The sequence below is a fragment of the Staurois parvus genome, unplaced genomic scaffold, assembly GCF_062004578.1.
Source record: "Staurois parvus isolate SC_StPar_1 unplaced genomic scaffold, SC_StPar_1.0 ptg000151l, whole genome shotgun sequence".
In the NCBI taxonomy this organism is placed as follows: domain Eukaryota; kingdom Metazoa; phylum Chordata; class Amphibia; order Anura; family Ranidae; genus Staurois; species Staurois parvus.
Genome location: NW_028317947.1, coordinates 10,963,678 through 11,035,766, shown reverse-complemented (window position 1 = coordinate 11,035,766; position 72,089 = coordinate 10,963,678). Strand labels below are relative to the sequence as shown.

At 41.4% G+C, this 72,089-nt stretch overlaps 2 protein-coding genes across 2 annotated transcripts; both read left to right on the top strand.

Annotated features, from left to right (window-relative positions):
- The first annotated feature begins 2,271 nt into the window (after positions 1-2,271).
- Positions 2,272-9,329, top strand: LOC149464458 (keratin, type I cytoskeletal 19-like). The gene is made up of 8 exons (XM_089674428.1): positions 2,272-3,018; positions 4,335-4,417; positions 4,498-4,654; positions 5,037-5,198; positions 6,224-6,349; positions 6,507-6,727; positions 7,032-7,066; positions 7,935-9,329. Exons 1-8 carry the CDS (start codon positions 2,272-2,274, stop codon positions 8,033-8,035), a joined length of 1,632 nt encoding a protein of 543 aa, XP_089530554.1. The 3' UTR covers positions 8,036-9,329.
- Positions 9,330-48,587: 39,258 nt separating this feature from the next.
- LOC149464457 (keratin, type I cytoskeletal 19-like) lies at positions 48,588-54,446 on the top strand. The gene is made up of 7 exons (XM_089674427.1): positions 48,588-49,143; positions 49,264-49,346; positions 50,719-50,875; positions 51,515-51,676; positions 51,755-51,880; positions 52,426-52,646; positions 53,454-54,446. The coding sequence occupies exons 1-7, from the start codon at positions 48,622-48,624 to the stop codon at positions 53,629-53,631; spliced, it is 1,449 nt and encodes a 482-aa protein (XP_089530553.1). The 5' UTR covers positions 48,588-48,621; the 3' UTR covers positions 53,632-54,446.
- The last annotated feature ends 17,643 nt before the right edge of the window (positions 54,447-72,089 follow it).

Sequence of the window (72,089 nt, the reverse complement as noted above, 5' to 3'; positions counted from 1 at the left end):
GTATTAGAGATTAGGATCCATTTTTTTTTGTACAGAATATGGAGGACGTTTGTCCTCAGAGTTGCTGTTTTAAGTTAAGTTGGGCATCCCATATACCCCTAGATCTTATCCAAGTTGTTTACCCCCAAATAAAACAACAAAACAAGCCCATAGACTAGTTACTGACTCTGAATGGAAGTTGGAAAATGCGTGTTGCCCAGCTGTGCAGAAAACAAGGGAGACCCAAATCCAACGGCTCTTAAGGGGTAGTGCTACATCAGCATAGCCTTCTACAAAAAACAAGAATGTAGCACTACCCTCTTGAGTACAGCTGTGTTTGGCACAGCCAGGCAATACACATTTTCCACACTTGCATCCACAGTCAGTGAACAGTCCATGAGCTTGGTTTTTGTTATTTTATTAGGAGATGTAACTTACAGGATAATAGGGATTATGGGATGCCCAGCATAACTGAATCAATGCAAGGGGACAACTTCCTTCCTATTTACAGAAACAGATCCTGGACTGTTCTTCTCCTTGAAAGCGGTCAGTTATTATGGATCAGTAGCAACTGTCCCTTATGGGCTAGGGACTGGCAGCCCCCCTGAAAGTTAGCTTAGCCTGTTGCAAACTACATGCAGAGATGTCTCCTCTCCCCTGTATAACTGCTTCCAGCTCCACAGCCTGCAGACACTACCAGCCCTCCTGGCTCTGAAAATCTCCCAGGGCAAGGATAAAGGGTTAAGCACAGCGCTGTCCTTTGAAAGCTTGCTACATGTAGCAGTCTCTCCCCTTGATCCCCCCAGGCCTTGATCCTCTTTAGGTCATGATGCTGAAAGGATTCTCTTGAACCAGCCTGAGCCCAGCCTGGAGGCCAGCCCTCCTAGACCTAGGGGACTCCTCCCAGGCCACCGACAGTTTCCTCAACACTTCATCTTCCACCTGTCTCCCCTGCCGGCTTGACTATCCCATATTTATGGGTTGGTCTCACCACTCTACCAGGTCCTTCAATCCTGAAATTGGTGAGACTCCCATAAACATGCAGATTAGGTCTCCACCTCTTCCACCCACTGACTTCTGGAAGGTTTCATGGTCCCCCAGAACCAGGGAGGAGATAGAGTCCCAACCTGTTAAGCCATCCAGCTCAACCTGCAGTAACCCATCCTTAATCACAGACTCACACCATTACCATGAGTTATACAGAATAGATTTACCTACTTTACATTGGCAGCACACTACAAGAACACTAAGAATACTAAGCACATTTAAAAAAATCTTAAACATACTTTTTTTGCTGCTCAGCTGTTTAACAATTCCCCTTTCTAGCTCAGCACAACCTGTAAGTGAGTTTTCTTTCCTCCGCTTATTTGCTGATCACTTTGTTAAAACTCCCTCTGAGCCTCAAGTTCTTGAAAATGGCCTTTTCAAACTCCTACCATGTCTGCAATTTTGCTTCTGCATATTTGCTTGCTACCACTTTCTTGATTTAGCTTTATTGGCCATTGTTTTTAAAGAGTACTTCTGAAACCAAAGCTTCGGATGTGAACCATTTTGACTCAATAGCTTAAAGGCATGCGAAAGAGGCCTGTCAGTCAATATTATGATGCATCTCTTAGCAGGTCTTAGTGCTATTTACCATATCTTTAATGCAGCTTGATGATTTAGAGCCAATATCCCCAACTTTACTAATGACACTGGGTAAAATTTATCAGATAGGTTCTTTTGGGCCTAACCAAAACACAGGTCCTCAAGTAAGATAATACAGTAAGAAATATTCTGAAACCTTGTGTTTTTATCGTATGAAGTGCACACGCTACCTAAATGGATATGCTGTATACATTGCTTGGGTAGTACCTCACAATTTATCCTTGCAGTTATAGTTTGCAGACCTGATAGATTAAATTCAAAAGAAATGTGATGCTTTGTGTCCAACTATAGACTAGATGCATAGTGATTAAAATGTTTTTATTAGTTTATGACTACAATATTGCATTTTTGAATGTTTTATTTGAGGTGTGTTCAGCCAAGTCAGTCAGCTTTTCCTTTATAGTTATATCTTTTGGGTGGAGTGAGCAAAAGTTTCTAATGAGCTGGACAGCAATAAATTAATTATTTTGAAGTTGTTTTACAATTGTCTAATGTTTTCCAAACAGATTACCAAATGTTTAATGTTAAATCCTCATGTCAAACATGTAAAGCAGTGGATAGATGAGCAGTCAGATACTTGTAAACATTAATATTAGCAATTAATGTTCTGTGGCACTCCCAGTCTTCCGTATATAAAGGAGCTGAATGGATGGAGAACATATTGTGAAGGACATCCACTTAGAAAAACACAATTTTAGGTCATCTGCATCACTCATATCCATCATCATGAGTTACAGTGGTCATTCCTCTGCTGGATCATACCATGGAAGCTGCCATGTTGGTAGTCATCTGTCTAAGATCTCAAGCCACACATACGGTGCTCATCATGGAGGATCTTCAGCTGGCCATCATGGAGGATCCCACTCTTCTCACTGCCATGGGGGATCTCATGCTTCTCATCATGGAGGATCTCATGTTTCTCATCATGGAGGATCCCATGCTTTACATCATGGAGGTTCCCATACTTCTCACCATGGAGGATCTCACAGATTCCATTCTACAGGTTCTCATAGTTCTCATCATAGAGGCTCCCATGCCAAACACCATGAAATTTCCCATAAAATTCATCATAGCAATCACTGTAGAGCACCCAGTGTACATGGAGGATCAGGAGGCAAAGGAATCTCCATATCTAAGCATGCTCATGGAAGTGCTCACAGCAGCAACCATGGAAGCCATATTAGCCATCATGCTTTGTTCAATGTCAATGAGAAGGAAACCATGCAGCATCTGAATGATCGCTTGGCTTCCTACTTGGACAAAGTCCGCTCCCTGGAGCAACAGAATGCCCAGCTTGAGAGGGATATCCGGGAGTGGTATGAAAGGAATCAGCCCAGTACTTTACCTGACTACAGCTGCTTCTTCAGAACCATACAAGAGCTTCAAGGCCAGGTAAATAAATGAATTGGTCTAGATAAGTGGTATAATGACTATGAAAATTTTTTGGCACACAATTTTTTTTTTTCAATGAACACTAAATCTACACAAACTCACCCTGACACCTACATATCTGAAAAAAAAAACAGATTAGACATATTGGTCATCTAAAGGAATACCAGATAATGAATTTTATACAGCACCAGAAATGGGTCTTAGTGCATTTTGTTTATGCTTTCTGGCACTTTAATGAAGACATGTACTAAACAAATAATCATGACTTTTGGACTGTATGTGTCAAAGGTATTGAATGAATTAGAACTCTGCATTTCTGGCAAGATTAAGTATTGTCTGTACTTGCTGAAACAGCTGTTTATCGGAGAGTATTTGCCTACCTGTGTGACTCTATAGTCATGTGGGTTGCCCAGGTTACAAAAAGGAGGAAATGAATAGTTTAGAAGGGAACTGAAACTGGAGCATTTGATGTAGCAACAGTTGGTCTACATAATCTCAGGCTGTAGTGGGGACATAGACAAGGAGGGAGGACCAGTGAACAGTATAATCAACCAGGTTTTTTTGTAAAATACAGAAAAATTAATCCCATAGTCACTAAGTGTGAACAGAATGTAATACAGCATGTAATGGCAGTTTTAAATTATATTGGTTTAATGACATTTTCATTAGAAGGTTAGCCCAGATAGTGCTGTTATTTTAATGTTTGGTACAGGGGTGGACTGACCATTTGAGCACTCGGGCACTGCCTGAGGGCCCGGGGTCAGTAGGGGGCCCCATGAGATGCCCCTGGTACCTTTCATTGGCTTTTTCATAGGCTTTTTTGGGTGTGGGCGAGGACACAGGAACCCCATGATCCCCTATTGCCCAAGGGCCCCATGAGTTGTCAGTCCACCCCTGATTTGGTAAATACTGGAGAGGTAAACCATTTGATAATTTGTAATATCTCTCAGAGGCTCTATTGGTAAAAAAACCTTCACTTGAGTCTGCGCACCTGCAATGGCCATAATGATTGTTCTCTGCTCTCCTTGCTGGAACATACAAAGGTGGGCAGGAACCCTTAAAAACCCCAGGTATGCAAACATAATTTATGGCAGGGATAATTCAGTGACCTGTGTTTTTCTGCACTGGATCAACAACAGGTAATATAAAAAACAGTTGTACCTCAATTCTGTTGGTATGCGTGTTAAGGAAAATTGCAGACATACTGCATTTTTCTGCAGCACTTTTTTCTGCAGCATTGATACAGAGCAAAGTTCAGTTTAATACATTGTATAAATGTATATTTTGCAATAAAAAAGAACACCTATATTTTCCAGATTTCCTCAACTTCTATGGAAAATGCCAGGATTGTGTTACAAATAGACAACGCTCGTCTGGCAACAGATGACTTCAAAAACAAGTAGGCATTTCTATATATGATGTCCTTCATCATTATTATCATTATCAGCTTCAATTGCTTAATCTTCCTTTCATCACCAGGTATGAAATGGAACGCCAGCTAGCATGCAGTGTTGAGGCTGATGTGAATGGACTTCGTGTACTCCTGGAAGAACTGAACAGAGAAATATGTCAGCTACAGGCACAAGTAGAAAACCTTCAGGAGGAACTGCAGCTAATGAAGAGGAATCATGGAGAGGTTGGATGCTTGCTACCCCTATTTCAACATAAATTAGACATTTATTTTAAGAAAAACAATTCATAGTGTCATTATGTGTTGTTACAGAGCAGATGGAAATAATTTCAATATCACTTTTGCTTTAGAGTGACATATGCTTCCATCTTGGGCCATCTATGGAAAATTGGCAACTTTGACATCTATTTTTAATCTTTTTTTTTAAACTTTCCAATTAAATTAAATTATCTCAGATGCAAACTATTCTCAAAGGCATCTAAAAGCCCACTGCAGTTACCCATTGACATAAACCCGAAAGCCAAGTCAACATAGGTCCTAAAACATATTTTGGAAATCTCCAGAAATGCATCCATCATACTATTGCTTTCTAACATTTTATTTACAGGAAGTCAACGCTTTGCAAGCTCAGTTGGGTGCCAGGGTCAATGTGGAAGTGGATGCTGCTCCTTCGGCTGATCTGAATAGAACCTTGTCTGAGATAAGAGAGCAGTATGAAAATCTGATGGAGCGGAATATGAGAGAGGTAGAAACGATTTTCCGTCAAAGGGTAAGTTTTTTTGTAGACTGAAAAGGCTTGTTAAAACTATTAGAAATATAATGTGATAGCCATCGATTACATTTTGATGATAAGGCAGTATTGTTTCATGGTTATATCCCAATAAACAATTAAAATTGATGAGCACATGATCGGCTTTAATGCTCAGCTGTACTGTACCATTCCAATCTTCCCAGTACGCTGAAGATCAGGACCACTGCTTTCATACAGAGATCTTCAGAGATCTGTCACACCCCTTGCACAGGGCTGTCTAACTATATTCATGGGCCCCTGGACAAAGTAATGCACTGGGACCCCTACCAACATTCCCCAATTTACATACCTACTCTCAAAAATTAAAGTATAAATAGTTGATATAATTAAACATATATTTATTAGAACCTTCAATAAAATATATTGTTGACTAATCAACACAAAGGCACAGTACAGGGGAGAGGCAGGAAGGCACAGCACGGGAGGAAGAGGTCATTCCAATTGTAGATTTAGCCCAGTGACAGGTTGCTGCTGTCCCCATAGCCCAGATTCTGGGACACTGCCCTGGACATGGCCTTTGGGACAGCTTAATAAATATCATTGTCCCGAAAAATCCAGGACAGCTGGTAAGTATGATGTATTGCAATATTATCATGGGGCCCCCATGCATCTGTGGCCCCATGGGGTGCCCATGCATTAAGATGACCCTGCACTTGCGCAATCACAATTACTCTGGCTATCCAGCAACATTTATTTTTCTTGATCAGGGATGTGTGTGTTTATTGGTGCACAGTACAACTGGGCTTTAAGGCTGTTGCCTAGGGACACATAGGACACAATGCAATGGAATAACTTAAAAGATGTTAAAACTAATTGAAAGTTAATCAAAAGTACAAACCAACTTGCTATATTAAAATTAGTAATGTGTTTCTTCACAGAAGATCAGGAATAAACATTATTTGGCTTTATATGTTAAACTGTATAAAAATCAGCCTCCATATATTAAGGGGTACACGCCTCTAACAACCTTTCTATTCACATAGACTGAGGAACTAAATCGTGACGTTGCTTCTGGTTCTGAACAACTCCAGTCTGTACAAACTGAAGCCATCGACTTGAAACGCACCATCCAAACCTTGGAGATCGAACTGCAAAGCCAACTCAGCTTCGTATGTATTATTACCAGTTGATTAATAAAGTTTGCGTCATAGGTAAATTGTTGGTGGTTTAAGTCTGTGAGCATCTTCAGTTCATTCTGCAAAGACTTACACTATGTACTGTAATTATTTGGTATTGTGTATACAATCTTTCTTTGTCCTTTCCCAGAAATCTGCTCTGGAAAACAGCTTGGCAGAGACAGAAGCCACATATGGGGCTCAGCTTGCCCAAATACAATGTTTGATCAACAATGTAGAGTCCCAGATGACCCAGATCCGATCAGACCTTGAACGCCAGAATCAGGAATACAAGATCCTCATGGACCAAAAGACTCACCTGGAGATGGAGATCGCCACCTACAAGCGCCTATTGGAGGGTCACGATATCCAGTATGTATTTCACACAGGACAAGTAACTGAACTAATATTGCATGAAATATGCAATTTATAGCTAACCTATTCACATTGAATCTTAAAAAAGGAAAGAAATAATGCTTATATCTGAATTTATTTGCTATAATATTCAATCAGCAATCAGAATAGAATAATATAATTTAGAGAACAGCTTAAGACCAAACAATCCATCAAATGTTCCCATTTTGTTTATCCATATATTATTTAAACCAGGCCATACAGAATGGCCAGAATACCATATATTTCTTCATTAATCTTTACTGTGTGTTTTAATTTTCAGCACCTCAAGTCAAAGTTTTCTAGGAGGCAGCCATGGTAAGTAAACCTATATTGACATAAATGGCAAAGCATGAGCTGGTAGAAATATGTGTAGTATGTACAATATGAGAACATTTTAAACTATTACCTGGGCATTAGAGGCATTTAAACACAACTCCATGGGGTTTGGACCCCATAGCAAAACCTTTTTAAGGGCCACCCGATCTATTTGATCAACAGCTTAATGGCATTCATTTACTGATACCCAATGCCAATCACTTTAATCAGCAATCACACTCTATAAACATTTATTTTATCCAAATATATTTACAAAATGATATCTGAAAATCATAAATCACTGTGTAGCCAGATATTTCTAGGCCCTTTTTGCTAATGGGCCCCATACCAGTCATATTGTCGGCTGTGAATTCCATATGCCCTTGTAAAGGGGTCAAGCAGCATTCAACATGGAAATATTATGAATGATTAGACAGCAACCTGCTTCCTTTTCTACCTTCTGCAAATGGGCTTTGGTCGAAAAATGACCTACAGTAGTTTTCAGCTGTGAAAAACTGGATTCGTTTTGAACAGTAACTGATTCTAGCTGTTTCCAAAAAGGTGGGTGCATTCATGAAACTGCAAAAAAAAGGGCTAACTAAATTTTTAAAATAAATAGTTTTGTGATTGTCCAGTGCATCCTTTCTCAACCTTTTTACTAAATAAATCAATTTCAGGTCTCGGGATACCCCTGTTCAAATCATTCTATCTACAACTCATGAACAGGTTCCTCAACATAACTGATCATGTAACAATAATAATGATAATTTGGATTTGGTAGATTGAAATAAGAAACAGACAATTTGCATCCCGTTATAATGTTACCTAGACCACCAATATTCTTAAATATCATATCTTCTACTTTCAGGATCTCATCACACAAAAAAAGTTCACCATGTGACTAGCCATTCTCATCATCAACATCATCAAAAACATCATCAACATCATAATCATCATAATGTCTGCTAATGTGTTTGTGACTTTTCTGGAGAACCCTATGGATAATAGCATTATCCTGTCTCTAGAAAGTCTTTTGGTGTCTTCCTCTGTCTTCTTCTTATGTGGCCTTCGGGATCTGCTTCACCTAGGCAAAACTTGGCATGAGACATGAACTAGATCCACCAAGATACCCAGTAGACACAACTGAATTTATGCAAGGTTTAGGATTAGTTAGATACGTGTTCATCTTTAGAGGTTGGTGGTAAACTGTTGAAGTTTACCTAAGTAGTAAGTTAATTTCAAGAGGTTGAGCTACGGGTTAAAAAAGCTATTGAGTTCTGGCCTTTGAACACTTTTTAAAGACCCAAAATGAATGAAGATATTAAAGTCTACCCAACATTTTTAGGGACTGCATTATGCTGGAGCATAAAATATGACTTTCCATTCATTTTTTTCTTCCATTACTCTTAGGGCCCATTCTCTCCATCGCAGTACAATGGTGCAGATGTTGTTGCAACACATAGTGCAACGTGTTGCAGTGCCATTTATTTTGCAATGGCACCCCAATGCATGTACAGAATACATCTATGCTATGGCTATGGTTACGTGGTAGTGCGCTAGAGAAAAAGTATTTTACTTGCTTTGGGGACCCATTGAAAAACAAATAACTGCGGTAATGGAGTGCACCACAATGCCCTAAAAAGTGGATTCGTGGTGCATGTGTTACCGCAAAACTTTCAGGCGTCAGCAGGCACTTGGTACACAAAGTTGCAAGGCAGTTTGCTTCACTCAGAAGTGAGTTGCATCATAATCAGTAATTTTGAATTAGATGTGCAAAGTACAATGATCACAAGCAAAATGAGTAACAATATGAACCAATCTATAGGATAGAATCTGAATTTTTGCTGAATTTATTTCCTTGAGATTTGCCTATAGTATTTGAATGCATACATAAAAAACATGCTTAATTTAAGGGGAACTTTAGTTTTCTGTTGTGACTTCAGGGAGTTTTATTAACATAATCCTGTGCAGGTTTTATTTTACAGTTGTAGTATCAATTTTATAATCATAAATTATAAACTTATTTGTATTGTCTACCATTGTACACAGTAATGGGATATTAACAAGCAATATGCACATTTAATTTTGGGGGATATACTAAACCCTAGATTCTGATTATTTAGAATGTGTTAGGATTATTGTGACTATGCAGTATATATTCTGGTTAACTACTGTAGTAATCTGGTGAATTTAGATTATTATTCTCATGTCCTTGTCACTTTTTTCAAATTTTCAATAAAGCAATCCTATCTTGTTCATGCAATCATCAGTGTTTGTGGTATTATTTTTTGCCAAATTAAAAAATATAACAAACAAAATAGGCTTTCATATAAGTGCCAACAAGGCACTTGTGGGACAGTGCCCAGGGCAGCAAGATTGGGGGGGGGGGGGGTGTACAGTTAGACTCAATTTCAATTGAATTTCAAACAACAACAAAGAAGAAAAAATAACAGGGGTTTAGTTAGTGCACATTTGTAAATAGATGCGTAAGTTACAGAGGCCACTTCACAGCACCCCAGTATCATCTACAGTCTTAACCAGGGGCGGACTGACCATTTGGAAACTCAGGCACTGCACGGGGGCCCGGGTCAGTAGGGGGCCCCATGAGATGCCCCTGGTACCTTTTTCATAGGCTTTTTTGAGTTTGGGCAAGGACACAGGGGCCCCTTGATCTCCTATTGCCCGGGGGCCCCATGAGTTGTCAGTCCGCCCCTGGTCTTAACTCTATGAATTTTGAGAGCCTCCATAGTAGGAGTACATATACTGTATAACATTGGATAGATTGAGGGCAGGCATGCCTGGAGGGAACCCACCCCTCCTTAAAGGCACAGGGGCACACTGGACACCCAGCAAATAGCACAATGGCAGCAAAGGTGTTCATTGCCCTCCCTCGTCATTTAACCAACAGCACAAACAGCAATTGCCCTAACCAATAAGTGGCCTTTGCAGCAAGGAGCACATGGAAGGCCTCAGAATTTACTGTCCAACTGGACATTTGTGGTTTAATTGAGCAAGCAGGCTCTTGGGAAAAGGGGGTGCAGGTATTGCTGAGAGGAATTCAAAGCTCTATATAGTTGAAGAAACATTAAATTAGACCATGTGCTACCTCCAATAGCCCATACTAGCAGTAGTTTCTAATAAATAACACCATGACTGAAGGTCAGTTATAAAACAGCATTATCATTCAGGCATGCCCAGAACAGCTTTATATCTAGCTATGGACCACATGCATCCCATGTACCTAAACATGTATGGATTTTTGAAAATCACTATTGTAGTGTGGAAATCAAGTGTGGTTAAAAAGGAAAATATTAGTAATGGTGATTTCAACTAAAAATAAAGTGATGGACAGCTGTCAGCAATGCTTTTACCTTTACTGAAATATCAGAAACCTATGGCGTTAGCTCAGAGAGCACATATTTAAAGTTCTTCATTATTCTTGCATTCCTTTCATGCCAAACACAGTTAAAAGCATTACTGTATTGATCAGTGATTTAGCCATGGACAAAACATGACTAGAAATGCAAAGATCCAAATCAACCAGCCCCCCATTCATGTTCCGAGCTGAATTTGCCACTAGTCCACGTAGACCTTGAACTGGGGTGGCACTGGGCCTGAGGTTAGTAAGTGTCCCAGACCCTACAGGCAGTGGTGTATTTAGGTTTCTTAGTGCCCTAGGCAACACAAAAATTGGCTCCCCTCCCCACAGAGAGACTCTGACACTCACCAACACCCTCCTCCCCCACGAAGAGAGCCTTACATTGATCAACAACACCCCAGCCCCTCCCGGTCCCACCCGAGAGAGCCTTCCACTACCACCGCCCCACATACACTGGCAACCCCCCACCTCAGCAAGACATAAGACACTCATCTTCACAGCTTTGGACATCCCCAGGAACAAGGGTCTGCATACACTATCAAGCAGCCCGCAGCCTCTCTCAGATCCCACCTGGTCCCCGTGCTGCGTGTATCCCTTCCTTCTTTCCTTCTTTCAGGGGACGGCACTGCCCCCCTGAAAAATGCTGCTGTCCCCCTGAAAAATGCCACCCTAGGCAAATGCCTTCTTTGTCTTGTGGTAAATACACCCATGCCTACAGGCTTTCCTGAGTGCCAATGGTTGCTCTGCCCTTGATGTCTCTACAAATTCATTCTCGGGGCCCCCTAAACTGCCCACAACCCATTGCACTTTTCCCAGCTCCCTGAAGTACCCCCAGCTCCCTATAATGCTCTCTAGGCCAGCCTACCTCAATATTATAGCTCCACAACACCCAGTCTACACCCAATACCCCTGTTCCTCCAGTAAGTTTGATAGGGGAGAGAAAGGAGTATAGGACGGGTAGCTGTTCTGGGGGGACAGAAGTATAAATCTGGCCCTGGTCATGTATTTATAGGTATCTTCCTGTAAATGTGTTCAGTCCAGGAGGACTACAGAATTAGTGAAGTGAATCCTCAGCTTGGCAACCCAAGATAATATTACTTACTAGGTCTCATTGTATTCTTTGCACTACAAGACTGAGCATAAACTGTGTTTCAATTTCTTTGTTAGATTTTTGGTTTAGCACAAAACCAAAGACAAGGAGCTCAGTCTCTGCTTGTTGGCATGCATCAAGTAGATCATTCGTTTTTGACCCTTTTTAGCCATCAGTGTATCCAGAACCATTGGTTTAAAGCACAGATATAACCATCATTTTACAGAATCAGTATTACCAACTTGCATAAAGCTGTTTCAGGCTTCGTAGCCCTCATCTGTGCAAGATGTGGCTTTGCTGGCTCTATGGGGTAGGGCTTGTCAGTCTCAAAGTACTTTCGGTGGTCTTTTGGCTTTCTTGTATGTACTGCCTCACTACAACATTAATGGTTGTACTGTTTCCCTGGATTCCCAAATTCTACACCATAGAATCAGTAAAGCCATATTTTGCACAGATGAGGGCTAGGAATTAATGATTTACATAACTCCGCCACTTATCTACAAGTAGGGACTTTGCTCTCTTCTAAAGTGCCCAGAAGGCTAAACATTAAATATGTTTTAGACTAATAGTAAAGCAGGATTTGTCTTTGCATTAACCTAATGGTTATACTATTAAGTTCTTAAAAGCTTTATTTGAGGTATGCTTAACATAGTAATTTCCCTATTACTGTTATATTGTCAGGGTATAAAAAGCTATATGCTGATCACAGTAATTTAATTATCATGCGGCACGTGTACACCTGTTTGATATTTTCCAAATATTTAATCCTTATGCAAAGCTTTTAAAATGTTGATCAGTGGATATCAGACTTTTGAAAACTAATAATAGCAGTAAAGTATTTAAGGCATCCACATTCTTTCATACACTATATTGCCAAAAGTATCTGGACGCCTGCCTTTACATGCACAAGAATTTTAATGGTATCCCAGTCTTGGTCCATAGAGTTCAATATTGAGTTGGCCCCACTCTTTGCAGCTATAACAGTTTCAACTCTTCTTGGAAGGCCGTCCACAAGGTTTAGGAGTGCATCTATGGGGAAGTTTAACTATTCTTCCAGAAGCACATTTGTGAGGTCAGGCACTGATGTCAGACAAGAAGGCCTGGCTCACAGTCTCCACTTTAATTCATCCCAAAAGTGTTCTATGGGGTTGAAGTCAGGAATCTGCGCAGGCCAGTCAAGTTCCTCCACCCCAAACATGTCTTTATAGACCTTGCTTTGTGGACTGGTGCGCAGTCATCTTGGAATAGGAAGGGACCATCCCCAAACTGTTCCCACAAAGTTGGGAGCATGAAATTGTCCAAAACCTCTTGGTATGCTGATGCCTTAAGAGTTGCCTTCACTGGAACTGAGGGGCCAAGCCCAACCGCTGAAAAACAACCCCACACCATAATCCCCCTCCACCAAACTTTACACTTGGCACAATGCAGTCAGACAAGTACCGCCAACCGCCAAACCCACACATGTACATCGGATTGTCAGACAGAGAAGCATGATTGGTCACTGTAGAGAACATGCCTCTACTGCTTTAGAGTCCAGTGGCAGCACCTTACACCACGGCATCCAACGCTTTTCATCGAACTTGGTGATGTAGGGCTTGGATGCAGCTGCTTGGCCATGGAAACCCATTCCATGAAGCTCTCTATGCACTGTCGTTGTGCTAATCTAAAGACCAAATGAAGTTTGAAAGTCTTTAGGTATTGACTCTGCAGACAGTTGGCAACTTCTACGCACTGTGCAACTGTCATTTTACGTGGCCTACCACTTCTTGGCTGAGTTGCTGTTGCTCCCTGTTGTTTCCACTTTGTTATATTACCACTAACAGTTGACCGTGGAATATTTAGTAGCAAGGAAATTTCACGGATGGACTTATTGCACAGGTGGCAACCTATCACGGGACCACACTTGAATTCACTGAGCTCCTGATAGCGACCCATGCTTTCACAAATGTTTGTAGAAGCAGTCTGCATGCCTAGGTGCTTGATTCTATATATACATCTGTGACCATGGAGGTGAACACCTGAATCCAGTGATTTTGAGGAGTTTCTCAATACTTTTGGCAATATAGTGTATATAAAGGAAAAGGAGTGGAGAACAAAGTTACATAATTACATAGTTGGTCTGGCTGAAAAAAGACATAAGTCCATCTAGAGGTGAACATAAAGTGACGAATATGTACAGAGCCAAACTGTTTATCTCTAGATCATCAATGCCCTAATAAAGGAGAAATACTTCTCCTGTGGGTCACAGGAGTGCACTTCTTTCTGCACTCCTGTGACACGTGTTCAGCCAAGAGCGGGCTAAAGCCTGCTGTTGGCTGATGTCCCTCAGTGGGTACAGACTCTGGAGAGCTCATGACTTTAAAGTAAGGATCCACCCAAATGCCTGAGGACCAGCTGGCTCAGCCTCTCAGCGTGCCACTGAGAGCCTAAGCCAGTTTATCCCACCCCTGCACAGCCCAGCGCTCCAGTGAGCATTGGAGGATCAGAGCAGAGAGCTGAGAAGACTGACAGGCACTGGCTCCCTACTCAGTGAAGAACAGTCTTTGATTGTTCAGGTCTTGGTTTTAGAGGTGGCGGATGCAGCATTGGACTGATGCTGCATCCACCTAGGTGAGTATGTAAGTTTATTTTTTTTATTTTCACACTTCTGTTTTAAATTGCAGTCATTAAGCCACAGTGGTTATGTTCGTGCTGGATATTTTTTTTTGGAAGCTACCATGTAGGTGGCCATCTATCAAAGACCTCAATCCATAGGCATGGTAGTTATCATGTAAGGTCCCCTTTAATCCATCATGGAAGGTCCAATAGTATCCATAGTATCAATAGTATCCATCAAGAAGGATCCCATGCTTCTGTTCACTATGGGAGACCCAGTGGTTCTCATGTAAGGTTCCATTTTCCTCTTCATGAGAGATCTCATTTTTCTCACCATAAATTCCATTATGTATGTTCTCTCCATGGGAGAACTCATGTCATAAAGTCTATGTGTACATGGAGGGTCAGGAATGTACATGGAGGGTCAGGAGGCAAAGTAATCTCCAATCATACTCACAAAATTGCTCACTGGAACCGCCACCATTCACTGTCAATGATAAGAAATCCATGCAGCATTTGATCAACCACTTGGCTTCCTACTTGGATAATGTCCACTCTAGTGCGACAGAATGCCCAACTGAAAGGAATCAGCGTAGTATTTTACCCAACTTCAGTTGTTTCTTTAAGCCTATTACACACAATCAGAAAATCGTACAAAAAATACTGCTTTCAAAGCAATCGTCTTTCAAAGTGTTTGTACGATAATCTGATCGTTAGTACATAGCTTTCCCTCGAACTTGATTGAAGGGACAAGCATGAAAATTTTTCTCGTACAATACCAGATCGTACGATTTTTGTTCAATCAGTACAGTTTCCATCCAAAAATACAATACAAATTCATTACATCACTTCCAAATTTTTATTATGTCGTACAAGAATTTTTGTAATTTTAGTAACCTCTTCACTTTTGATATCAGAGTAGCATTAGTGATGGGCTGTATGTTTGAGTCGAAAGTTAGTTCAACTTGAACATCGGCCATTCCTGTGTTCGGCAAACACATGAATGGTAAGGGCCTTCGGCGGTCTATTCACGCCCCACAATGCATTGCACCCTGACAGTGCTTTGTGATTGGCCAAAGCAATGCACGTGTCAGAGGGCAGGAGCCAGCGTTGAGAGCGGAGCTTTTTTTTTTTCTTATTTCAGGTCAGTGGTGGCGGACATCATGATTGACATTAGATCTAATTCAGGACACATTTTTTAATTTTTGTTTTTAATAAAGGACGTGTCAAAGACTGTCTCCTGTCATTTTTCCACTACACATTTTTTTTGTGAATGGGTAGTGTTGCCATGTACCCTATACTCATTCACATGGCGGGGTGGGATAGGGGGTACCCTTGTCAAAGGGGGCTTCCAGATTCTGATAAGCCTCCACCTACAGACCCCCACAACCACCGGCCACAGTTGTGGGGAAGTGGCCTTTCTCCCCATGAACATGGGGACAAGGTGCTTTGGGGGGAGCTTCCCTGCCCCAAAGCACCCCCCATGTTGAGGAAATGTGACCTGGTATGGTTCAGGAGGGAGAGGGCTCTTCCCTCCCCCTTTCCTGACCTGCTGGGCTGCATGCTTGGATAAGGGTCTCGTGTGGATTTTGGGAGGACCCCCACGCCATTTAAAAAAAATTTTGGTATGGAAGTTCCACTCAAAATCTATACCAGACCCAAATCTCTTGGTATGGATGGGGGAACCCCTCTTTTCGAAGTTCGTGGTCAAACTTTCGTTATGTTCGACCACGAACCACCGAACAGGAAGGTATTCGGCCCACACTAACTAGTGTGCAAAATATTCTCATCATGTGTACGGGGCTTTAGACTCATTCAAGCTAAATGAAACAAAATATACAGTAACATAAGTTAGATAAAATAGGATAGTTACAAACTTATTTTTAAAATAACACAGTTTAATTGAAAAAATATTTACAAAATTTATGAAAGGACCACCAAACACACATCAGTAATAAGTAGGCTATATTTTAATCAGTAGGATATATTTGTTCTCCTTGAGTGGAAGCTGTATAGGCATACTGTAATTGAGGTTCCTGTCAATTCACATTACTTCTATTATCTGATAGCAAAATCTGCAGACAAAATGGTTCCTACAAACAAAGATATATCAAACAAAACATCCTCAGATTACCTTTAATTGTGCATGCTACCTGATTTATCTTAGAGTTGGATGATAGGAATCAACAGCTGGGTATACATATTTAAACATATGCTGAGGGTTACTAATTTTATACAGCATAGCCTTAATGCACCCTTTCTGACAAACCCCTTTAGATATGTTGTTATGTTTCAAATGGCCTTTATGCATTGATATACTTCCATAGACCCAGTCCATCTGAACAGATTGGTCACCTGCTGATTTGGCACCATCCACAGGCAGCATAACTCTTCAATAAGATGCAGAAATTTAAAAAACGTAGTTTTACTTCTCAGACAACAGAAAAGGCAACATTCTACCTGTCTTTTGAAACGTAAGAAGACAATGACTGTCTAAGCCCTATTTCTGCAATGACTAAAACTATACTGAAGGAACATGGAGGAAACAGTAAGGATCTATCTAGGAATTTACAAACAAACACTCAACAGAAAGGGAGAAAGCAGGGGCGGACTGACCATTTGGAAACTCGGGCACTGCCCGAGGGTCCGGGGTCAGTAGGGGGCCCCATGAGATGCCCCTGGTACCTTTTTCATAGGCTTTTTTGAGTTTGGGCAAGGACACAGGGGCCCCATGATCCCCTATTGCCCGGGGGCCCCATGAGTTGTCAGTCCGCCCCTGGGAGAAAGAGAGGGAAGTACCAAACCACAAATAAACAAGTTGTAGTGGCCCTAAACCACCACTAGATGCCAGCATACACCAGATTGATAATAATTGGATGCAATTTAATGCAATAACAGAAAAATACCTCATAGGAGGGCAGAATAGATGTGCTTTCTTTCTCCATTCAGTCGTATCTGACCCTTGGCGATTGCATGGACTGTCACTTGTAAGCAACTTTTTCCATGAATTCTCTTAGCAATTATTTTACAGGGTAGGTTGCCAGGTCTTTCCCAACCCCTACCATGCAGGAAATCCCATGTGGCCGGGGATGAAACTAGGGCAATTTAGACAGGAGCCAATTAACCTACCAGCATGTCTTTGGAGTGTGGGAGGAAACCCATGCAAGAACTTACAAACTCCATGTAGGAGGCACCATGGTTGGGAATTGAACCCATGACCTATTTACTACACGGCAAACATGCTAACCACTAAGCCACTGTGCCACCCGGATGTGCTTTAAAAATTATAATTTTAGATATACTGACATTGAAGAAATGTAAAGAGCCAAATATGAAATGCAAAATGGAAATTAATGTTTGCTTTTCATTAAAAGGTACACTTATACTTTAAGCTATTTTATACATTATCTATGTAGCCCTGGCAAGCTGCCTTGGACTTAAAGTGGATCTTCTTGCATACGCAAGGATTAAATTGCACTCCTGATGCCTCTGGAGCCACATGCAAGCCGCTGCACTCCATGCATGTTCAAACATGTCGCTTTGGGACCTGTCAGAGATCTGCGGCACATCTGCTCATGCATGGTGTTTCCACAGTGTATATGTGAAGAACTTATACTGTAGGTATGGAGGTCCTGGATCTCAGGTTGTCTGTGCTGACCCACATCCTATTATTTTTTCATGTTATGGTATGTATACTAACTAATGTGTAAGTGTAATAGATGTAGGCATTTATTACCTTTCAGAAAGATCATAGTACTCCTCCTAAAAATACCTTCATTTTTTCTTCTCTTGAATGAAGCCATCTTTGCTCAGGCATTATACAAGGACAACATCTACTTTATGGACTGAGATGCTGGATCACAGAACACAATCATATAAAGCCTGGCATCAGTTTTTGGCTGTGTTCACAAATGACTTCACAGATCAGCTCTTGCTGCAGTCTCCCACCTTGTGACATGGGTGTTGTGAGATTGGCGTTTTACTTTTAAGACAGAAGCAGATCTCTAGAGATGGATGATTCTAGATAGGTCTTTAGAACATCATAAATAAGTACAGTAGAGAACAAGGAACATCATAGATGCAGATCAAAGTCAACTTTCATTTTTATTGGTTGCAGTAGGTTAAGCAGGTAGTCAATGGGTTTCAGGGGTTACCCAATCTCCTTCATGAGGGATTATAAAAATAAGAGGTATATAAATGGACCTAGAGTAGGCTATCTTGAATAATTGCCATTATTTATGTACATAGTTACATAGTTGCATATAGTCTGGCTGAAAAAAGGCAAAAGTCCATCCAGTTCAACCATTGAAAAAAAATGTATAATCCTACACCCACAGTTGATCCAGAGGAAGGCAAAAAAAACCCAGCAAAGCATGATCCAATTTGCTCCTGCTGGGAAAAAAATTCCTTCCTGATCTCCCGAGAGGCAATCGGATATTCCCTGGATCAACTTTACCTATAAATGTTAGTATCCAGTTATATTCTGTGTATCTGAGAAAGAATCCAGGACTTTTTTGAAGCAATCCACTGAGCTGGCCAGAACCAACTCTTGAGGGAGTCTATTCCACATTTTCACAGCTCTCACTCTGAAGAAACCTGTCCGTGTTTGGAGATTAAATTTCTTTTTCCTCCAAATGTAAAGAGTGTTCCCTTGTCCTCTGTGATGACTTCAGAGTGAATAGCTCTACACCGAGTTCACTATATGAACCACTGATGTATTTATACATGGAGATCATATCCCCCCTTATGTATTATACATGTTGATCATATCCCCCCTTATGTAATATACATGGAGATCATATCCCCCCTTATGTATTATACATGGAGATCATATCCCCCCTTATGTATTATACATGGAGATCATATCCCCCTTATGTATTATACATGGAGATCATATCCCCCCTTATGTATTATACATGTTGATCATATCCCCCCTTATGTATAATACATGTTGATCATATCCCCCCTTATGTATTATACATGTTGATCATATCCCCCCTTATGTATTATACATGTTGATCATATCCCCCCTTATGTATTATACATAGAGATCATATCCCCCTTATGTATTATACATGGAGATCATATCCCCCCTTATGTATTATACATGTTGATCATATCCCCCTTATGTATTATACATGTTGATCATATCCCCCCTTATGTATTATACATGTTGATCATATCCCCCCCTTATGTATTATACATGGTGATCATATCCCCCCCTTATGTATTATACATGGTGATCATATCCCCCCTTATGTATTATACATGGTGATCATATCCCCCCTTAATTTCCTTTTCTCAAGAGAGAGTAAATTCAGTTCCTCTAATCTTTCCTCATAGCTGATCTCCTCCATGCCTCTTATCAGTTTGGTTGCGCTTCTCTGTACTTTCTCCAGTTCCCCAATGTTCTTTTTGGGAATTGGTGCCCAAAACCTAACTGCATATTCCAGATGAGGTCTTACTAATGATTTGTACCGGGGTAAAATGATATTTCTCTCTCTGGAGTCTATTCCTCTTTTAATACAAGAGAGGATTTTGCTCGCTTTAGAAACCACAGCTTGGCATTGCATGCCATTATTAACCCCTTCACGCCTAAGGGTAAAACAAATCTAAATGCCTAAGCACAATTCTGCAACGTTGACGTGTTAGTAAAACCGTAAATATCGTCACAACTACTTTGTACATCCAGGTGGATTATACCTTGTTTTTTTCAGGACAAATTGGGCTTTCATTTGGTGGTAAATGGTCATGGATAGCTCCTAATTTTTTTTTATTATTAAAGGAAAACTGGGCCAAAATATTAAAAAAAATCATTTTTTTAAATTTAACTGTGTGTTTCTTGTTACGATCATAACCTACCACCAAAGAACAACCCAAAATACATTCTCCAGTTCTTGACGATTGCAGCGATACCATATATGTGTATGTTATTTGTTGTTTGTACCCGTAGTACAGTCCAGAAACAACAGTGCGCATTTTGTTTTTGTCTTTTTTTTTTTATATAAAACACACTGTCACTGACATTGACATTAACACTAACTGACACTGATACCAATTTTTTTTTTAAAATCCTGACCTTTGACCCTGACCTTTGCCCTTGACCCTGACCTTTGACCCTGACCTTTTGACCCTGACCTTGACCCAAACACTAACCCTGGTACTGAACTAGATCAAACCTTGGTCTAGGTATTTTTCTTTATTTTTTCTTTTATTTTTTAATATTTATTTATCTTTTTTTTTTTTTTTTACAAACTTTTTTTTTATCTCTCTATGTCAGGAGTTCGAGAGATACAATGTATCTCTCTTCTCCATTCATAGAGAGAGAGAAAACAAGGGGGCCGGGCTGCACAGTGAGTGATCACTGTGATAGCCAATCAGAGGCTGTCACAGCGATCACGTGACCCGGAATCGGGAGTCCCGGGTCCCGATCGTTAGAACGGGACCCGGGGCTCTCAGTGACACCGCGGTCTTGGTGCTGGGAGCGCGCCGAGCGGCGCGCTCCCAGCACAAAGACAAGTACGCAAATATGCGGCCCCACGGAAAAAAGCCCAGGTCCGTGAGGCCGCATATTTGTGTTACGTCGGCGTCAAGGGGTTAAGCTTGTGATCAACCAGAACTCCCAGATCCTTCTCCACCATTGATTCCCCCAGTTGTACCCCTCTAGTATGTATGATGCATGCATATTCTTAGCCCCCCCCATGCATAACCTTACATTTATCAACATTAAACCTCATTTGCCACATAGTTGCCCAATTACACAGAGCAATGAGGTCGGCTTGTAAGTTGAAGGCTTGTCCAATTCATCGGTCTAACAGCAAACTGATGACATCATCTCAATCTAGACAAAGTCACTGACTACAGATTAACGACTGCTGTTTAGAATGTTTATAGTAAAACATACAGCTTTTTTGGAACATTATACTGTTGGACTGTAGGACTTCATTAATCCAGTTTTTTAATGTAAATGAAAGGCCTGCTTCTAGCAATATGCATCCAAGGCACATGGTTATTACCTTTTGTACCTCTTTTTAGATTGTAAGCTCTCGTCAGCAGGGCCCCTTTTAACACCCTTGTCTTGTATGGTAACTATACTATATCCATTTATATTGTAAAGCTCTGCACAAACTTTTGACTCTATATAAATCTTGTATAAGGATAATAATATTACCGTATTTTTCGCTCCATAAGACGCACCTGACCATAAGACGCACCTAGGTTTTAGAGGCGAAAAACAAGAAAAAAAATATTCTGAACCAATGGACTGCAGACACAGTACAGGAGATGACCAGAGACTGCGGACACAGTACAGGGGATGACCAGAGACTGCGGACACAGTGCAGGAGATGACCAGAGACTGCAGACACAGTGCAGGGGATGACCAGAGACTGCGGACACAGTGCAGGGGATGACCAGAGACTGCGGACACAGTGCAGGAGATGACCAGAGACTGCGGACACAGTGCAGGAGATGACCAGAGACTGCGGACACAGTGCAGGAGATGACCAGAGACTGCGGACACAGTACAGAGGATGACCAGAGACTGCAGACACAGTGCAGGAGATGACCAGAGACTGCGGACACAGTGCAGGAGATGACCAGAGACTGCGGACATAGTACAGGAGATGGTCAGAGACTGTGGACACAGTACTGGGAATGACCAGAGACTGCGGACATAGTACAGGAGATGGTCAGGGACTGTGGACACAGTGCAGGGGATGACCAGAGACTGCGGACACAGTGCAGGGGATGACCAGAGACTGCGGACACAGTGCAGGGGATGACCAGAGACTGCGGACAGTGCAGGGAATGACCAGAGACTGCAGACAGTGCAGGGAATGACCAGAGACTGCAGACAGTGCAGGGAATGACCAGAGACTGCAGACAGTGCAGGGAATGACCAGAGACTGCAGTCAGTGCAGGAAATGACCAGAGACTGCAGACAGTGCAGGAAATGACCAGAGACTGCAGACAGTGCAGGGAATGACCAGAGACTGTAGACAGTGCAGGGAATGACCAGAGACTGCAGACAGTGCAGGGAATGACCAGAGACTGCAGACAGTGCAGGGAATGACCAGAGACTGCTGACCTTTGGGGAGGGAGGGGGAGCGGGTACCTGAATTTGACAGGTACCCGCTCCCATTTCCGCGGAGTTGTCCTTACCTCTTCTTCCCGGGCCAGCTTCTGTGACAGCCGGGTGTCCATTGCACATGCGTGAGAAGCACTGCGCTTTGTGAATGGCCCGGCGCCTTCTGGGACCTGTGATGTGTCCCAGAAGACACCGGATCATTCACAAAGTGCAGCACATGCGCAGTGGGCACCCGGCTGTCACAGAAGCCAGCGCGGGAAGACTGTGCAGCGCTGGAGCGAGGAACAGGTAAGGCCCTGCAGGAGACAACAGCTGAGCGGCCGGCCTGGTATTCTGACATGGTGGCCGCAAAAATACCAGACCGGCCGCTTTATATTCGCTCCATAAGACGCACTGACATTTTCCCCCCTTTTTTGGGGGGAAAAAAGTGCGTCTTATGGAGCGAAAAATACGGTAATAAAAAAAATTATGAAAATGGTATTACCTGACATAAGGTTTTGGTAAGTCCTATTGTAGCCTTTCTCATCCAGGGTTCCTTCAGAGGTTGCTAGGGGTTCCTTTAATGAGCAATTTCTGACTCTCAGATGAGTAACCACTAACAACAAAATGCTTCAGATCTTTTTTATTAGGTTTTTTCTTTTAAATTTTTTTTGTTTTGTTCCATACAAGTGCACAATCTGGATGTACTAAAAAAAGAACGTACAAATAACATTAATGGCCACACAGCATAATGGAGGTCGTCGCTCCTGGAGGACTTCGGATGATGAAACGCGTAGGGTAGGGCCTCAGAGGTGACGTCACCACGTATGGGTGAGCTGCAGTTGTCTGCTTACACCAGATCAATACCTGTCATATTGATTGTATATGCCTGTGATGCTAGTGTCGGCACTGACACTGATCTATGTGAGTGGTTTTAATTACGTTTTGCATTCAATCAAGCCTGGACGGTTTTACACTATGTGGATTTTTTTTTCTTTCTCCATGTCCCATTCTGGTTATATGAGGAGCAAGTGCTATTTGACAGAGATTTCTGATTATATGAAGAGCCAATTACTATTTCAAAGATTTTCCATCAGCTGGTGTGTGTTGCTGCAGATCGTTGCTCCCAGAGCATAAGCGAGTAGAACTGGTTGATATCTTACCAGCATGGAGCTCTGGTGAGTGAATCCAATTCATTTGATGGTGGACTGGTCACATTTTTTTTCACATTATATGAGAAGTTAAAGAAGATTTATTGGTTCACGTATTAATTAATTAATTTTTTGGATATTTTCTTATACAATTTTTTGAACACTTTCTTATATAATTTTTGGTACACGTTTCTATATTATTAATAATTTTTTTGATGGACACTGGCTCATATATTTTTTCACTAATTTTTTTCATTGACTTTTCCACTGATCTTTATTGATTTATTTGCCATATTTGTTTAGGAGTTAATTAGCAGCTCCTCCTCTGTTTGATATATGCAGATTTATTTTTATGTGATTTTTATGTTGATATTGGTTTCATAGGAGCTTTCCCCAAATTGTTACTCACACAGCATAATCAGCAAATAAATAAATGTACATATCCCAGAAACATATGGATAACAATTACTTGTCCCAACAGTTATTGTCAGGCAAAAATTTTACAGCCATAATTTAAAAAATATATTTTTAGCTATCTGAAAGGGGGGAATCCCTTCCAAGGACCACATATATACGGATCATCCTTCCCACTGGCTATCACACTAGTGTATAGTGAGCTGTAGATCTAGTATTTAATATCAGGGGTTTCCCAAGACCAGAAAGTTATTTCAAGGGTCCCTCTGTTTAAAAAGGTTGAGAAAGGCCATCCGATTAGGAAAAACCCAGATTCAAAAAGTATTTATAGGGGGCGCATGCGCGACCAGGGATGATGGTGGACGCTGCTTGCTGAGCTCCGCTCATCCCCGGCCAAATAGTGACTCACCCGCTCCGCTCCACGGCGATCCCGCCGCTTCGGGTGAGTCACATAGTCGAAGCACCCGGCACGGCATTAAGGGGAGGTGTCCATGGGGAAAATAGGGCGCTGGAAGCCCCCCTCCCCGCGCCCACAGGACCCGCGGCCCTCGCCGCTTCGGCGGTTTCTCTCTAGGCCGCAATCCCCGGCCTCAAGTTGTGACAGGAGTCCGAGGAGCGATCCCGGACCCCCAGTGGCTGCAGAAGGTGCTGCACCTTGCTCCAAATCAGAGCAACTGACAGCCTCTGCTCTGATTCCTCCTCATATGGAGGATTCTGACTCACAAGCCACAGAAGGAGGGGACATGGACCACCCTACACCAGGGTATCTTCCAGCCCCCAGACAAAATTCTCAGCAGGCTACATCATCTGCACTCACAGTCTCCGCATTGGACGATAAGCTGCAGGTCTTTTTGCGCAACATTACCGCCTCTATTGCCGCTGAAGTTGGTAAATTGGCTATAGATCTCAGAGGGGAAATAACCCAAATTGGAGACCGCACGGATAAATTGGAAAACAAATTTGATGAATTGGTGCAATACGTTCATGTCCTTGAGGAAGATAACGCATATCTGAAACACTCCATGTCCCAGATGCAGCTCCAACAAGAGGACCTGGAAAACAGGGAACGGCGCCAAAATATCCGTATTCGCGGTATGTCCGAATCTATCACTGACGCACAACTACACCGCCACCTACTGTCCTTCTTCACCGCAACTGCACCAAAGGTTCCAGAGACAGATTGGCGAATGGATAGGGCTCATCGCTCTCTGGGCCCTAAACCTGTTGAGGGCACCAGACCACGAGACGTTATAGTACGCTTACACTACTTTCAAAGTAAAGAAGCCTTACTATTAGCGGCTCGACAAACATCTTCTTTGGAATTCAAAGGTGACAGACTCCAGCTCTTCTGCGACCTTTCTCCGCTTACTCTTGCCAAACGGCGTGCTCTGAAGCCGATCACCACACACCTCCAGCAACACCGAGTCCTGTATCGTTGGGGGTTTCCCTTCAAGCTGGTTGTCTCTAAGGATAATACCCAAGTTGTTCTCCGGGATCTTCATGAGGCGGACTTTTTTCTGAAACAGCTGGGTCTTCCTCCTCTGTCGGATGATGTGTCCTCATTGCCTCCTACTCCTTCTCGTCCCTCCATCACTCCCAACAAGATCTGGACACCGGTCCGCAGAGATCGGAAGAGACTCTTGCGCACCCCGCAACGTCCACGTTCCTCTCGACCAGGAGATCCGCCTGCCTGATGATTCTCTGGGGTGATCATCTGTGGTGAATATGGTGTTGATCCCTCTCCCCTGCTCTATACATGGGTTCTATACCGGTTTTGTTCTCCTGACTGGCCAAACCCTTGCTGGGTGCTCTTTTTGCTTTTGTTTCTTCTGGCCGGGTTGGGTGACCCCCCTGTTGAGTCGGATGTCGTGCTGCCCCCGATTTTGTCTAGCCACTGGCCTAGACGACTTGGGCTTAGTTGACGTTCCCAAGTTTATATCCTTGTGGATATCTGTTTTTTATTATGTTTTTCTTTTTTTTGTGTTATCTGATTGTTTTATGATTTTTGTGTTTTATTCTTCTACATCGATGGTATTTCAATCATTTTTCATTCTACTACAAGTACTTCAATCGTTGTTATTTTATAATGGCTTTGAGGTTTTTGTCATACAATGTCAAGGGCCTTAACTCCATTCAAAAACGGTGGATGGCTTTGAGGGAATTTCGATCCTCAGGAGCAGACATTATTTTTGTACAAGAGACCCATTTCAAATCAACTGGCTCTTTTCGTTTTGCCTCGAGATTTTTTTCCCAAGCTTATTCAGCCTTTGATCCCTCCGGGAAGGCCGGGGTGGCAATTTTGATTGGGTCACACTGCCCCCTTCGGGTTGTTTCCTCCAAGGTTGACCACCAGGGTCGCTTCATTATTTTGAACTGTATGCTTGGTGACACTCCCCTTGTTTTGTTGAATTTATACGCCCCAAATACGGGTCAATTGCAATTCCTTTCCCAAACACTCGCTAACCTAGATTCCATCTCCACTTCGCAGGTGATTGTTGGAGGGGATTTCAATTTGATTTTTTCCCCCCATAAAGACAGGAAGTCCCTTTTTGAGTCCACCCCCTCGAAGCGGCAATGCTCCTCTTCAAAATCTTTTCGTAGATTGATAAGGGAACATCGTCTCTTTGACGCTTGGCGGATTAAACATCCCCTCCATAAACAATTCACTTTCTACTCCACCCCTCACCGTAGTTTCTCCCGCCTAGATCATTTTTTTATCTCTGCCCCACTGCTTCCGCTCCTGGTTTCTTCCGAAATCAATCCCATCACTTGGTCTGACCATGCCTCTCTGACTTTAAACCTTTTATTTTCTCCGGTCATTCTCAAACCATGTCATTGGCGCCTTAATGAGACTTTTCTTTCCACAGATCATCTTAGAGATGAGTTGTCCCAGGGACTTGACACCTATTTTGCCCACAATGTTGGCTCCGTAAGCTCTTCCTCAACTCTGTGGGAGGCCCACAAGGCAGTCTTTCGAGGACTCTGTATTTCTATGGGTTCTCGTTTAAAAAAGTCTTCGGCGAGTGCTAGAGCCTCTCTCATACATCAACTGGTTTTGGCGGAGCGACGGTTGTTGGCCAAGCCGTCCATTTCTGGACTCCGGAGGGTAACATCTCTACGGGACCGAATTAAAGTTCTCGACTCCAATAAGACTGCACAATCCCTCTTGTGGATTAAGCAGAAATTTTACGAATTTTCTAACAAGCCCCATCGTATGTTGGTCAATCGACTCAAAGCTCAGTCGTGTTCTGCGTTACCTGATCTTTTAATGCAACCAAATGGAAACCCTACCTATGACCCCCGGGTCATGGCAACCCTTTTTGGCTCATTTTATGAGAAACTGTATAATTGTCTGTCCCCAGATCTTCATCCACCCCTCACACAGTCATCGTTTGATCGTTTTTTTGACCCCCTGTCACTTCCGAGACTATCATCCTCAGACATTGCTACCCTTAATGCTGATATTACGCTAGAGGAATTATTGGACACAATTAAACATCTCCCCTCTCGTAAAGCCCCGGGTCCGGACGGACTGCCTTACTCCTACTATAAATCCTTTATTGGTATCCTGGCCCCTCATCTCCTCTCTTTTTATCGAGATCTTTTCAAGGGGATCACACCCCAGACTGATTTCTCCCGGGCATATATCTCGGTTATCCCTAAACCCGATAAAGATCATTCTATTGTGGACAACTACCGCCCCATTGCCCTACTCAATTCCGACTACAAGATTTTCACTAAAATTTTGGCCAATCGATTGTCCAGAATTATTTCCAAACTCATACATAGGGACCAAGTGGGCTTTGTACCTGCCAGACATGCTGCAGATAACACCAGGAGATCCATTGATCTGATTGACTTGGTTAATCGATCCTCCACCCCTACTGTGTTATTGAGCTTAGATGCTCAAAAAGCTTTCGACCGTTTAAGTTGGCCTTACATGTTCAGGGTCTTGGAGAAATTTGGTTTTAGGGGCCCATTTGTAGCAGCCTTGAAGGCCCTTTATTCGTCCCCCTTTTCGCAGGTCAGATTAGCTTCTTTTCTTTCACTCCCCTTTCGGATGTCAAATGGCACACGTCAGGGTTGCCCACTCTCTCCTTTGCTGTTCATTCTTTGTCTAGAACCACTAGCTATCGCCATCAGGTCGAATCCAGATATTCGCGGGATACAATCCCATTCCCATGAGTACAAATTATCGTTGTTTGCTGATGACATCCTCCTTACACTTACGTGTCCCCATACCTCCTTACCAATTTTGCATAAGACCCTGAAACAATTTGGGGCTATATCAGGCTACAAAGTCAACACGTCCAAAACTGAGGCACTCCCAATACATGTCCCACCTGCCATTTTATCTTCACTTCAGGAAGCCTTTCCCTACCGGTGGTGCACCCATTCTTTAAAATATTTAGGTACTAATCTTACTTCCTCTTACCAATCCATATATGAAGCCAATTTCCCTCCACTATTTATAGCAATTTCTCGCTCTCTGAAACACTGGGATGCCCTGCCCATCTCTTTTCTCGGACGCATTAACGTATTAAAAATGACCGTGTTACCAAAACTCTTATATTTGTTTGCAACCCTTCCCATCCCCGTTCCTATGTCCAAACTGCACTCCCTTCAAAAATCTTTCTTGCATTTCATTTGGCATAACAAGCGGCACAGGATTGCACGTTCTGTTTTGCTCTCTCCGCGCACTAGGGGGGGATTGGGGGCGCCGGATATAATAACATACTATTATGCAACTCACCTTCGTTTTCTCTTGTCATGGTCTACCCATCATCCTCCCAACACTTGGACTGAGATCGAATCCTTGCAACTGTCCCCAACTCATCCATGCTCCCTCCTTTGGTCGACTTCAGCAGTGGATGTCTCATCCTTCCGCCACCTATTCCTTGGTCCCATGCACTTTTCTATGACTGTTTGGCAGAAATGTAAGGCTAAATTTTCACTGGCCTCTGACTGCTCCCCACTGACAAATATTCTCTATAATCCTAACCTTCCAGACAATATGGCCATATCCCGGATGTCCCTCTGGGTAGTAGCTGACCTTTTTCAACTGCGTCACTTGATTCACCCGGTGACTCGTAAGTTATGCTCATTCGCGGATCTTCAGAAAAAAGCTCTTTTACCTCCCCAACATTTTTATATTTACCTTCAAATACGCCATTTTTTTTCTACCTTATCACCCTTATTGATTCTGGGGAAGCCTACTCCCTTCGAACGTTTATGTATGCAGGGTCCCCATCAAAGGGGTATTATCTCTAATATTCATAAGCTTCTTATGGATGCCCCCCCTTTAGCCAATGACACTCACCTCTACATGCGTAGGTGGTCTCAATTTGTACAATGTGATATTGATTTATTAACGTGGAAGAAAATTTGGGAAAATGCATCTAGATCTTCTGTCTGTGTGGTTTTTAAGGAAAATATATACAAGATCATGATGTTATGGTACAAAACACCTGAAGTTCTCCGTGCTTATAATCCGAGTGCTTCTCCTGTCTGCTGGCGCTGTAGTAGAGACCTGGGTTCTCTCTATCATATTTTTTGGACATGCAGCTCCATTATTCCTTTTTGGGAAGAGGTCCGCTCCTTGTTGCAATCGTTGTTACATATCTCTCTCCCACTTGACCCATTACATTTTTTGCTGGGTTTACCATTCCCGGGTCTACCTAAACCATCCAGAAAACTTGCTGTACATGTTCTGACCACAGCCAGGAGAAGCATTCCTATGTGTTGGTTATCTTCTACTCCCCCTTCATTGCAGACTTTGTACAAAATTATTGCTGATGTAAGACAGATGGAATATTTGACTGCATTACATGGTTGTTCGTTTGCTGTGTTTGAGATGATTTGGTGCCCGTGGGATTCCTTCACTTCCTCTATGCCGACCTAAAATAAAAGGCCCTGATAATTTCCACACTGTTATTATATGATTCAACTGATCCTGACCCTTTGTAGTTTTGCCATCGATGTATATCTTTGTTATGTTTATTTTCTTTCCCATATACTCTTTTTCTGTACTGTTTGTACTTGCATGAAAACCAATAAAATTGTTATTAGAAAAAAAAAAAGTATTTATACATAAACATAATAATCCATTCACACATTTATTTCAATATAAGTAAAATAATCTGTGATGCAACTGACCATCATGGGTGAACACCTCTGACTAGTCCTTCTCTGGTACTCTATAGATCTTTATTGTGTATTAGACTAATGGAACTACATTTTTAAGTTGAACCTTAATGCAGGCCATAGATGGTTCGTCTGAAAAATGAAACATCATTCGTTTCCACCAATGATTGAAAAAAATCAGCCGTTTTTCACAAATTTTCCAGTATGACTGATAAACGAAATGAGGAGGAACCACGAAAATTGGCCGATGCCATTGCCCCACTAACAATGCGAAAATCAGCCAATTATTCTACGAAAAATTGGCCAATAAACGAACCGTCTATGGCCTGCATTAGTCTATGAAGGGCCTTTCTTATACAGATATAATCACTCCTAAGCAGGGGCGTATTTACCACAAGGCAAACAAGGCATTTGCCTAGGGCGGCATCTTTTAGGGGGGCAGCACTGCCCCCTAGAAGAATGGACATATGCAGCATGGGGACCAGGTGGGATCCGAGAGAGGCGGCAGGCTGATTAATGGTGTATGCAGAGCCCAACTGTCATTCCCGGGGCTGTCCAGATGAGTATCCTTTTCTCTGTCACCGTGGGGTGGGGGTGTTAGTGGAAGGCTCTCTTGGGTGGGGGATGAGGCAGGGGTGTTTTTGGTCACTGACAGGTTTTCTCCGCTGGGGGCTCTCTGGTGTTGGTTGGTGTGAGGCTCTCTCTCTGCCGGGGAGGGGGGGGGGGGGGGCGTCCGATTTTTGTGTTGCCTAGGGCAGCACAAAACCTAAATGCACCACTGTTCCTAAGAGATATCTTCAGGCCCCTTGCATTAAGGTCACTTATTATGATCATTTGATATTTCTTTTTGCTGCAGACACCTATTGATTTACAGCACTACTCATTACATAGTGCTCAGATATTTTGATTTGATTTCTGTATATAGTTTTTCTATATAGAGTTCTATATAGTTTTTGCTGAATACGTTATTGAACTCCTATTTCCTTTATAGTAATAGCCCATGCACTAGTTCTAGTAATATCATTTACATAATTGTTATCATTTTTTGCCACAGGAATTTTATGGGGATGTATATAGTTTTAAAGTAGATCTAAATCAGGTTTTCTCAACCAGAGTTCCATGGAACCCTAGGGTTCCTTCAGAGGTTGCTAGGAGTTCCTTGAGCAATGATCAATTTCTGCCTTTCAGAAAAGTTCCCACTGACACCATTTTAAATATGTGTAAGGGGCTAATTCTTTCCAATGTCCACTAGTGTAAGGAGTATTCTTCCCACTGACCATCACACTAATATATCACGAGTTGTACCTATAGTGAGACCGGAAAGTTATTTCAAGGGTTCTTCTGTGTTGAAAAGGTTGATCTAAAGACAATCACTAAAGTATCAAATAGGCTTTAATACAGGTGAAACTCGAAAAATTAGAATATCGTGGAAAAGTTCATTTATTTCAGTAATGCAACTTAAAAGGTGAAACTAATATATGAGATAGACTCATTACATGCAAAGCAAGATAGTTCAAGCCGTGATTTGTCATCATTGTGATGATTATGGCTTACACCTCATGAAAACCCCAAATCCACATTCTCAGAAAATTAGAATATTACATACAATCAATAAAACAAGGATTGTACATAGAACAATATCGGACCTCTGAAAAGTATAAGCATGCATATGTACTCAGTACTTGGTTTGGGCCCCTTTTGCAGCAATTACTGCCTCAATGCGGCGTGGCATGGAAGCTATCAGCCTGTGGCACTGCTGAGGTGTTATGGAAGACCAGGATGCTTCAATAGCGGCCTTCAGCTCTTCTGCATTGTTCGGTCTCATGTCTCTCATTTTTCTCTTGGCAATGTCCCATAGATTCTCTATGGGGTTCAGGTCAGGCGAGTTTGCTGGCCAATCAAGCACAGTAATCCCATGGTCATTGAACCAGGTTTTGGTGCTTTTGGGAGTGTGGGCAGGTGCCAAGTCCTGCTGGAAAATGAAGTCAGCATCCCCATAAAGCTCATCTGCGGAAGGAAGCATGAAGTGCTCCAAAATCTCCTGGTAGATGGCTGCGTTGACCCTGGACTTAATGAAGCACAGAGGGCCAACACCAGCAGATGACATGGCTCCCCAAATCAACACAGACTGTGGAAACTTCACACTGGACTTCAAGCATCTTGCAGTGTGTGATTCTCCATTCTTCCTCCATTCTCTGGGTCCTTGGTTTCCAAATGAGATGCAAAAGTTGCTCTCATCAGAAAAGAGGACTTTGGACTACTGAGCAACAGACCAGGTCTGTTTTTCTTTAGCCCAGGTAAGACGCTTCTGACATTGTGTGTTCAGGAGCGGCTTGACAAGAGGAATACGACATTTGAAGCCCATGTCCAGGATCCGTCTGTGTGTGGTGGATCTTGATGCACTGACTCCAGCCTCAGTCCACTCCTTGTGAAAGTCCCCAACACTTTTGAATGGCCTTTTCCTGACAATCCCCTCCAGGCTGCCGTCATCCCTGCTGCTTGTGCACCTTTTCCTTCCACACTTTTCCCTTCCACATAACTTTCTATTAATGTGCTTTGATACAGCACTTTGGGAACATCCAACTTCTTTTGCAATTACCTTTTGAGGCTTTCCCTCCTTATGGAGGGTGTCAATGATGATTTTCTGCACAACTGTCAGTTCAACAGTCTTTCCCATGATTGTGATTCCTACTGAACCAGACTGAGAGACCATTTAAAGGCTCAGGAACCCTTTGCAAGTGTTATGGCTTAATTAGCTGATTAGAGAGGGACACTTTGAGCCGAGAATATTGCATCTTTTCACAATATTCTCATTTTCTGAGATTGTGGATTTGGGGTTTTCATGAGCTGTAAGCCATAATCATCACAATTATGACAAATCACGGCTTGAACTATCTTGCTTTGTATGTAATGAGTCTATCTCATATATTAGTTTCACCCTTTAAGTTGCATTACTGAAATAAATGAACTTTTGCACGATATTCTACTTTTTCAAGTTTCACCTGTATGTTAAAGCTAAATTCGCATAGATGTGTAAATCTTGCTGCATTCATCTCCAGACGCAGCAACCCCCTGTGCTATGGCTGAAACACCGACCCTGGATGTGTCCAGGGTGGGTCGAAGTCTCTAGATGAGCTGTTAAATGCGAAGAGTGCTGGTGCTGGCCATTGATTTGTACAGAGTACTACCACCTGCTTGTGGTCTCACAGAGATTGTGGTGGCCGTCCCTGTGCGGCTGTATGAATGTAGTCTAATGTTAATTTTAAAAGTGGTCTTCAATCTTCTTAAACTTGCGCTGTTTCCCAGTTGTACTCCTGCATTGCCACCATGCCAAATGCACCCTTGGTGGAACTACAAGCAGCCATGCCAACAGACCTTGCGCAGTCATGGCGTCCACCATTTAACTATTAAGTACTTAGTCCTGAGCAGCCAAGGCTGATAAAATGCATTTAGACAACAAGTGGCTGAAATAGGATGCAGCAGATCAGCAGCACTAAGAATTAAAAAAAAGTGAAAAATTTGTATTTTTAAGAAAATAAAAAATGGCAGTTGTTTAAGATAAACAGCTAAATAAATTTCATCCATGTAGGGTTTAGATATACTTTATGGGCTGTGTATATGTTTGATTTTGTTTCCTTATAAAGAATATCTAGAATTTTTGTATTATTTTGAAATTTGGTGGATGAAACCCTTGTTTCTGGCAATTTCCTCAAAAGGATGCAGCAGATCAGCAGCACTAAGTCCTCATGCACACTGGATGTTTTTACAGCTGCAGTTTTTGGCTTTTGATGGTTTTTTCTACAGCCAGTAAACCCCCCAGCATGTTATCCTATGTGCCCATGCACACACAGACTGTAATCAACGTTTTTTGGCAGGGATGTTTTTTGGCTGGAAAAAAAACCCAGCACTAGTGGGCAGGGGCGGACTGACCATTTGGAAACTCGGGCACTGCCCGAGGGCCCGGGGTCAGTAGGGGGCCCCATGAGATGCCCCTGGTACCTTTTTCATAGGCTTTTTTGAGTTTGGGCAAGGACACAGGGGCCCCATGATCCCCTATTGCCCGGGGGCCCTATGAGTTGTCAGTCCGCCCCTGCTAGTGGGTTTCTAGAGGAGTTTTTTAGCTGCAAAAGTGCTCTAATGCAGAAAAACGCGGCAAAACACTGCAAACCAGCATTTTTGGACTTTTTTTTACGAAAAAAAATTTTCTTTGTAAAAAACCACTACAAAACGCTACAAAACGCAAACATAGGAAAACGCTGCTAAACGCGGCAAAACGCTAATGCAAAAATGCTGAAAAACTCACATTTTTAATGTGACTTTACCCAGCTAACGTTACCAGCATTATCAAAACGTCCCGTATGCATGAGGACTAAAAAGTTTTTTAAAAAAGTGAAAAATTTGTATTTTTAAGAAAATAAAAAAAATGGCAGTTGTTTAGGATAAATAGCTAAATACATTTCATCCATTCAGGGTTTAGATATACTTTATGGGCTGTGTACATGCTTGATTCTGTTTCCTCATAAAGGATATCTAGAATGCTTGTATTATTTTGGAAATTGGTGGATGCAGCCCCTGTTTCTGGCAATTTCCTCAGAAGGATGCAGCAGATCAGCAGCACTAAGTCCCATAGACTGTAATCAATGTTTTTTTGGCTGGGACATTTTTTGGCTGGAAAAAAACCCAGAGGATTTTTTTAGCTGTAAAAACGCTCTAACACTGAAAAATGTGGTAAAACGCCACACACCGGCATTTTTGGACTTTTTTTGACCCAAAAAAAATTTTTTTTTTGTAAAAAAAAAAAATGCTACAAAAATGCAAATCTGGAATAATGTGGGAAAACGCTGCTAAATGCCGCTAAACACTAATGCTAGAAACCTCACATTTTTAACACGACTTCACACAGCTAATGTTACCAGCATTATCAAAACGTCCCGTGTGCATGAGGACTAAGAATTTTAAAAAAAGTGAAAAATGTGTATTTTTAAGAGAATTAAAAATGGCAGTTGTTTAGGATAAACAGCTAAATAAATTTCATCCATTCAGGGTTTAGACATACTTTATGGGCTGTGTATATGTTTGATTTTGTTTCCTCATAAAGGATACCTAGAATTTTTGAATTGTTTTGAAAACTGGTGGATGCAACTCCTGTTTGGCTGGCCATACACTACACCAGGGATGGGCAACTGTGGCCCTCCAGCTATTGTAGAACTACAAGTCCCATGAGCAGGGGCGGACTGACCATTTGGAAACTGCTCGAGGACCCGGGGTCAGTAGGGGGCCCCATGAGATGCCCCTGGTACCTTTTTCATTGGCTTTTTTGAGTTTGGGCAAGGACACAGGGGCCCCATGATCCCCTATTGCCTGGGGGCCCCATGAGTTGTCAGTCCGCCCCTGCCCATAAGGCACTGCAAAACTGACAGTTACAAACATGACTCCCAAAGGCAGAGGCATGATGGGACTTGTAGTTCACCAACATCTGGAGGGCCACAGTTGCCCACTCCTTCACTATACAATTTTCTTACAATTTTCTGTCCAATTCCCTTTAGCTTTACCTTCAACTGTGTAGTGCAAGGGCCTGCCTAATTGGATACAATTGAAAGTGGTGTTTAGGCTGGCCATACATTATACAATTTTCTTGAGATTTTTGGTTTAGATTTACCAAAAACCCATATAATAGAAGGTCAAAACTAACAACACTTTCAGTTGTGTCCAATTAGGCAGGAACTTGCACTACATAGTTGAAGGTAAATCTAAAGGAAACTGGGCAGAAATTGGACAGAAAATTGTATAGTGTATGGCCAGCCTTAGGTTTGACCTCTTATTATATGGTTTTTGATAAATCTAAATAACAATTCTCAAGAAAATTCTATAGTGTATGGCCAGCCTTAGGTTTGACTTTTTATTATATGGTTTTTGATAAAACTAAATAAAAATTCTCAAGAAAATTGTATAGTGTATGGCCAGCCTTAGGTTTGACCTCTTATTATATGGTTTTTGATAAATCTAAATAAAAATTCTCAAGAAAATGGTATAGTGTATGGCCAGCCTTTCTGGCAACTTCCTCAAAACCTTCCTTTAACTTTAACCACAACCTTACCCCATATCCTAATAGTAAATGAACACCTATAAAGCCACACTTACCTTGTTCGATGTCAAAAGATCTACCAGGGCTCAGATCTCCAAGTCAAAAAACCCGATTCACTTAAACACTGAGAAATAAAACTACATTTAGAACAATGACGCGTCAACTTAATTGAATTTCAAAGAAATGTTGCTCAAACAGCCTTGCCTTCAATAAAAGGTTACAAATAAAGAATCGTAAATTTTTATTTAATACAAAAAGCAAAAAAAAAAAACACTATTCAAAGCACAAGGAGGTACATTGGTCATAAAATACAGATCTGGTTATCGCCTGTCATGCTAATTGACTCTTGTCTGTCTGTTGGCTGCTCCACCTGAAACAATAGACAGTCTAATTTTGAAGGGAAGCTTATAAAATCAGCAGAGCCAGCAGGAACACGAGAAAGCTAATAAAAAAATTGGCCGTTTAGCAAGCATGTCATTTTCATTATAAAAAAAATGATTATGCTTTTCCTGGTAAAAATGATTGCTTGTAAATGTATAGGTTTGTCTCCTTAACCATTTAATTTCTGCAGAAAGTGAAAACTCCTGGGCAGAAAAACTTTCACCTAAATAAATACCTCAATATCCATAATGAATATACTGTAAATCCACTTTGTGTGCAGTAAAAGTTTTTCTTGTATTTCCTTTATTTATGGCATTTTGCATTTGAGACATAATAGCCAGAGAAAAATAAAACAACATAAAAATGTATAAAGACTACAAAGTAAATGGCAGTATACAGGTCAAGAGAGACCAATAGTCAGGTAAACAATTGTCAATGCAATATAGGGCAGAGTAGGCAGGAACAGGGGCGGACTGACCATTTGGAAACTCGGGCACTGCCCGAGGGCCCGGGGTCAGTAGGGGGCCCCATGAGATGCCCCTGGTACCTTTTTCATAGGTTTTTTTGAGTTTGTGCAAGGACACAGGGGCCCAATGATCCCCTATTGCCCGGGGGCCCCATGAGTTGTCAGTCCGCCCCTGATGATGACTGTATTTAGACAATATTTTATTATCCCGGAGTTCAGCTTTAAAGTGTATGTCCAGGCAATTTTTCTGTCATGGTTAGGAGACCAGAAGCAGTAGAGAGGCTCCAACCGACCAGCCGGATAGATACAAACAGGTCACCCTGGCGGATGGCGAGGGCTCATCCAAGGTGCAGGGTCCAAACACCAACCAGCATTCCCCAGAGCTCCTGATGGTGGAGATGGGTTTTGCAGTGTGTTAGTACCAGGTCATAATCCTTAGGATCACTCCACCAAGTGGTGAGCAAGCCAGGGCCCAGTAGCAGTTATAGCAGGTAGGGATCAAGCAGAAGTATAGTCAGTAAACAAGCCAAAGTTCAGTGGAAAGTAGTTGTAGGTTGGGATCATGCAGAAGTGTAGTCAACGACTAAGCCAAAGGTCAATAATGAGTAGTAATGAAAATACGGTTGGCAGCAGACATGACGATGGCGAGAAATCGGCTGGAGAAGAGCACAATAATCTGGCAAACAGGAAGTGCAAAGGCATGGCTTAAGGAGGAAGCTCATGGGAGGAATAAAGAGTTCAAGGTGAACCAGAAACAAGGTACAAGATCAGAGGCGGACTGACAACTCATGGGGCCCCCGGGCAATAGGGGATCATGGGGCCCCTGTGTCCTTGCCCAAACTTAAAAAAGCCTATGAAAAAGGTACCGGGGCATCTCATGGGGCCCCCTACTGACCCCGGGCCCTTGGGCAGTGCCAAATGGTCAGTCCGCCCCTGTACAGGATTGTCTAATAGATCAGACAGAGCACTGTCCAGCATCTCAGGTGGCTCAGCAAAAGAGTCACTACTACATCAGATTTCCACGGTTCAGATCCAAGCCCTGACGTTGTTCTTTTACTTGAGTAGGGAAGAATTAGAATCTTTTCAGTTTATTTATTTATTTTTCTATCTGTGCCCCTCCTAGGTAGGTTTGGACAATTTGCCCTTGTAACCATTGTCATTAAGATAGAAAGTAAGGCAAAATACAAATTTTTACAGTTGTCATAAGAACAATTGCTGAGGGAAGGTTGATAGGCAAAGCAACAGGTTCACTTTGAATAATGGGAATATCCTCCTGCGCTTAATATGGATAAGTCCCTATCCTAACAGCTGCTATCACTTTGCCTTAACCAATAAGTATTAAAGTATCAAACACAAAAATAGTGAAGCGCTAAAGTGAATCCCTATATACACACACAGTGCATATAACATGAGACGAAAAACATACCTCATAAATAAAATAAATCTGTGGTATAAAATAATAAATAAATCAATAAAAAAATTTAAAAAAAAAAAAAAAAAATATATAAAAAAATTATAGAGAAAAAAAAATCTTTCCTTGCCCTTAAATGTTTCTTCAAATCAATCAGTGATAAAAAAAATTGAAAATCCATAATAATGCGAATAAACAGTGATACAAAAATAAAATCTGTGTTAATTAATATTCAAAAAAGAATATATATATATAAGTGATAATTCCAATGATATATGTGACAACCTAACAGAATATAAATAAAAATTCATAAATTGTGATTCTCAATCAAATAAACGTGATTAATATTAATTGTGAAAAAACCAAACATTAAACTATTAAATAAATGATCCACTAAATCTTGTGATGTTTAAATATGAAAATGTGTCCACAAATGTGAACAAAAACAGTCCATGCAATAAGGTGAAAACGACACTCAGTGTTCTTCACTTCTAGTGCTCAAAACTGAAGAAATCCTCCAATGGCAGCAATGCCTGCTCACCTCCCCAACTCGACCCGCAAAGGGCCACAAGGCTATAACTCTCCTCCAGGTAATCCTTTGCTTCCAAGCAGCTCAGTAAGGAATCACAGGACCTCCACTCCACCTCCTCTCAAACGTCATATAGGACACAAACAGAGCTTCCCATAGTGTAATACCGTTTATTTAAGACACTCCATATAACATACTGTTTCCACTCACATGCGTTTTCTTAATGAAAAATGCAATCCTCCTCATTCCCTGGGTGCATTCACATGTAAATAGGGAAACCAATATGGCCGCTGTGCTCGGACATCCGTCCCCACGTGACCGGAAGTGATGTGTCTCTTGGCTGGGAAAAGCGTTCCGACGCGTTGCGTCACGTGCGTCGTGACTTCATCAGGGTACCCTGATCAGGGATACCTGATGTAAAGGGGCACTCTGATGGGGACAACTGATGTAAAGGAGCGCTCTGATGGGGACAACTGATGTAAAGGAGCGCTCTGATGGGGACAACTGATGCAAAGGAGCGCTCTGATGGGGACAACTGATGCAAAGGAGCGCTCTGATGGGGACAACTGATGCAAAGGAGCGCTCTGATGGGGACAACTGATGCAAAGGAGCGCTCTGATGGGGACAACTGATGCAAAGGAGCGCTCTGATGGGCACACCTGATGTGATGGGAATACATGATGTAAAGTTGCACTCTGATGGCAACACTTATTGTAAGGGGGCACACTGATTGGCACACCCTATTCAGACCTTGGCCAGAAGAAAATTTTAGTGACCGGACCTCCTTGAATGTTAATTCAATACCCCTGCCTTAGAAGAAGCTACAGAAGATCATAACAAGAACCTGATTAGGCTCTCAAAAAAAGCAAGAGAGCTAAATCCAGGAGCGTAACTAGGATGGTGAAAGATCTGGGTCACCTTTGGACACACCTGCAAATGGTGGTGTGCCCTAAGTTTGTTTAAAGAAGGAGAGGCTTAACAGGGCATGATTAAATAAAACCTACGCCTTCTGACTGTATACATGACACACATATAACACGGTCATTAAGTATTCACAAAATATGCTTCAATTTTTGTGCTACAAGCAAAAGTCACATAGAAGTAACCCTGACCTGGAAAGAATAAAATATGTGGAGCATGAAGAGTATATGTGGCTAAATTGCAGTGGATATTGCATGCAGTCTGGAGGAAAAAGGTAGAATCAGGGGCAAACTGACAACTCATGGGGCCTCCGGGCAATAGGGGCTCATGGGGCCCCTGTGTCCTTGCCCAAACTCAAAAAAGCCTATGAAAAAGGTACCAGGGGCATCTCATGGGGCCCCCTACTGACCCTGGACCCTCGGGCGGTGCCCGAGTTTCCAAATGGTCAGTCCGCCCCTGGGTAGAATGTAAGAGTTCTTGAAGTACGCACTGACTGCACACATATGCCTCAGTCCTTCTATCCACAAAATACTCCAACTACTTTACCTAAAGTGAGAGTTTCACAGACACACATAATCCTAAAATATCATCATTGAAGAAATAAAAGAGACTGTAGACAGATAGCTAACACTTTGCACAAAAGATCTTCATTAAAATAATAAAAACTACTTAGCAACCAGCAAGTGTTGAGACAATAAACGCATTGGTCAGGAGTATTTATTGTATGGCGGTAAGAACTTTGTCATGTACAACACAATGCATAGAGTGCAGTGGTAAGCAGTATGTGTCGTGTATCTGTGGCCAGTGGGAGAAAAAATGCACAATATTGATGGTCTGAGGGAAGAAAAATATCCAGGGGTCAGCTAGAGGAAAGAATTCATTGGCAGGAAAAATGCCTGGCATTGTTTTTTAACAGGAGGAAAAAAAACCCTGATTCATTGTTTATGCCCCTTTACATTTGTGGTCAGTGTCTGTGACCTCATACATTGGCCAATAACATTGGTGGTCATTGTACCCAAATGCACTGCTCAAAAAAATTAAAAGAACACTTTGAAAACACATCAGATCTCAATGGGGAAAAATCTCATGCTGGATATCTATACTGACATAGACGGGGTAATGTGTTAGGAAGGTAAGGATGCCACATCGTTTGATGGAAATAAAAATTATCAACATACAGAGGACTGAATTCAAAGACACCCTGAAAATAAAAGTGAAAAAATTATGCAGCAGGCTAATCCATTTTGCTGAACTCAACAACGCAACAACTCAAAATGGTACTCCGTAGTTTGTATGGGCCCCATGTGCTTTTATGCATGCCTGACAACGTTGGGGCATTCTCCTAATGAGACGATGGATGGTGTCCTGGGGTATTTCCTCCCAGATCTGGACCAAGGGCATCGCTGAGCTCCTGGACAGTCTGAGGTGCAACCTGGCAGCGTAGGATGGACTAAAACATGATATCCCAGAGATTTTCTATTGGATTAAGGTCAGGCAAGAGTGGGGGCCATTCAATGGTATCAATTCCTTCATCCTCCAGGAACTACCTGCATACTCTCGCCACATGAGGCGGTGCATTGTCGTGCACCAGGAGGAACCCAGGACCCACTGCACCAGCATAGGGTCTGATAATGGGTCCAAGGATTTCATCCCGATACCTAATGGCAGTCAGGGTGCCATTGTCTAGCCTGTAGAGGTCTGTGCATCCCTCTATGGATATGCCTCCCCAGACAATCACTGACCCACCACCAAAACGGTCATGCCACATGATGTTACAGGCAGCATAATGTTCTTCATGGCTTCTCCAGACCCTTTCATGTCTGTTCCATGTGCTCAGGGGGAACCTGCTCTCATCTGTGAAAAGCTCAGGGCGGCAGTGGCGGACCTGCCAATTCTGGTGTTCAATGACAAATGCCAATCAAGCGCTATGGTGCCGGGCAGTGAGCACAGGGCCCACTAAAGGATGTCAGGCCCTCAGGCCACCCTCAAGAACTCTGTTTCTGATTGTTTGGTCAGAGATATTCACACCAGTGGCCTGTTGGAAGTCATTTTGCAGGGCTCTGGCAATGCTCATCCTGTTCTTCCTTGCACAAAGGTGCAGATACCGGTCCAGCTGGTGGGTTAAGGACCTTCAATGGCCCTGTCCAGCTCTGCTAGAGTAATTGCCTGTCTCCTAGAATCTCCTCCATGCTTCTAGGACTGGGTGCTTGGAGACACAGCAAACCTTCTCGCAATGGCACGTATTGATGTGCTATCCTGGAAAAGTTGGACTGCCTGTGCAACCTCTGTTGGGTCCAGGTATTGCCTCATGCTACCAGTAGTGACACAGACCCTAGCCAAATGCAAAACTAGTGAAAAACAGTCAGAAAAGATGAGTAGGGAAAAAAATATCAGTGGCCTCCACCTGTAAAACCATTCCTCCATCTAGTGCACCTGCTGTTAATTTCATTAACACCAAAGCAGCTGAAACTGATTAACCATGTAAGTATAGTATCAGCAGAGAAGCATGGGCACCAGGCAGAAGGAGCAGGAAAAGGATCAGCACAGAGAAGGAAGGGGAGAGCTTTTACTTGTGGACACATTGGCCATCACAGCAACCACAAGGCACAGAGCCAATCTCATTGTCTCTGTGCCTTTACTTATAATCTGTGCTGTTTAATGACAGCTCAGATCACAAAGATTGTGCGGCATTGTGTGGGAGTTCAAGACACCCAGGGCACCCCCTAAAGATTCGGGGCTTGTGGTTGGTATGCCCTAGGCAAGTTACATCCCTGGCTAAGCCTAAAGTTAAATAAAAAAATACTGAGAGTTACATTAGTGTTGTGTGTGGGGCATCTACTGAAAGGTCTGTGCTGAGATCCCTTGGAGAGGAGCGCCTGATGTCCAAAAAACTCACTTGATGAATTTTATAGTTTACTTTTTCTTCAATAAATTATAAAATTCATCAAGAGAGACTTTTTTTAGACATTGGAAGCTCCTCTCCAATCACCCATGTGTTCCCTGCAGTAACGCCTTCATTGTCATTATCAGAAAGGTAGCAGCCCTAGACCCCAATGGAGTCTAATACCCAATGCATACAATTGGAATATAGACCATTGGAAGAAATTTCCTCTATACCCTCCACACAGTAACTTGCCACTAGGCAGCCTCCAGTGGCACCAGTCCAGCATTGTCTTCCACCCAAACTTGTCCTCAGGTTCAGAAAAGGTAGGAGCCATCAAAAAGATGCCAAAGCCAGACAATGGACATCAGAAACTTTTAGAATTTGTAAACTATCCAACTAAACTCTTACCACACCTATCTTATGTATGCGAGACCTTAAAGTATAAGTTCACCACTGGGAACATTACATGTTCCATCCATTTTTAAGGTGGAACATGTGACATGTGCCCATAGCCGCAGCCACCGCTCCCCCCCCCCCCCCGACAGATAGTATGGGGAGAAGTCTCCCCTTACTATCTGTCAAATTTGAAAACAGCACGGCCATGCGGGGCTCCGCCCACACGGCCGCATCATTCATGAACTGCAAGTCCTGACAGCCTTAGGGCTCATGTACACTGCAGCTGATAAACTCACGTTTAGGATCTGTTCAGCATTTTTTTCCGTAGCCCCTGAACTCTCCCTAATGTTTTGCTATGTGTCTATGTACACATCGTCATTTACAGTCATTTACAGGCATTTGCGTTTACAGTCGTTTTTTTGAACACAGAAAACTTGCGTTCAGCAGTCAATTTTATCAGCGTTTCAAACGCAAAATGCTTGTAAACGCGGCTAAATGCGGCTAAACACAGCAAATCGCGTTTATAAGCGCTTGTGTCTAAATTTTTTTTCAACTCTTTCAGTTCCCAATGCTGTCCAGAGCCTTTTATCATAATGAAAAATGCATGCAAAGCGTTTTCAAGGTACTCAGATGGACAAATCACTGAACACAGGATGTTCCTACCAAGCTTGTCACACATTGTAATGACCAATTCACACCTCAGACCTCTCCCACCCTTGGAAACAAAAGATATGTTAATGCCAATTCACACCTCAAATTCCTCATGAAGACCCCCTGCCAGGTGACCTTAATGACTCCCTCCACCAGACACCTTTCCCACCCTTGGAAACAAAAGAAATGTTAATGACCATTCACACCTCAAATTCCTCATGAAGACCCCCTGCCAGGTGACCTTAATGACTCTCTCCACCAGACACCTTTCCCACCCTTGGAAACAAAAGAAATGTTAATGAGCAACTCACACCTAATTATCTTAACACATACTGCTGTCTCTGCTTCTACTCTCTGTATTTTTCTGAAACAGTCTGAAATAGTTAATGATTTACCACTTTTCAGTGCATTCTGGGCATTTGGGTTCTCCTGTGCTTATCTTTGAAAAAACACTTTTAAACGCAAACGCACATAAACACGAATAAACGCGCATAAACACGTTATGCAAACGTGGCTAAACAGATGTTTTTTAACCTACATTTTCCAGCAGTCAGTTTCCATCGTTCAGAAGTGTCCCGTGCACATGGGGCCTTAGCGGCTGTCAGCTTGTAGTTTTCAATGAACTACCACGGCAATGTGGTGCGCTGTGGTAGCTCACTGAAGATTCCAATCAGAATATCTGCTTCCTCGTACATCCCAAGCAGATATTCTGACAGGTCTGCAGGAGACCTGAATGGCATCAGTAATCTACTGATCGCTGGTGCAATGCTTTACAGGCTCCTGTAGCCAAAAATAATAAATGCACACTTTTTTACCTGCAAAAAATGTGCATTTATTATTTTTATCTAAAAGGTGAACTTATCCTTTAAGGGGGCGGACAGACAAAAACAGTGCATGGGTCTGCCAACCCAGTCATGATGAGTCCCTTGAACAATTAAGAAAACTGATGACTGGCAGGGGCGGACTGACCATTTGGAAACTCGGGCACTGCCCGAGGGCCCGGGGTCAGTAGGGGGCCCCATGAGATGCCCCTGGTACCTTTTTCATAGGCTTTTTTGAGTTTGGGCAAGGACACAGGGGTCCCATGATCCCCTATTGCCCGGGGGGCCCCATGAGTTGTCAGTTTGCCCCTGGTGACTGCATTTCTCAGATGTCAGTTGAGTTCAATGTGATTCTCGTAAAAAAAAGGACTTTATTGCAAAACAATTAGCCAGTTGGCTTTGCATCACACACATTGTAACCAACAGAGTGGAGATTGAAAAGGAATGCCTTGACATTGTGTATAAAGAAAATATAAATCTGGCAAGTATATACATGGAAAAAATCTTAAACTCATTAAGTCTGATCATAAACCGCTAGAAAGTATTTGCAAAAAATGTCTTCAAAACAATTACAGCACAAATGTTACAATAATATAAATACAAGCTAACATACCAAAAAAAAGAAAAATCCAAAAAGTAATGTAGACTTCTTATCAAGAGCAGTTCTAAAAGACACGTCAAAGGAGACGCCTCAAATTATAAAATATTTTCAATCCAAACCGAGGAATGAAGAAAAAAGATTGAGCAGATTAGCTTGAGTATTTAACCTCCCTAGCGGTCTGATTATGTCCATATTTCTGTGCTCAAAGCGGTACATTTTTTTGCATGGAAATATGTATTTTTTTTATTGTAGGCCTGTAATTTTTAAGAATAACTCACTGAAATCTGTCTGAACAAGAGTCTAGTAAACATCCCGGGTATGTTAAAATTTGAAACATGAAATCATAAATTATAATTTAATAAATAATCATAAAAAATAATAATATAATAATAATAATAAATGTAATTCAATAATATAATCAAACCAAAAACACTAAAATTTGAAATATAGCGCCAAGTTCGCACATCGCTGAGCAAAGTCGCAAAATCGTTTTCAGTGTCTGATGACGAATTTCCCCACGAATCATTATCACTCAATTCTGCAAGTGGTTCTAATTTACTATCGCTGTTCTTTAGCTGGTCTAAAACCAATTTTGACCTAAAGGTACGCTTTTTGGACGCCATGGTCGTTTCTCAGTTTCCAGGCAGAAAGAACAGTAAAAATGCAGGCAGGGCACAGGACAAAACACTCGGGACAAAATGTATGTGAAATGGTTTGATACAGTAATGTTTTACTATGTGATTTTAGTGAATTTAGTGAATGTCACTTTTTGTCATTTTCAAATTTCCCGCCGTTCCATCCCCGTACGTCCTGACGTCGCAGGGGACGGAACCCGGAAGACAGATGCCGACATCGCCTGGAAGACATTACAGGGGACACTGCAGGAGGGACATTGCGGGAGCGAAGGACAAGGTAAGAGAAGAACAGACCCCAGAGCAGCGCCGCATGGTAAGCCCGAGTGTAGCTTGAGTGTTACCACTTTTGGTACTGAAACTTTACCCCGAGCTACACTTGGGAATACCGCTAGGGAGGCTACAGGTGCCTGACACCAGACTGCAACAAATGCAGCTCTACACTCAGCAAGATAAAAAGATGCAGTCATCAAAATCAACTAATCTATTTGGATGGCCTGACCAAATGGGAAATACATCGACTTGTGTTAGAATCTACTGGGATTTTAGAGTTTAGAGATGATCAGTATACAGACTGGGTCATTATAGACAAAAATGTGCCCAGAAACAACTCGCAAAATCCAATCAAGTTAGCTAGGTGTCAGGGGCAGACTGACAACTCATGGGTCCCCCAGACAATAGGGGATCATGGGGCCCCTCTGTCCTTGACCAAACTCAAAAAAGCCTATGAAAAATGTACCAGGGGCATCTCATGGGGCAACCTACTGACCCCGGGCCCTCGGGCAGTGCCCGAGTTTCCAAATGGTCAGTCCGCCCCTGCTAGGTGTAGATGCATGGAAAACCAAAGATGTGCAATTGTGGCCACAAATGGGTCCAGATATAACTGCAGCAATAAATCACATAACCAATTGCTTTCTGAAGGATCAGGAAGGAATTTTTTCCCCTGCTGGAGCAAATTTGATAATGCTATAGGGTGTTTTTGCTTTCCTCTACATCAATTGTGGGTATAAAATTCTGTATATGGTGGTTTGCTATTTTTTTTTTTTCTATTGGTTGAACTGGATGTACATGTAAATCATTCAACCTGACTAATTATGTAACTATGACTGGGGCAAGCAGCATTTTGCGCAATAGCACACAGTCCATTTGGGACTTTTTTCAAGTACAGATTATGCAGCACCCAAGCAAGGCCACACAGTGAACACTAGACGTGCAGAATAAAAATATTAGTTTAGTTTTGCTTCGGATTAATTCATAAAGTTACTAATTGTTTTTAGTTGCAAAATTTGTTTATTTTTGTTTTGTTAATTCGTTTTCAACTGGATTCAAAGTTTCCAATGGATTAGAGGTATTCAAATCACACTTGAATCAAAAATATCGAATCGATCCAAATTCATTGTGAAGAATAACCAGTTTGATTCTATTCCAAATTCTAAATTTGAATTTCGGAGGATCACTATAGTCTTTTCATTTTATTCTATTCTATTTAAATTTTGGAAGACGGCTATATTTATTTTATTCAGTTTTTTTCTTTTCTATTGTATTATTTTATTTTCTAATCTATTCCTTCATTTTTTATTCTTTTCTATTCTATTTTTATCCTTTAGTTTCTGTTTTATTTTATTCTATTATTTTATATTCTTTTATTTTCTAATCTATTATGTTTTATTCTACTCTTTTCAAAATGTGCATTTCGGAAGATGGCTATATTCTAATACACACAGTCTTTGAAGGAAATCAGCAATAGTCAGCAATATGTTTACATTTCAAATTTGTTTTCGACTTTGATTTTGTTTTCTAATAAACTTTTAATTCAATTTTTGAATTTGATTCAAATTCAGATAATACACTTTTTTTGGACGAAATTTTGTTTTGTTAATTTGGATTAGTTTAAATTGGTTTCTATTGTAATTGGTAAATTTGTTAACATTTGAATAACAACAATTTTGTCTGAATTTGATTTGGAACGAAACAAACTGCACCTGTCTAGTGAAGACCTCTGGAGCAGGCAGGGGCGGACTGACCATTTGGAAACTGCCCGAGGGCCCGGGGTCAGTAGGGGGCCCCATGAGATGCCCCTGGTACCTTTTTCATAGGCTTTTTTAAGTTTGGGCAAGGACACAGGGGCCCCATGATCCCCTATTGCCCGGGGGCCCCATGAGTTGTCAGTCCGCCCCTGGGAGCAGGATTAATCAAGTGATTCACTATATAGGTTACACTGAGAGGGGAAATTAGAGTTTTGAAGGACAATGTCATTAAAGTGAAGTTGTCCTTTATATAAATTATGTTCTGAATAGGGATGTTCTATGGATCATGGAAGATCAAATCTTTTGTCTTCATTACTCTTTTGTTAATATTATGTGAATTCAGTGTCTTTGTTAGAAATATATCTAATATTGCTGAAATAATTTTACAAATAGCTAAACTACTGTAAGTAACAACAGCATACTACTATATGTTATACATTATTCAGTGTATCTGTTGTTCATGAGAATTAATTTTCTAGGTGAAGTAGGTTTAACAAGAAGTGAAGAGACACACCATATGTTAGACTCAGCAGACAAATAATGAAAGGGTACTTTTCTAATATAATTATATTCCATGTTGAGTGTCTTGTTGAAATGTTGCTTGTGTGCAGTTTCTACAACTATAATTTATCATAAAATGTTACTTCTTGGTTAGGTGTGGCATGCAACTGTTTTATAGGAGAAATAAAATTGTAAATTCAGAAATTGAACCAGGAACCCAAAATGCTCAATTTTATGGGCACATATATTTTTTGTAATTATTACACAAACATGATAGGGCGCATTCTCATGGGAAACTAGACCCTTAGTGGGAAACACCCTACTGAGTGATATAAAATAGAGCTCATTTGGACCAGTGTGTTGCCAGAAGCATTTGTTCCTCCACTGCACCAGTTGCCTGAAGTCATCATGAGCGTCAAGCTAAGCCACAAATCTTCATCTGGATCCCTTAGAGGACTAGGGAGTGGAACCTGTAGTGTCAATCGTATGTCCTCTGTACGCACAAGTGGATCTTACAGGTCTCCTAGTGTTCATGGTGGCTTTGGAAACAGAGTCATGGGCTCCTCCTATGGAGCTGGTGGTGTTGGATGTGCATCTGGTGGAAGCATTAGCTTAGGTCTAGGGGGTGCTGGAGGCTATGGTTCTGGCTTTGGATTTGGCAGTGGAGGTGCTGGAAGCTTTGGATCTGGATTTGGCCTTGGTGGAGGCTCCTTTGCTTCTGGTGGAGACAACCTTCTTAACATCAATGAGAAGGAAACCATGCAAATTCTCAATGATAGACTAGCTAGCTACCTGGACAAAGTCCGCTCCCTAGAGGAAGAAAATGCCCAACTGGAAAGGAAAATCCGAGAGTGGTATGACAAGCAAACTCCATACACATCTCCTGATTTCAATCCCTATTTCAAGACCATTGAAGATCTCCAAAACAAGGTATGATTATGGTAACATTCTGAATGACAATTATTAATTTATAAATGTGCAAGTGCCATATACTTTGTATGGGTTTCTTCTATATCTGACCATATCAACAATTTCTCTATCATATTTCAGATCATGCAAGGAAATGCTACAAATGCCTCTCTCTTACTCCAGATTGATAATGCTCGTCTAGCAGCTGATGACTTCAGAACCAAGTATGTTTTATTAAAACCTTTAGTCTTTTTATTAATATTGTCATGCTTGAATTGCAATCTTCAGGACACACATTACCTCCATTCATGGACACAGCAACAACATTGCCGATAACCTAATGCTGCATAAAAGTGGTTAAAAACTTTACTGCATATGTGTAATGCGAATGTGTAGACTACGCAATGTTTTTTAGATTTGCATGTTAAAGAGATTAACTAAATGTAAGTGATATTTTCATGTGTTTTTTAATGCTCTAAAACCTTGTTTCAATGCATAGTTTTAAATATAAATATGCACGGTGCAGCCATATTTACTCATTACATACACGGGCTCTGCTTTCTTTCATAGACAGGCTACTGCTCCTCACAAAAATGCAAGTCTATTAGTTAGCCAATATACTAAAAATAATATGTTTTTTCTGTGTCTGACTTTTTATTTAAACAGCCATATTAAATCTACTTAATAAATAAATAATATATCTACTATAATAATAATAATATAAACTAATAAATGTATATTTAATACAATAAAATAACTAAAGAGCAAGCACGTAAAGGAAGTCATATTTCAAAGATAAAAATTATGCAAAATGAGATTAAGGTAAATGTGGAAATAGTAAAAATGGTAAACCTGTTCTTCATATGCCCATATCTCACTGCATATACCACCATGAATTGCCTATTTTTCATAGACTGGACAATCCAAGGGCTTGTATTTTTAATGTATAGCCATATGTTTTAAAAGCATTATCAATAGAGTCCAGTGACATAATCTTTCTGACTATTGTCAATCTACATATACACTTTATGCCAGGGGGGAACTGACAACTCATGGGGCCCCCGGGCAATAGGGGATCATGGGGCCCCTGTGTCCTTGCCCAAACGCAAAAAAGCCTATGAAAAAGGTACCAGGCAGGGGAGGACTGACAGCTCATGGGGCCCCTGTGTCCTTGCCCAAACTCAAAAAAGCCTAAGAAAAAGGTACCAGGGGCATCTCATGGGGCCCCCTACTAACCCCGGGCCCTCGGGCAGTGCCCGAGTTTCCAAATGGTCAGTCCGCCCCTGTTCTATGCATGTTGTATTGGTAGATTCTATATGAAATTTACATATATTTTACAAAGGCGATGAAACAACATTCAGGATATTTTAAAATAGGTAACTGCACACAAAATAAATGGCTTAGTAGGTAATTTACTCATCAGGGTTTTAGTTTATGATTGCTGACATGACAACAACACACATTTTTTTACCCAACAGATAATGCTTTTCCTAGGACTTCTCCATACAAGCAGGGCCTGAGTATATCTAGGTGCCATTGAATATCCTACTTATAGTATTTATTTTACTTTAACAATATCATAAAACCTCCTTTCAGGTATGAAAACGAGGCCGCTCTCCGCATGGGAGTAGAAGCTGACATCAATGGCCTCCGTCGTGTGCAAGATGAACTTGCACTGAGCAAGAAAGACCTGGAAATGCAATACCATAACCTAAATGATGAGTTGACTTACCTAAAGAAAAATCACGAAGAGGTAATTGCCTTCTTCATTAAGTTTTTAAGGTATCAGCAGACTACAGGTAAAAAAAAAAACACTGTTGTGAAGAGAAGAGTTTTAACAGTTTCTAAAGACAGGGCTACTTAGCAAAGTTTTGCCCAAATAGGATACAATGATGGAAAATCCTATATAAGGGCAACAAACATCTACCATGAAGGAAATGCAAAGGATAATGGTAACTATAGACTTTCCTGAATGTCTCTCATGCCTGGAAAACAATGTAGTAATTCTACTATTCACCAGGAAGACTGCCCTAGCTAGGAGTAACTGTGGGTTACTGTGAGCTCCTGTGGATTACTAGGCCTTAAATCAATTAAATTAAATGGTGACTATTATAAAACGTTTTGGTTCTAGTGTATTACCATAAATCACGGCAAAGATAATTTCCATATATACACTTCAACTGTGTGTTTCTCTGATGTTCTGTATAATTCCTTTGGCACCACAATATTCTGAGCCCACTGAAGAATTCCCTCAATGGTCTCTATTCTCTGTCAACCTATACTCACATCCTTTTGTCTGGAAAGAAGAGCAGATTGGGGTTTTGCCAAGTAATTAGCTGGATCAGTTAGTACATGAATCTAAAAATATTAACTCAAATTACTGCCTTTTCAGGAGGTGAACAGCTTGCGTTCTCAGTTGGGTGCCAAGGTCAACGTTGAAGTGGATGCTGCACCTGCCGTGGACCTAAACAAAGTGCTAACTGATCTGAGATCTCAGTATGAAACTATGATGGAACAAAATGCAAAGGAAGCAGAGAAGTGGTTCCATGACAAGGTCAGAAAAAGATGACACTTGTGACACTGATGGTATGTATTGAACGATGATTATGACAATATTGTGTGTTCTGTTTAGAGTGACGAACTGAACCAGCAGATGTCAAGCAGTGCCCAACAGTTACAGACCCACAGTACAGAAATCCTTCAACTCAAGCATACTTTCCAAAATCTGGAGATAGACCTTCAGACCCAAAACAGTTTGGTAAATGCTTTTTTTATGTTATCCTTTTTTATCACTTGACCTGCTTTTTCATGCCTGGGTAATATTATTTCAACCCCGTTTTTCTTCACAAGCTATGTATGTAAAGCTCATATCCATGTAGATCCTAGAATAAATGCCATGCTAAGCTCTGATAAGGATGAAAGCAAATGTTTTCGATTTTGTGTTCTCTCATCAAGTAGAACACTGATAAAACCGAACATATGTATATGGATTCTTAGCAATACCAAGGAAATCATAATGTTTTGTGATTTACCTATCTACTGTATGTCCAAAAACATTCACTTAAGGAATCACATCATTATACCATAAATATGGAAATCAGAAATGTCAGCCTATTGTCTATTGTTGTCTAATGATAGAAGAAAATTGAGCTGGTACCACAATGAAATTCCCCTAGAAATTCTCATTACCATGTATTCCATAATAATAATTCTGGCTGTAATATAACAAGACAAAAAGTGTAAACAAAAACGTAATAGTTTTGGTGCTTAACATGTTTCCTTAAAAATTTCCTATCAACACAGAAAGCGGCATTGGAGAACAGTTTGGCTGAAACAGAAGCCCGTTACGGTGCCCAACTCGTTCAACTGCAGGATATGATCAATGATGTAGAGGTGAAACTAGCAGAGCTCAGATGTGATTTGGAAAGACAGAACTTCGAGTACAAATCTCTCCTGGATGTGAAGACCCATCTAGAAAGGGAGATAGCCACATATAGGCAACTGCTGGATGCAGAGGACTCTCAGTACGTATATTAACAACCAATGCAATTTTGTAGTACAAAAGATGTGTGTTATGTATGTGTGCAGGGAGGAAAGCTATCCTGTGTTAGCCTGTTGTTACCCCAAACACCAGACATTCCCCTGTCCCTTATTGACAAGGGAAACTCCAATCGCCCCCATCCTTTACTGCCTTGTAAAGCACTGATTATACCTTGTACCCGCACAGCAGTCTCACTAAGTCTGTCCTGACCCTCCACACTATGTCCCATCTTTTAGGTGAGAGAGCGGATCTATCCCCACCTCCATAAATGTATTTGCAATCCTCTTTTGCTGTGGTTCCTCCTCCTTTTTCTTTTTTTTTCCCACCTACCCTCCTCAAACCTTACTCACCTGACCCTTCCTCCCTAGGCGGGTTCTGACAATACATTTCTGTCACTCTTCTAAGGAGTAAACTTCCGCACACCATGTAACTGAACACCAGGCCTATCCGTCCCTTCTCATTGATATGTGTTTCATGTAACACCAAGGGCCTTAACCTTTCAGAGAAAAGATCACAACTCCTATAAGCACTTAACAAACACAAAGCTCAAATAATATTTCTTCAGGAAACACATTTTAGGCCCAATTCCATCCCGAAACCAACTAACAAAACATTCACCTCAGAATACCACTCTAGGAATGCCCAATCTAAAGCCCATGGTGTATCTATCTTATTGTCAAAGCACACCTAATTCCAACTGTCTGACAAGATGGCAAAAGCCTTAGTAAATATATATCGTAAAATCTTGTGTTGGACAGTGTCTAATCATGGTTATGTGGCTTTGTTACAGACGAGCTGGGTGGAATTCACGGAGCACGAGTAGCTACGGAGGCTCTGGCAACGTAGGCGGTATGGGCAGCATTGGCAGCCCTGGAGGATCTGCTGGCATCAGCCTTACCAGCAGTGGAAAACCAAGAACCATAGTGGAAGATGTCAGAGATGGATACTCTCAGTCTAAAAGAGAATAAATGCTGTTATTGAATCCTGGCCATATACACTTGAAGGCTTCCGTATTTTTTGTCCCCCTTTCTTTGCCATGGATGCTGGATTCTGAAAAGGATAGACTTTAGATGAAACAATATAATATACTTTCGTGTATACCAACTGTAATAATGTAAAGTGGAGGGCTTACCTTCAGCAACCAATCATATTTTACCTGCCATTCTTCTAGTTCAAGTGAGAATATAAAAGCTGAAATCTGGTTGGTTAATGATGACAACACCTCCCTTTTCCTTGCATCCAGTTTTTATACATGAAGTTCTTTTTTTATATGGAAAAAGCACCCTTTTGTGTATTATATGTCACTGGCTAATGGTGGTGCTTTTAGTCTAATCAATAACATCTAAACTACTACCAATATATTTCTTCCATCTGATTAACTGGACAATAATTTTACACTCCAGCACCCTTTTATCTAATTTCCAGACTTGGTCTATCCTATAGTTTATTGTAAGGTTGACTCTGTGGGGGTTATTTACTAAAACTGGAGAGTGCAAAATCTGGTGAAACCAACCCATTTCCAAGTTTTATTGCCAAAGCTTAATTGAACAAGCTGAAGTTAGAAGCTGATTGGCTACCACCAGATTCTGAGTGCTCCAATTTTTGTAAATCCACCCCTGTGCATCTTTTTTTGTAAACTGAACAGCTGTCACGCTATCATCACTGCATTTGAGTTTACCATAAACGCATAATCCTGCTTTTAGGTGTTGTTTTAAGGCCTGGGTTGATAGTCACTGCAAAGAATGTTACTCTGAATCTTTTAATAAAAGTGCTTTCTTATGCAGTTTGTTGTTTGTCTTTTGAAAAATATTCACTAACAGAACTAACTTCATACTACAATGTCAATGTCTTCTCTTTCTCCGGCATCTTATTTTGACAATCCTATAATGGGTTAATACAAAGAGGCATTGGTACAATACTAGCAAAAGAAAAAACACAATATCACACAACTGGAGTCCTGTGATGATGGTGCCCGGTGGGAAAACTGATGCGTTTTGGGAGTTGAACTCCCTTTTTCAAAGCTAAGATGATAGAGAATGTCCATGCCACATACAGTATATAGAGAGAATAACTGATTGAAATCATCACCACACCCCCTCCATGGAAAATAGCCCCACTGCTTGGTCCTAAAGCTATTTTCTGAGTGTGTCACTTCCATTAATTAAATGAATGGAAATAAATGATGCTTGTACAAATATGTGTGCAAACAATGAACTGTATGCTGCAATCACAAATGATATGAAGGCATTACTGTATCTGTTAAGATGTCCCTTGAATGGAGCAGAGGTGGAGATGACCTCCTGGAATCCGTAGTGTGTGGAGACATGTGAAGTGTGGGGCGCACGCTGTGATGGTAGCAGCCATCACTTCGGAAACTGCACATGCGCACCACTGGGAATAGTATAGGGCGCACACGCCATCTCAAAAGCACCCAGAGGGAGGAGCACAGGAAGTGCACCATCTGTAGGGTGGAAGTGCACTGAGAAAACGGGCAAAGGAAGCATGTGACAGCTTCCAAATTGCGCTGATGTTTGTTTTATTGGTAATATACTGTTCACTCCCTTTTTTGATAACAGAGGGACACTCAAATAAGAAATTCTTGCTTAAAAAAAAGAAAAATACCTGTTGATGTGCCAGAAATCCAGTGTGTTTCTAACATACTGTTTGGGCGAAAACAATGGTGGTTTTTCAGCACTGAAATCCCAACGAGTATTGCTAGCCCTCCCTGCTGGACTACAGAATGCCACCTAGCCCATCCCTGTCTTTTCCACAACATTTTCATATATTACAGTGCTGCTGTCTTGACTTTTGAGAGCCTATTTCCACACTTTGAAGGTTACAAATTTGCATTTCACACCACTGGTTTTGGGACCTTGAAGCCAATAGCGCACAATAAAAATAAATTAGGAAAAAAAAAAGGTAGGGGAGAACACAGTCACATGACCTGTCAAAGTTATGTGACTGGCTCTCCTCCACTCACGAAGTTCTGTCTGCTCAATATGGCAACCTGTAAGTTATAAATGGCAAAATGTAGGCCATGCTACTGCATAATACTGGGCAGTAAAAAAACAGATAGCAATATCTACTCTCCAGTATAGTCACGGTGTGCATAGGGAAAGGACTCTTAAGAGAGGTAGTTCTGGGGCATGCCTACATCAGTAGGAACTGAGCTCCTCAGAGCTCAAAGCCTGGGGATGATGTCACAAGGGTAAAGTTGGGTAATGCTCAGATATACACTTTAAAGGAAATGTCAAGTCTTTTCAATTTGATAAAAAGTTTATTGTAAATATCAGTTTGAATGACTGAATCAGCCAACTATTCGCAAACAAAAACAAGGAATTTGATTACTCCAGAAGGAGTGAATTCCCTAGTACATCCTCTACTTCTTGCACTCCATAGCTCTCTTCTTTTCTGGGAGTGTCTCATTACCCTAGCCCTAAGCTCTTGGTAAATCAAATCAATATGTCTCCTCATTTATGAGAAAAAATTATGGGCTTTTTCTCTCTCAATAGTACTACCTAGATAGCCTGTGGCTCTCTATCAAATATGTCAAAACATTGCCCTTCTATAAAAGGTTGAGCAATTAGATTCTGCTCTTAAACCAGCATGTCCATAATTGTGTAAAAAGGGTGACAACTATTAGTGGTGTTTCCACCATGTTCCTTCTTAAAAGTGGCTGTTGCCACTCCACTCCAAAGTGTTATTGTCCATCTACAGAGTGATGTCCAAAAAAGTCAATATCCTCTGTGATGGCCCTGCTTTGAACTATAAGTTACGCACATTGGTGAAAATATACACTCACCTGTTCCGATGCCCTATGCCAGACCAATAATAAGTCATTAATGTAGCAACAGTACTATACAATATGGTCGCCAATTGCATTAGTATCTGCAATGATGTGGAGCTCCTCCACCAGCCCATGGAAGAGAGATGGAAAGAACCTCGATCCCATTGAATTCTAACATCTTTGCAGATAGTGGATCCCATCAGTCATTAAAATAATTTTGACTCAATAGAAAGTCCACTGCCAACACATAAACAACCTCTATTCAACAGATTATGAACTATAATGGGACAGGTAATGTTGTAAAGCCACTAAGGCCAAATTGTGGGAAACGGAGTAATACAGAGCACAAATGTCAGTGGTGACCCACATAAAGTCTGGAGATCATTGAAAAGTCTTCATCTGAAATAAAACTGTCAAATTGTCCTTGATAGGAAGGTTAAGTACTAAGGGCTACATTAAGGAGTCAACCCACCTTCCAGATTCTCCAGCAAGAATCCAATGCCTTGGACGTGAACCTTGGGCAGGTGATGAAAATTGGGGATGAGGTATGATTGTATCTTAAGATACTCCACCATCCCTTTGGGCTATTCTCTCCCCTGTTTCTATAAACTCAAATAAAGCCCTTTGAAACAGAGGAGTAGTATTCTTCAACCCTCAATATACTGAACCCTGACTACATTATCTTAAAGTCTTAATCTTATAAATTATCCAAATTGAAAATGATGTCACACCCACCCTTACTACATTCTGCATTTTTTATTATTCTGTTATTCTTGAAGGTGTTAATAGCACTTCTCTAATAAATTCTTGATATATCTTCTATTTTTAATCTTCTTTTCCTAATCAAACATTTCAGAGTCACCAGATCCTCCTCTACCAACTCCAAAAAGAGATCAACAGCTACCCTCCATGATAAAGGGGTAGAGGTAGTTACAGTATCACTCGTAGGCAGAGGTTTAGCAGCAACTGATAGTGAATTCTCAGTTGTTGAAGATGCAAAAGTGCCTTTAATTTCAGAAAATAAAACCTAAGCAGGGGCGGACTGACAACTCATGGGGCCCCCGGGCAATAGGGGATCATGGGGCCCCTGTGTCCTTGCCCAAACTCAAAAAAGCCTATGAAAAAGGTACCAGGGGCATCTCATGGGGCCCCCTACTGACCTAGGGCCCTCGGGCAGTGCCCGAGTTTCCAAATGGTCAGTCCGCCCCTGAACCTAAGTTTAGTTCCAACTATGCCTGCCCTTTCCGATACCCTTCTGCATTCATAGAAACTGTATTATATCTTCTATGAATGAAAAACGATCTCATAAATCAAGATGGGCAGATGAATGAAAGGTCTGTCTACTCCAAAAAGAGATAATTTTTCATTCATAGAAGATATCAGGGCGCAAAGGACCCATCATATTGATAGTAAGTCATGTCCCTTGTAGTCATTTTTTTTTTACTAAACATAGGCTTTAAAGGAGAGTGGTTAAGATCAACCTCATTTGTGGTATTATCATATTCACCAAGTAGTTGTTATTCATATCATTAAAGTTTTTCTTTAGAACAAATTTTCACGCAAATTTATTGACATCTAAAATAGTACTTAAGACATCAAAATGGCTAGTAGGCTTGAATGACAAGACTTTCAATGTTAACAAATCATATGTTCCTCTGTTTTCAAGAATATATCAGTTAAAGTAGGGACACTTATTTGCTGTCCTTGTTGAGTTGATTGTTTTATGCTTCTGTGCCCTTCTTTGCATTATTTCCTGTTATGTCTTTTTTTATTATTTACAGATAATGATGAGCCAGATCAAGTTCATGGCCTTAAAGAAAGTTTGCAAACCCCATTGAAATACATTTTCTAGGCTAATAGGCAAGGGATTGTCAAACAAATGCAATAGTAGGCCAGACAATGCTCTTGACAACATGTACCAAAGCAGAAAATTTAAAAAAAATTCCATCTGAAGAGAAGCAGAAATTTGCTTAAAGGGCAACTTTAAAATGCAATATTTATTTAAAAAAACAAGCTTGGGGGATGCCCTTAACCTGCCTGTTAAGTAGCTCATCTCTACAGTCTATGCAACCTACTACAGCAAAACTGGTATTTACAAAGAAAGAAAATTCCATGCCTTAAAAATAAGCCCCCATCGTGAATGGGTAAGGGGTGCATAATACATAGTACCCCTTACTCATGCACAATCAAATGTAAATAGCAACTATATGCACACTTTTAACAATTTCTTTATTAAAAAATAAAAAGCCCACAAAATGTCCTATAATCGTTGATATGATTCACTCCCATTGACCTCACCATGCAAATGGGAGCTTCTGGTCCCTGTTGTGGAATGTCAACAAAGGGGTGGGGGTCTCAGTTAACATCATTTACCAAATATGATGACTGTATTTGATCACTGACCACACTGGGATTCCAGTGATGCCATGTGCCCATATTAGGTCAATATTATCATGGGCCTAACTTCCAAGTTTGCATGAACTTGGGTTCAGGTTGAACCCAGGCTCATCACTACTCCCTAGTGGTTGGAGAGCTCTGATGTCAGACTTTTGCAGAAAGATCACTGCATCCACACAGAGGGAGAGTCCTTCTCTGCAGCATGCTGGCAAGGGACACGCTTTTCTACTACGCTTGTAGCTGCTTTCTAAATATAACATGTTGTACTACTTTGCACATGTTTAGTTTTGATGCGCCTAGAATATACCTTGCTCAAAAAAATTAAAGGAAAACTTTTTAATTGGAGTATAGCACTAAGTCAATGAAACTCCTAGGATATTGATCTGGTCAGCTGAGTAGCAGAGGGGGTTGTTAATCAGTTTCAACTGCTTTAGTGTTAATTAAATTAACAACAGGTGCACTAGATGGGCAACAATGAGACGACACCAAAAACTGGAATGGTCTTACAGGTGGAGGCCACTGACTTTTTTCCCTACTCATTTTTTCTGACTGTTTTTCACTAGTTTTGCATTTGGCTATGGTCAGTGTCATCATCGGTAGCATGAGACGATACCAGGGCCCAACAGAGGTTGCACAGGCAGTCCAATTCCTCCAGGATGGCACATCAATATGTACCTTTGTCAGAAGGTTTTCTGTGTCTTCCAGCACAGTCTAAAGAGCATGGAGGAGATTCCAGGAGACAGGCAGTTACTCTAGGAGAGCTGGACAGGGCCATAGAAGGTCCTTAACCCATCAGCAGGACAGGTATCTGCTCCTTTGTGTAAGGAGGAAGAAGATGAGCACTGCCAGAGCCCTACAAAATGACCTCCAGCAGGCCACTAGTGTGAATGTCTCTGACCAAACAATCAGACTTCATCTGGGTGGCCTCAGGGCCCAATGTCCTCTAGTGGGCCCTGTGCTCACTGCCCAGTGCCATAGAGCTCGATTGGCATTTGCCATTGAACTCCATAATTGGCAGGTCTGCCACTGGCACCCTGTGCTTTTCACAGATGAGAGCAGGTTCACCCTGAGCACATGTGACAGATGTGGAAGGGTCTGGAAAAGCTGTGGAGAATGTTATGCTGCCTGTAACATCGTTCAGCATGACTGTTTTGGTGGTGGACCTGTGATGGTCTTGGGAGGAAAATCCATGGAGGGACGCACAGACCTCTACAGGCTAGACAATGGCACCCTGACGGCCATTAGGAATCGGGATAAAATCATTGGACCCATTGTCAGACCCTACGCTGGTGCAGTGGGTCTTGGGTTCCTCCTGGTGCACGACCAATCCAATAGAACATCTCTGGGATATCATGTTTCGGTCCACTCAACGCTGCCAGGTTGTCCAGGAGCTCAGTGATGCCTTGGTCCAGATCTGGGAGGATATACCCTAGGACACCATTCATCATCTCATTAGGAGCATGCCCTGATGTTGTCAGGCATGCACACAAGCACATAGGGGCCATACAAACTACTGAGTACCATTCTGAGTTGCTGCAATGAAATTTCAGCAAACTGGACGAGCCTGCTGCATCATTTTTTCACTTTGACTTTCTTTGAATTCAGTCCTGTGTAGGTTGATAATTTTCATTTCCATCAAACGATGGGGCATCCTTACGTTCCTAACACATTACCATTATAGATATCCAGCATGAGGTTTTTCCCCATTGAGATCTGATGTGTTTTCAAAGTGTTCCTTTCATTTTTTTGAGCAGTGTATTTAGCTAATTTAAAACTGAAGTTCAGTTGGGCTGTAAGTATTTTCAACACATGGGTGTGAGTGAAATATTTTATCTACATGGCTAATTGCTGAGTGTTATGAGACGGAAAATCCCTTCCTTCGGGGAGCTATAATTTACTGGTTTTACTTATCGGAGACAAGCAGCAATCTATCTAAACTGTTTTAAAAATATGCCACATGAAAGAAAATTCAAAAGAGAAACTAAGGAAAGCACAGTAGTCAAAAAATAAATGTATCTGCTCTATATGGCATAAAGGGTAATGTTCTACAAAGGTTTTGGATCTATAAAAGAAAAAAAAAGATTCTTCGTGGCACATCAAGATGCATATTGTGTATTGTGTGCAACTAGCACATCAGTTAATTATAGAATTTAAATGTTTCATGCAAATCTAAAATTCTCAAATTAATATACAGTAACTATAGATAGCTTAAAGTAAGATATATCATGCATGGTTATTAAAGTGGTTCTAAAGATTGAAGGTTTTTTACTTTCCTGCATTCTATACATAAAGGTAAAAAAACTTTCTGTGTGTAGTTATGCCCTCAACCCCCCCCCCCCCCTCCCAATACTTACTTGGGTCTGATCGCGATCAAGCACTGTGCACGAGAGATGTGGCACTCCCAGGTCTCTTCCTCCTCATTAGCTGGGACACAGCAGCGGGAGCCAATCACAGCCACCTAGGAAGGAGTGAGGGGTTTTGTCGAGCCATGCTCTGTGTCTCATAGACATACAGAGGTGGCCCATAAGAGAGAGCACACATGAGTGTCCCCAGGGCAAGCAGCTTACTCTGGGGGCACTCAGCAAGGGGAAGGGGACAGGTGACCCAAGAAGAGGAGGATCGGGGCTTCTCTGGAGCTAGTAAGTATGGCAAATTTGTTTTTTTCTTTAAGTGAACCTTTACTATCACTTTAAACAGCAAGCAGAGATCAGGTAGAATTCAAGACATGTTGGAAAGCAGAGTACAAAATGGAAGAAACTCCTCAGTTTAAAAGAGATAGAGAGCTCCACATAGAAGGACCAATGGCAGGACCAAAATGAGGTTGCATGAAAAAAAAAAAAGAAGTTCAGCAATGAAAAAATAATTAAAAATGCATTTTTTTGTTCCTTCCTAAACTTTATCATCTTAAATATATTTTGAACAAGAGATTATGTCATCATAAACTCCTTTACTTTTCCCTCTGTATGACAGGGAGCTCAGAACCAAAGAAGCCCAGAATTTGACGGCTCTCCTTCTCTGACAAATGTACGCTTTCTGCTCTCATAGGCCACCTTGTTTTACTTCTTCTCCATTGTTATCTCAATCTAGCCAGCCTCTGCCCTACTATTACTGGCTGACTGTAGCCACCCAACCAGTGACTGTGCTGGCATGTTGACTAGGGATAAGCTCAATGTTTAGTCTGAACACAAGATTGCATGCATGACCACATGGCCATATTTGGTCACTTGCCTCATCTAGGAGATATCATTTGTGGTGAGTGTAGCAACGGAATGGAAGATTCCACCACTTAGGAGGTTCATTATGATTGGCACGTCATGAAAGGGATGGATACCCCCCAAACATACCAACATACATGCCCTCAACATGAGGGGAGTACATTGCCAGGGTCCCACGCAGCAAAGCACGTTGTTTCCATGTTGTTGTGGACAAGGTCCTCTTTCCCACAACCCTGGACCAGTGGATGTGGGGGTCTATGGGCAGGGGGCTTCTCAGAATCTATAAGCCCCACTTTAAAAAGAAAGGGCCCCCAAACACCACCATCCCGCTACATGCGTAAGGGGGTACATTGTACTTGTATTCATTCACTCAAAAAAGTAACCCTTAAACCAGCCATAGATGAATTGTAATTCAGCCAGTTCAGCAGGGACCAGACAAATTTCAATCCATCTATTGGCAGGCTGGTTGTACAGAAGCTGAACTCTTGATCGACTTCTGTAAACCAGCATGTTAGAAAATTTTTGCTCAACCAGTGCTGCCATTTATAGCGGGAGGTGCTGATGAGCATTTTCTGACAGCAGTGAAGCCTCACCACTGCCAGAATACAGTAGCTCTGTGGGAGGGATTCAGCCATCTACCTTAGAGCGGTTGTAAAGGCTCAAGGTTTTTTACCTTCATGTATTCTATGCATGAAGGTAAAAACTCTTATGTGTGCAGCAGCTCCCCCAGCATCCTCAATACTTACCTGATCCCCATCGCGATCCAGCGATGGGCATGACAGCCTTGGCTATCCTGGGTCTCCACCTCCTCATTGGCTGAGACAACCAATGAGGAGAAAGGGGGCAAGGCCAAGCCGTGGCTCTGTGTGAGCCACCTTTAAAATCACTTTAAATGTGCGGATGTGGGAATCGATTAATTTTCTTTCATTCAATCCACTGGTTGAATGAAAGAAAATAAATCAAGCCTGCCTTACACAATTTTTTAACAAGTCCTTTATTGTATAAAAAAAAATCCCACAATTTAAATCCACTGCCACATAATCCACATAATGCCTCCTCCCTGCCTGTCAAACACCAAGTATAAACAACCCCATACAGCTTTTTTCCTTCGAGCATAAAAAGGTAGGACAGTGCTAGGAACTTTGTTAAAATCCCTGCAATGTACACAGATCACTCACTGGGGATTGTTTTTTTCTCAACAAAAGCGGAATTAAAGACTTGAAAGGAATACCGCTTAAAAAAATAGCAGGCATCTTGTGATCTTCACACTTAGGGCTCATGCATGCTAGCTTTGCATTTGACAGGCATTAAGGAGGCATTATATTGTCTCCTCACCACCTGCTTTAACCCCTTGAACCCTGCACTAGATCCACAACAGCATAAGCTGTATTCAGCGGGCACCAGCCGAAGGAGTACAATTCCTGTCTTGTATATGTCCCTGGCCACTACTTCTGTAGCTAAACAGATTAGCAGTTGAGAGGTTGCAAAAGCACGACTCAACCACTGAGTTTTACCACCCCCAACTGCTACAGTGAATGAGCCCTTAGACACGACTTTTACAACGTACTTTAAAAATTTGACACTAAAAGTGTCATTCATCATCAAAATAGCTTCCACAATACTCCATGCTAAGGGAATAATTAAATCAGTTTTCAACTTGTTTGAAACAGACTCTGATGTGGAAATAACTTCTAGCACCATTGTATAATGATATAAAGACTAGAAGGCATGTTTTAGGATGGGTTACAAGATCGCGGTGACTCACCCGCTACCTTCGATGCACAAAAGAATTTCTCTACCAGTATATAATTAGCTCTGGCAGCAAAAATCAACCCCTAAATATATTGTCTCATGTCCTGGTTACAGTAACTGGAGAAGGATTATGAAAGTGAGAAAATATTTGTAAATGCCTGAAAGGCGTGGCAGCTTCCAATGTAAAGAAGAAAAGAAGTTATCTTCTACTACAAATCAAATATGCGGTGGATGTGGTCCTTTTAACTGGTTTTCTCTTGGTGGCCATTTTTTGTGTCTTCTGCACAACATACATAAATACCCATATAGTTTACAGTGAGAGCCCAACTCAAAAAATTACAAAAAAACTAAATAAAAACACTTGCAGTCCTACTCTCAAGACTTACCTTACTCCTCACTTTGGCACTCTCCTCCACTATGGCTTGTGAGTGGTCCTTCACCGTCCACGTAGACAATGCAGGAGTATTGGCCTTGCATGACCGGGTTAGAGCACACCTCAATACCTAACCTCCCAAAGCCAACCCCCCAAACACCACCTCCCAATAACCCTCTAGAAAGAACAACACAACTCATAAATGGAGTTAAATGGAAAAATGAAATCTCTTTAAAGCAGGTCAGATGAATTATAAGTGATCTCAGAAGCTTCTCAGACCAATGTTAAAATACAACCATCGAAACCAGCCCAAAGCCAGACAAAGGAAGCCCTAAAATGTAACCAACAAAGGATACCACTTGCTACTGACTGCATAAATGAGGGAACAACTCCCAAAAACACCAAACCTTAGTACAGACACTTCTAAACATTATTAATAAAATAAAAAAATCAACACTCAGATAAGGCAGCATTCACATCTTTGCGTTCTGGGAACCCTTACAGATACACGCAGAAAAGGTGTTGAACCATGCATTGGGTTTGCAGTGCCATTATTCCTTCACCACTTGAAGACCAAGCATCTCCTGGCACTTTGTTTACAAGCTGAAGTCAGTATTTGTTGCTAGAAAATTAATTACAACCAGCAAACATTTATATATATATTACTTGTCATAACATCCTCTTTCATATTTTATTTTTAAAAATGGGGTATATCTTGTGTTTTGCTCTTTTTGAATTCTTTAAAGTGTTTCCCCCCCCCCCAAAAAAAAAAAATTATATATATATATATATATATATATATATATATATACAGTGAAGGAAATAAATATTTGATCCCCTGCTGATTTTGAATGTTTGCCCACTCACAAAGAAATGATCAGTCTAAAAATCGAAAAGAAATGCATGTCTAATAAATAATGCACTGATTTGCATGTTCATGAGGGAAATAAGTATTTGATCCCCTATCATTCAGTAGAATTTCTGGCTACCAGGTGTCTTTCATACAGGTAACAAGCTGAGATTAGAAACAGTCTCTTAAAGGGAGTCCTGCTAATCTAATTTTGTTACCTTTATAAAAGACACCTGTCCACAGGAGCAATCAAACAATTATATTCCAAACTCTCCATCATGACAAAGACCAAAGAGCTGTCCAAGGATATCAGGGGCAAGATTGTAGACCTACACAAGGCTGGACTGGGCTACCAAACTATCGCCAAGCAGCTTGGTGAGAAGGTGACAACAGTTGGTGCAATCATTCGCAAATGGAAGAAACACAAAACAACTGTCAGTCTCCATAGGTCTGGTGCACCATGCAAGATCTCACCTCGTGGAGTGTCAATGATCATGAGAACAGTGAGGAATTATCCCAGAACTACACGTGAGGATCTTGTCAATGATCTCCAGGAAGCTAGGACCACAGTCACCAAGAAAACAATTGGTAACACACTACGCCGACAAGGATTGAAAATCCTGCAGTGCCCGCAAGGTCCCTCTGCTCAAGAAAGTACATGTCCAGGCTTGTCTGGAGTTTGCCACTGAACATCTGAATGATGCAGAGGAGGACTGGTTGAAAGTGTTGTGGTCAGATGAGACCAAAATCGAGCTGTTTGGCATCAACTCAACTCGTCATGTTTGGAGGAGGAAGAATGCTGCCTATGACTCCAAGAACACCATCCCAACTGTCAAACATGGTGGTGGAAACATTCTGCTTTGGGGGTGTTTTTCTGCTAAGGGGACAGGAGAACTGCGTCACATCAAAGGGACGATGAACAGGGCAATGTACCGTCACATCTTGGGTGAGATCCTTCTTTCCTCAGCCAGGGCATTGAAAGTGGGTCGTGGATGGGTGTTCCAGCATGACAATGACCCAAAACACACGGCCAAGGCAACAAAGCAGTGATTTTAGAAAAAAAAAACTCTGGAGAAGTCCTGTAACTGAGCATGGAAGGAGGAGACAAGGGAGCTAGAGAGAAGGAGGTCATGCGAGGAGCGGAGAGTACGGTTTGGGTGATATTTGGAGACAAGATTGGTGATGTAATTTGGGGTGGAGTTATAAATGGCTTTATATGTTATTGTTAATGTTTGGAATTTTATCCGTTGGGCAATGGGAAGCCAATGGAGGGATTGGCAGAGAGGGGTGGCAGATATGGAATGGTTGGTAAGGTGGATGAGTCTGGCAGCAGCATTCATGATAGAATGAAGGAGGGGATAGCCTGCAATTAGGTAGGCCAATGAGGAGGGTTATGGCTGATATCTTTAGCCATAATCCCGGTAAACCACTTGTAAACTGCAACATTTATATACGTATTGCGGTTGGCAATGACACCACAAACATGGCTAGGAATCATGCATTTTGTCACATGCCAGGGTCTGCTCCCAGAAAAGGCACAGGAGCTACTATGGTGCATTTGTCATGTGTAGAGTAGCCCATTCAAGGTAACGGACTGCCTTCTGTCATGAAAAAAGCTCTCCTGCAGGTGTGAATGGAGCCTTAATGCTTACATTTTTTCCATTTTCATATAATAAAAAATAAATCCTTAAATTCAAAAAGGTTAAGTACCCATACACTGTTAGTACCTGTACATCTGTTAGTATGCTACTTTGCACATGGATGAGCATGTTCATCATTAAGAGACATGTCAGGAGGTATTCTGGGGGTTTCTAGTGAAATCATTTCAGGCTTAGAAAAGTTTAAAGTCTCACTTTAGTTTTTTTATTAATGTGTTTTTATTAATGTGTTCTGTTCCCCAGGGGACAAGTTACATGTAGTACTTTGTGACACCTCCCTGTATGCTGTCAAAGACTTGTGATGTCAGGCAGGACGTTCCCCTCCCTCCATGGCCATCCAACCACACAGCTAGCAAGGAGATAGCTGCTTTGACAAATGGAACTTTTCTCCATCCACTACACTTGCCCTAGACAAGAAATGGAAAGGGATTTGCCAGCCAAAATGCTCTAGGCAAGCAAGCACATGCTTTGAGATTAAATGTGCCATCTGTCAAAGCAACCGTCTCCTTGCTAGCTGCGTTGTTGGATGGCTATGAAGGGAGAAGGGGGGCCCTGTCCAACCTCACAGCTAGCTTTATACAGTGCATACATTTTTTTAGGCCCCCTCCCCTTGCTGCAACTAAAGCCCTGTGCCTCCAAGTATTCTTCTGAGAAGGGCCGCTGCATTTTGTATGGGAGCAGTGAGGTCTTTGCATCAACCCCAAAAGGCCCCCCCCCCGCTGCATCATAGCTGCAGTTATCCAATTAGCAACACTTGCTGAGGAGAACTACATTGCCGATTGGATATTGACACAGCAGAGGGCTAACCTTTGATTCAAAGCGCCTCAAGGGCAGGGACTGATGTGAAGGTACAATATATGCAAAATACTGGGCAGCACAGTGGCTAAATGGTTAGCACTTCCACCTGGCAGTACTAGGGTCGTTGGTTTGAATCCCAGCCACGGCACCACCTGCCTGGAGTTTGCATGTTCTCCCTGTGCCTGCTTGGGTTTCCTCCAGGTATCCGGTTTCCTCCCACACTCCAAAGACATGCTGGTAGGTGAATTGGATCCTGTCTAAAATTGGCATTATTATTATTATACAGTGTTTATATAGCGGGTTTGCTCAGCGCTGTACATTAAAGTGGGGGGACAGTACATGAGACAATACAGTAACAATACAATACACGAGGGGTTCGAGAGCCCTGCTCTTTCGAGCTTACAATCTAGGAACTAGTATGTGTATATATGAATGTAAGTTAGGGACCTTAGATTGTACACCCCTTGAGGGTTAGGGATTGATGTGAATGTACAATATATATGTAAAGTGCTGAATAAATTGACGGAGCTATATAAGTACCTTAAATAAATAAATAAATACTGCGTAAATTGATGGTGCTATATAAGTACTTGTAATATAAATAAATATTTAATACATTTATTTATTTCATTTAACAAAAAAAACATAAAAACAACAACAACAACAACAATAATAAAAAGCTGAGACAGAAAACTTAAATTTTTTCTGTGCCATGATTTTCCATTTCACATTTGGACTGAGACTTCCACTGAACTTTTGTCTTGCAGCGCCCTCTACTGCCTCTCTTTATATAATTAACACAAAAAAGTAGCAAGTTATGAAAACGAGGAAATCCTAAATCTGTAAAAATCATAAAAATTTACAACTTTAAACTGATTGCAAATTTTAGTCAGCCATAAGCTAAACTACATAAACAATTGCTTTGTATGTGTAGATTTGATGGTCTGTCCATGGAGAGGCCACTACCATAAATCATAGCACTACATACATTTTTGTATTTGTAGCATTAGAGCAAAAAGGGGGAACTGGAAAGAAAAGAGAGATATTTTTTTTTTTTTTAAAGGCAAAAGTTTGAAATAAGGAGAAGGAAGAGAAGACAGAAATACAAAACTAAATAAATATATTGCAAAGCACTGAGCAAACTGTTGGCACTACATAAATCCTGTATAATGATAAGCAAAATAAGTAAAGTATACAATAAAAAGACAAGAATCAGGGGATAAAAGAAAAATAACTGTAATAGTAATAATAGCAGGAATAATAATGATAACAATAATAATAATAATAAAAATAATAATAATAATGGCCTTCGATCATAAAAAAATATATTTTGATTATGATTTTATTTATAAGGATGATTTATTTATAATGATGTCACAATACATCTGCCACCTGGTGGATGACATTGCTGTTATATAGTATTACAGTATGAATAGAATTTCTAGCGGGGTGTAGCAAGCCCACAAACCTTGCTAGTCTATGCTATACTTGGCAGGCCATTATAGATTATATAACAGGCATAAAACTGTTCTAGAATCAGATAAAGCAAACAAGTTTTTTTTTTTTTTTTTGCTTTTTTTTGTTTCTTTTAGGTAAAGATCATCCACCAGATGTCAGTATAACACAAGGAAAAAAATCCAAACTGTGTCAAAGCACATTATTTGATATTTTCTTCTATGTCATTTATTTATTATGCCTACAGGCTGATTAAAACATTTGTAATCACTTGGTGTGATTTATATAATTTATGGTTTAATTCATTTTTAAATTAACAATATTCATTTACATTAAATTGCATGTAAACCCTAACAATGAACTGCCTTTATTTGCTTCCTTTTAGCCTTTAATATATACAGTTAAAACTATTTTGTTTTATTTATGTAAAAAAGTATTAAAAAAAAGCCTGTTGATCCTGCCAGAAATCCCGTGATTTGATAAGTTTCTGTGCTCTCTGCTTTACTGTCATCAGATACATAGTTCCCTACCCTCTCTATGAGCTACAGAACAATTCCCTTCAATGTAGATGATAAACGTGGTGGAGGTAATCTTAGTCCTAACACAATACCTGTTGTAGGGTGACAGTGCTGCTCAGCCTGGTGGATATTTGAACCCAAGGGCTAAAATATTACCATGTAGACTGTTTATATGTTATTAAGATCATGTGTCTCATTAATTTTGATTTGAAGCATTGGACATGTTCATATTTGATCAATAATCCCACTTGAGATACCCACCCCTTTGTTTACAACTAGCTATCAGCTATGGAGCTGTCACTTTCTGCGACTGTGTCAACAGTTTTTTCTCAGTGGGTCTGCAGGCATCGTTCATCATAATTGAAGGATTTGTATTGTTGGATGCCATGATTGATTTTGTATTTACTGTACATCATGTTTTTTTGTTTTAATAAGGACTTGTTGAAAAGTGTCTGTATTTACTATTTACATTTCGTCTGTGAATGAATAGGGGTACTATGTACTCCTTCTCATTCACATAAGAGGTGTGGTATCTGGAGGCCCTATTTTTTTTTTTAAGGGACTTCCAGATTTTAATAAGTCCTCTGCCCCTGTGCTCACAGACCCCCATAACCACCATGTCAGGGTTGTGGGGAAGAGGCCTTTGTCTTCATCACAAGTTTTTTGGTCAGGAGAGTTCGCCCTGGCAAGGTACCCTCCCCATGTTGAAGGCATGTGACCATGTATGATTCAGGGGAGAGACGCACGCTTATCCCCCCCTCTCTGGCTAGCTAGGTTGCATGCTCGGATAAGAGTTTGCTATGGGAGATTCCAAGCTTTCTTTTTGTGTGGGGGTTCCCCCTTAAAACCCATACCAGGCCTGAAGGGTCCGTTATGAGTTGTGGAGGGGCCCCTTTCACACGAACGTTCTACTCAGATCCATCTGTTTGTCTGAACATGAGACATCAGGCAGAACCAGGAGCTCATCTCTAGTTGTTATGGTTCACCATAATCACTGAAGACACTTTGAAAAAAAAAAAAAAAGAAAACAAAGTGGGGCTTCCCCAAAAATCCATACCAGATGCTTCTCCTATATAGATGTCTAGTATGAATTAAAAAAAGTGAGGTTCCCCTTTAAAATGATGGTCTGTTATGGATATTAAGGGGACTTCATGCATAAAAAAACAAGAAAAATGCCTTGTGATCCCCACCAAAATCCGTACATACATGCAGCCCCTTTTGTGTGTGGTTCCCCCATAAAACCCATACCAGACCTGAAGGGTCCGCTATGAATTTTGGAGGGGCCCCTTTCACATGAACATTCTAATCAGATCCATCTGTTTGTCTGAACATGAGACATCAAGCAGAACCAGAAGCTCATCTCTAGTTGTTATGGTTCACCATAATCACCAGAGACACTGAAAAACAATAATAAAAAAAACAAAAGAAAACAAAGTGGGGCTTCCCCAAAAATCTATACCATATCCATTTCCTATATAGATGTCTAGTATGAATGAAAAAAAGTGACGTTCCCCTTAAAATGATGGTCTGTTATGGATATTAAGGAGACTTCATGCATAAAAAACAAGAAAAATGCCATGTGATCCCCACCAAAATCCGTACATACATGCAGCCCCTTTTTGTGTGGGGTTCCCCCTTAAAACTCATACCAGACCTGAAGGGTCTGCTACGAATTTTGGAGGGGCCCCTTTCACATGAAGGTTCTACTCAGATCCACCTGTTTGTTTTTTCCCAATCAGAACCGCCATTTTCCTCTATGCAGTGGGGGATGTAAACGGACACTTGTCCATGTCTGCCTACATCCAATCCAATCAGATCTGCTAAAAACAGACAGATGGGGATCCGTACCCCTTCCATCCACTGGATTGGATGGCAGTCAGATGTAACTGGAAAAGCGGTCCTTTTATATCCGACCGCCCATAGAGAAGGGCAGACATGGACCTGTCATCCACCTGGTCAGTGGGGATCAACAGACAGATACCCTGATGAGCAAGCAGATCGCAGGTGGAGTCAGCATCTGACCCCTTTGTTTACATTCACCTGACAGCCAGGTATCTCCAGTTGACAGCTGAATGGGTTGGATGAGGATTTGTCGCTGGTTGTTAGAACCAACAACATTTGATCAGAACATGAGAAATCAGACAGAACCAGGAGCTCATCTCTCGTTGTTATGGTTCACCATAATCACTGATGACACTTTGCAAAAAAAAATATAGAAAGAAAAAAAAGTGGAGTTTCCCCAAAAATCCATACCAGATCCTTTTCCTATGTAGAGGTCTAGTATGGATGAAAAAAAAAAGTGTGAGGGTTCCCCCTGAAATCCCATACCAGACCTGAAGGGTCCGCTATGAATTTTGAAGGGGCCCCTTTCACATGAATGTTCTAATCAGATGCACTTGTTTGTTTTTTTCCCAATCAGAACCTTAATTTTCCTCTATGCAGTGGCAGTTGTAAACGGACACCTGTCCATGTCCGCCTACATCCAATCAGATCTGCTAAAAACAGACAGATGGGGATCCATTCCCATTCCATCCACTGGATTGGATGGCAGTCAGATGTAATTGGAAAAGCAGTCCATATCCGACCACCCATAGAGGAGGGCAGACGTGGACCTGTCATCCAC

Bases quoted from the DNA above. Each gene is read 5' to 3' on its own strand.
- LOC149464458 (XM_089674428.1), top strand. From the start codon at position 2,272: ATGGATGGAGAACATATTGTGAAGGACATCCACTTAGAAAAACACAAT. The intron at 6,728-7,031 runs GTATGTATTTCA...TTTAATTTTCAG, and splicing joins TTGGAGGGTCACGATATCCA to CACCTCAAGTCAAAGTTTTC. The intron at 7,067-7,934 runs GTAAGTAAACCT...TTCTACTTTCAG, and splicing joins TTTTCTAGGAGGCAGCCATG to GATCTCATCACACAAAAAAA.
- LOC149464457 (XM_089674427.1), top strand. From the start codon at position 48,622: ATGAGCGTCAAGCTAAGCCACAAATCTTCATCTGGATCCCTTAGAGGA. The intron at 49,347-50,718 runs GTATGTTTTATT...ACCTCCTTTCAG, and splicing joins GCTGATGACTTCAGAACCAA to GTATGAAAACGAGGCCGCTC. The intron at 52,647-53,453 runs GTACGTATATTA...GCTTTGTTACAG, and splicing joins CTGGATGCAGAGGACTCTCA to ACGAGCTGGGTGGAATTCAC.